The sequence below is a fragment of the Heterodontus francisci genome, chromosome 33 (genome assembly GCF_036365525.1).
Source record: "Heterodontus francisci isolate sHetFra1 chromosome 33, sHetFra1.hap1, whole genome shotgun sequence".
NCBI classification, from domain to species: Eukaryota; Metazoa; Chordata; class Chondrichthyes; order Heterodontiformes; family Heterodontidae; genus Heterodontus; species Heterodontus francisci.
This window is the reverse complement of record NC_090403.1, coordinates 26,224,486-26,296,218: the sequence shown is the minus strand read 5'-3', so window position 1 is coordinate 26,296,218 and position 71,733 is coordinate 26,224,486. Positions and strand designations below refer to the sequence as shown.

Genomic DNA, 71,733 nt, shown 5'->3' with positions numbered 1-71,733 from the left:
AAAGTGAAAGGGGAAAAGTTTAGGGGGGATATGCGTGGAAATTTCTTTACGCAGAGGGTGGTGGGTGCATGGAACGCTTTGCCAGCGGAGGTGGTAGACGCGGGCACGATAGCGTCTTTTAAGATGTATCTAGACAGATACATGAATGGGCAGGAAGTAAAGAGATACAGACCCTTAGAAAATAGGCGACAGGTTTAGAGAGAGGATTTGGATCGGCGTAGGCTTGGAGGGCCGAAGGGCCTGTTCCTGTGCTGTAATTTTCTTTGTTCTTTGTTCTTAATTTCAGTCATTTAAAATCTCACAGGTGCAGGATTGATAGTGTCATTTAAAATGCTTACTTTTTGTGATAAATCCATTTTCTGCTGTATGAATCAAACTGCAACTGTTTCCACTCTTAAATATCTAATCGAACATTTTAAGGCAGTTTTATTAAAAATACATTTGAAATCCCTGACCGATTTGTTGGCTCATGGCAGATTTTGCGTTTGGGGATTGGCAAACGAATTTGAGCGGAAACCCGAGAACAAAATCTCAAAACATCCAATTTCGTTCGGAGCGCAATGAGGCAAAATTGGGGATAAACCCATCTATTTGCTCTCCCCATGAATTCCTACAAAGCGGAATCTCTACCCCAATGGGGTGACAAGATGTTGACATTAGGAAGTCCAATTATGCAGAATGAGAAAGGTACAGAGTAAGATTATAATGGACGTGCTGCTAAGAGTCCTTGCTACTTCCTTTTATGTTACACACCAGTGTTTTAAACATTCCTCCTTAAATTCCCGAACCCTCCTTCCGCCTCCATTCGAAACTATTTACAATTCCTACAGTTTTATTCACCATTATCCTGTTACCATCAGCATTATTCTAAATTGCAGTTTTTCTCCCGGCTAAAGCTGGTGCTCGTGGGATCTCAGTCCCACATCCACCCGGACGGAAGTTTTTGATCACAGTTTCAGATGAGATTGATTTTGTGACATTCCCTTTGGAATCGGGGATATCCCGGATATCCCAAACCCTGTTGCAGCTCCCCCTCAGCCCTCTCAGTGTGACCCGCTCTGTTTACAAACTCTCCTCCCTTTCGGAAATGACAAAACTCGTCACTTTCCCTGAGGCACTTTCACTTTCGATGTAATTGACACAAGGTTCATTTCCACAGAGAAACTGACACGGACACTTTCCCGGGAGGGAGACAAGAAAGAAATGATGAAAGAAAAGGGAGCGGGATCACTTTGGGACTCAGAGTCGAAGCAGATTAAATTTTCTTTCAAACAAACTCTGAAAATGACCGCAGAAAAGAGCCCAGAAATGACAAACTTCTTCCACTTAAAGAGCAGATTCTCCGACAGGTGAATCCGAGCGGAGACATTCGGCATCAAGCGGTGATCCTGGGCTGTGACCCGGGGTCTCTGCAATGTCCAACCTGCGAAGTGTGAACAGGAAAAGCGCGATGTGAGCACACCGGGGAGAGAATGGATTTAAAAGGGAATCGCTCTTTCTGGAGCCGAATGTCAGCATTAAAAGCCGCGGCACCGGATTACCGCTGTCAGTGTCTCTCTAAACCCGGATTATAAAATACAGCCCCAATACATGTTCACACTCCCCCCAATACAGACTCTCCCTTCATGCCCCGGTGATCTGAACCCACACAACGTTGAACTGGAATCGAGAGCTGGTTCAATGTTTTTCGACCGGGGATTTTCCAGTTGCTGCCTCTGGACTCTCCAGCTTTTCGATTCCTTACATCAGAAAGAAATAGCACAAACTCCAAAAATCCAGCAGAATATTATCACTTTTCGAATGTAATGCCACACATTAAATCCGACAGCATGGCAGTGCCAGTGAGAGTTCCCAGCAGAATCCAGCCGCACTCTCACACCATTCAGCAACACAGACGGTCGCTCCTGGATCAGAATCGGCTGCATTTCCACTTTCAGATTTTAAGTCAGTGAACAAGAAGCGTTTTGGCGCTGAACATCGAAGCCGTCGGTTACTCATCCTTCAGATCAGTGTTTTACTCTGGGTCGCTTGGGATGGCTTTGCCCAGTGTTTGGAGATTTTGGATGGTGTTGGTCTTGTTGCCCGGGACCCTGAGTCTGGGCTGTGAGAGGTTGCAGTTACAACAAGTTCTCAACACAGAGACTCTGAGCAAACTGAATGAAATGGTGAGTTTAAAACACATTCAGAACCATAACCGGACCACACAGGGTTTGTTTGTTGTGAAACCCCATATCAGGAGAAATAGTTTGCAGTTTATAATTTTGCTAATTAATAGTCAGTGATTCTGTAGTATTTCAGTTTCTGGGGCTGATTGTAACAGTGATTGTTGTCTCCTCTCAGGGCGGTCCCTTTCCTCGACACTGTGTAAAACAGAGGCTCTCGCTGAAAACCAAGCCCTTGAACCTGATGAAACTTTCGAAGGGATTCGAGGTGAGTGAACACTGGGTTTATTTTATTCAAACTGGAGTTTTATTGAGAGTATGAGTAAGATCATCAACCTGATCAGAAATTTCAACACCAGGAAATTTAAATCCAGTGTTTTCCGCCCATTGGTGTGAGAATGACAGCAGAACTACTCAGTCATTCACTCACTAACTATATCACTCACAATGACAGCACTTACTTTCTCCTTAATTCTAACAGTGGAGGAACGGCGATATACTCCCAAGTCAGGATGGTTTGTAGCTTGGAGGGGAACACGCAGGTGATAGTGTTGCCAAGCAGCTGCTGTGGTAGAGGTTGCAGCTTTGGAAAGTGTTGTCGAAGAATTCTTGGTGATTTGCTGCAGTGCATCTTGTACATGTTACACACTGCAATGCTGGTGGAGGGAGAGAATGTTGAAGGTGTTGGATCAGGTGTCAATCAATTGGGCTGCTTCATCCTGGATGGTGTCGAGCATCTTGAGTGTTGTTGGAGCTGCACTCATCCAGGCAAGTGGAGAGTATTCCATCACATTCCTGACTTGTGCCTTGTAGGTGGTGGACTGGCATTGGGGCGTCAGGAGGTGAATTACTCCCGCAGAATTACCAGCCTCTGAGCTGCTCTTGTTGCCACAGTATTTATATGACTGGTCCTGTTAAGTTTCTGGTCAATGATAACCCTCAGGATGTTGATAGTGGGATATTCAGTGATGGTAATGTTGTTGAATATCAAGTGGAGATGGTTAGATTCTCTCTTGTTGGAGATGGTCATTGCTTGGCACTTGTGGTCATGAATGTTACTTGTCACAAGAAAGCCCCCAGCGATTTAACATCCGCAGCACTTAAAGCAGCCAGAAGTACTGCACAAAGAACAGCTAGGCGTTGCGCAAACGACTACTGGCAACACCTATGCAGTCATATTCAGCTGGCCTCAGACACCGGAAACATCAGAGGAATGTATGATGGCATGAAGAGAGCTCTTGGGCCAACCATCAAGAAGATCACCCCCCTCAAATCTAAATCGGGGGACATAATCACTGACCAATGCAAACAGATGGACCGCTGGGTTGAGCACTACCTAGAACTGTACTCCAGGGAGAATGCTGTCACTGAGACTGCCCTCAATGCAGCCCAGCCTCTACCAGTCATGGATGAGCTGGACATACAGCCAACCAAATCGGAACTCAGTGATGCCATTGATTCCCTAGCCAGCGGAAAAGCCCCTGGGAAGGACAGCATTACCCCTGAAATAATCAAGAGTGCCAAGCCTGCTATACTCTCAGCACTACATGAACTGCTGTGCCTGTGCTGGGACGAGGGAGCAGTACCCCAGGACATGCGCGATGCCAATATCATCACCCTCTATAAAAACAAAGGTGACCGCGGTGACTGCAACAACTACCGTGGAATCTCCCTGCTCAGCATAGTGGGGAAAGTCTTTGCTCGAGTCGCTCTGAACAGGCTCCAGAAGCTGGCCGAGCGCGTCTACCCTGAGGCACAGTGTGGCTTTCGTGCAGAGAGATCGACTATTGACATGCTGTTCTCCCTTCGTCAGATACAGGAGAAATGCCGTGAACAACAGATGCCCCTCTACATTGCTTTCATTGATCTCACCAAAGCCTTTGACCTCGTCAGCAGACGTGGTCTCTTCAGACTACTAGAAAAGATCGGATGTCCACCAAAGCTACTAAGTATCATCACCTCATTCCATGACAATATGAAAGGCACAATTCAACATGGTGGCTCCTCATCAGAGCCCTTTCCTATCCTGAGTGGTGTGAAACAGGGCTGTGTTCTCGCACCCACACTTTTTGGGATTTTCTTCTCCCTGCTGCTTTCACATGCGTTCAAATCCTCTGAAGAAGGAATTTTCCTCCACACAAGATCAGGGGGCAGGTTGTTCAACCTTGCCCGTCTAAGAGCGAAGTCCAAAGTACGGAAAGTCCTCATCAGAGAACTCCTCTTTGCTGACGATGCTGCTTTAACATCTCACACTGAAGAATGCCTGCAGAGTCTCATCGACAGGTTTGCGTCTGCCTGCAATGAATTTGGCCTAACCATCAGCCTCAAGAAAACGAACATCATGGGGCAGGATGTCAGAAATGCTCCATCCATCAATATTGGCGACCACGCTCTGGAAGTGGTTCAAGAGTTCACCTACCTAGGCTCAACTATCACCAGTAACCTGTCTCTAGATGCAGAAATCAACAAGCGCATGGGTAAGGCTTCCACTGCTATGTCCAGACTGGCCAAGAGAGTGTGGGAAAATGGCGCACTGACACGGAACACAAAAGTCCGAGTGTATCAGGCCTGTGTCCTCAGTACCTTGCTCTACGGCAGCGAGGCCTGGACAACGTATGCCAGCCAAGAGCGACATCTCAATTCATTCCATCTTCGCTGCCTTCGGAGAATACTTGGCATCAGGTGGCAGGACTATATCTCCAACACAGAAGTCCTTGAAGCGGCCAACACCCCCAGCTTATACACACTACTGAGTCAGCGGCGCTTGAGATGGCTTGGCCATGTGAGCCGCATGGAAGATGGCAGGATCCCCAAAGACACATTGTACAGCGAGCTCGCCACTGGTATCAGACCCACCGGCCGTCCATGTCTCCGTTATAAAGACGTCTGCAAACGCGACATGAAATCGTGTGACATTGATCACAAGTCGTGGGAGTCAGTTGCCAGCATTCGCCAGAGCTGGCGGGCAGCCATAAAGACAGGGCTAAATTGTGGCGAGTCGAAGAGACTTAGTAGTTGGCAGGAAAAAAGACAGAGGTGCAAGGGGAGAGCCAACTGTGCAACAGCACCAACAAACAAATTTCTCTGCAGCACCTGTGGAAGAGCCTGTCACTCCAGAATTGGCCTTTATAGCCACTCCAGGCGCTGCTTCACAAACCACTGACCACCTCCAGGCGCGTATCCATTGTCTCTCGAGATAAGGAGGCCCAAAAGAAAAGAAAGAAAGAACTTATCAGCCCAAGTCTGAATGTTGTTCAGCTCTTGCTGCAGGTGGAGATGAACTGCTTGACTACCTGAGGAGTCACGGTTGGTACTGAAAAAAGTGAACATTCCCACTTCTGAGCTTCTGATGGTGAGAAAGTCATTGATGAAGCGGCTGAAGATGGTTAGGTCTGGGACATTAACCTGTGAAACTCCTGCAGCGATGTCCTGGGGCTTAGATGTTTGGCTGTCAACAACCACAATCATCTTCATTTGTTCTAGGTATGACTCCAATCAATGAAGAGTTTTCCCCCTGATTCCCATTGACTTCAATTTTGCTAGGGCTGTTTGATGCCACACTCAGTCAAATGCTGCCTTGATGTCAAGTCAGTCACTCTCATCTTACCACTTGAATTCAGCCCTTTTGTCCATGTTTGGACCAAGGCTATTATGAGGCCTGGAGCTGGATAGCCCTGTTGGAAACCAAACTGAGCATCAGTGAACAGGTTATTGCTGTGTAAGTGCCACTTGATAGAACTGTTGACCACACCCTCCAGCACTTTGCTGATGATCGAGAGCAGACTGATGGGATGGAAATTGGCCAGATTGGATTTGTACTGTCTTTTGTGCACATGACACACCTGGGCAATTTTCTGCATTGATGGGTAGATCGCAATGTTGTAGCTGTACTGGAAAAGCTTGGCTAAGGGTGCAGCTTATGCTGGAGAACAAGTCTTCAATTCTACTGCCAGGATGTTGTCAGGCCCTATAGCCTTCGCTGTATCCTGTCCCTTCAGCCATTTCTTGATATCACGTGGAGTGAATTGAATTGGTTGAAGATTTGCATCTATGATGCTGGGGTCCTCACGAGGAGGCCAAGATGGATGCAAATACTTTAGCCTTGTCTTTTGCACTAATGTTCTGGGCTCCCCCAACATTGACACTGGGGATGTTTGTGGAGCCTTTTCCTCCTGTCAGTTGTTTAATTGTCCACCACCATACACAACGTGATGTGGCAGGGCTGCAGAGCTTTGATCTGATCCATTGGTGTGGGATCTCTTAGCTCTATGGCATGCTGCTTCTGCTGTTTAACATGCATGTTGTCCTGTGTGGTAGCTTCACCAGGTTGATATCTCATTTTTAGATATCCCTGGTGCTGCTCCTGGCTTGCTCTCTTAAACTCCTCATTGAACCGAGGTTTGATCCTCTGGCTTGATGGTGATGGTAGAGTGAGGGATATGTCAGGCCATACAGTTACAGAGTGTGATTGAATACAATTCTGCTGCTGCTGATGGCTCACAGTGCCTCATGGATGCCCAGTTTTCAGCTGCTAGATCTGTCCTGAATGTATCCCATTTAGCACCGTGGTAGTGCCATTGCACACAATGGACAGTATCCTCAGAGTGAAAACAGGACATCATCTCCATAAGGGCTATGTGGTACTCACTCCTACCAATACTGTCATGGACAGATGCATCTGCAACAGGTTGATTGGTGAGGGTGATGTCAGGCAAATTTCCTTTTTCCTGGATCATCACCACTTGCTGCAGGCCCAGTCTGGATGTTACATCCATCAGGACTGGACCAGCTCGGTCAGTAGTGCTGCTACTGAGCCACTCTTGGTGATGGGCATTGAGGTTCTCCACCAAGAGTACATTCTGTGCCATTTCTACCCATACTGCTTCCTCAAAGTGGTGTTAAACATGAAGGAGTACTGATTCCTCATCTGAGGGATATACATGCATTGGAAGCAGTTCAGCAAAAGCTCTCTAGGCTGATTCCTAATTTGAAAGGGTTGTCTTATGAGGAAAGGTTGAGGAGGTTGGGTCTATACTCATTGGAGTTCAGAAGAATGAGAGGTGATCTCATTGAAACATATAATATTCTGAGGGGGCTTGACAGCGTTGATGCTGACAGGATGTTTTTCTTCGTGAGATAGACAAGGGGGCACAATTTTAAAATAAGGAGTCTCTTTTTAAGATGGAGACGAAGAGGTCTTTCTTCTCTCAGAGGGTCTTTAATATTTGGAATTCTCTTCGCCAGAGAGCAGTGGTGGGTGATTCACCGAACATATTCAAGGCTGAGTTAGACAGAGTTTTGATCTACAAGGGAGTCAAGAGATATGGGGGTGGTGCTGGTTAAGGGAGGAAAGTAGAGTTAATGTCACAATCAGATCAGCCATGATCTTATTGTGTGGCAGAGCAAGTTTGATTGTCTGAGGGAGGTTTTAGGTGGTAATCAGCAGGTGATTTCCTTGCCCATGTTTGGCCTGATGGTGTGAGAATCCATGGGGTCTGGAGTCAATGTTGAGGACACTTCCTCCCGACTGTTTACTACTGTGCAACTAACTCTGCTGGCTGTATCTTGTCCCACTGCAATGATGATGGAGTAGTCTGGGACAATAGCTGTATGGTATGATTCAGTGAGTATGAATCTGCCAGGCCAATACTTGAGCAATCTGTGGGACAGTTCTCTTTATTTTGGCACAGGTCCCCAGATAATAGTAAGGAGGATTTTGCAGGGTTGACTGGTCAGAGTCTGCCATTGTCATTTCTGGTGCTGTGGTCAATCTGTCCAGTTTTATTCTTATTCAACTTTTCTACAGTGGTTTGATACAACTGTGTGGCTTGCTAGGCCCTTTCAGAGTTGGGTCTGGAGTCACATATAGGCCAGACCAGGTAAGGGCAGTAGATTGAGCATTGATGAAATAGATGTGTTTTTAATGACAATCCATTAGTTTCATGGTAACCATAAATGAGACTCGCTTTTAACTGCAGATTTAATAATTATATTTAATTTCCACCAGCTGCTCTGGTGGGATTTGGACTCATGTTCCCAGAGCTTTTTCCTGGCGTCTGAATTAGTATTCAACTAACATTATCAGTACGCCAGTGTCCCCTAATCATTCTTTTAATCATTTCACACCCTCCATCTATGTTAACCATGAATCTTGTCAAATTACTTTGCTTCTCATCATCTCACTTCCTCTAATTATCTAAACTCACCCATTCATCTTACACAATGTAACAATCTGCCTCCCTCTAACCATCTCACTCCTGTGCTACAGTGATTGGCTGTGTGGTTTGCACCATCAGGGCAGGTTACGTCATAGAATCATTGAATGGTACAGAAGAGGCCATGTGGCTCATCATGCTTGTGCAGGCTCCTTGAATGAATTATTCCCACTCCCCCCCCCAATTTCCCACTACCATGCAAACCTTTCCTCTTCAACTATTTATACAATTTCCCTTTCAAACCAATTATTGATCTTTTTCACCACCCATTCAGCAAATCCATATACAGATATTTTGAAGATCTATAGACACAACAATCACCACACCTCCCTCAGCAATCCTTTCTGCTACTTGATCGAATAACTCAATCAAGTTAGGCAAGCATGATTTTACCTTAACAAATTTTTACTGGTTGACATTTACTAAGTCATATTTTGGTAAGTGACAATTCATTTTACCTTGGAAAAATAGTGTCGACAAACTTACCGTCACCCATGATCGGCGAACTGGCCTGTGGTTGTCAAGTTTACCTCCTTTTTTGAACAGGGTGAAAACTTTCAGTCCTTTGGCATCACTCTCACATCCAATGAGTACTGGAAAATTGTGGCCAGAACTTCCATTATTTCAGCACTTACTTTCCTCAGCAACCTCAGAAATATTCTATCCAGGCCGGGTGACTTTCCTACTTAGAGTGCTATCAATCTTTTAACTACCTCCTCTGTATCTATTTTCACCCTATCCAATTTTTCTTCTCCCCCCACCTCTGCCAAACACCCATCTTTACTGTGACATTTGAACCATCCTATTTAGTGAAGACACGTGTAAATTAATCATTTAGATCCTCAGCTGTACCCTCTGCCTCCAGAAGAAAATTGCTTTTCGGCCTCTAATTACTAACCCTTTTTTCTCTTTGCATGCTTATAAAAGATTTGTAGCTTCCCTTTTATGTTTGCAGCTAGTCTATTTTCTATGCATTCTGCCCCTCATTTCTTTGATAGTTCTCCTCTGTACTGTTTATATTCAGCTTCGTTCCCCACGTTATTATGAGCCTAATACTTATGAGAAGCCTTCCTTTTCACTATCTATTTAAGCTCTCTATCCACGGAGCTCGAATTTTGCATGTCCTTACTTTCTGCTTCATCGGAATGAGACCAGTCTGTATCCAAGATGTCTTCACTATTAAAGCCTCCCGTTGCTTATTTACTGTTGACCTATTCCTTGTTCCTTTCCATTACTACTTTAAACCTAAAAGGTATAAGACCCCCTCTAATGTCATTGTGTCGATTGTGCACAGGCCGAGGACAGGATCCAGATTGTCCATCAAACCCTGCGTCACATCAACAAGATCTACAGCATGAACCTGGGCCCAGTCACATGGCCCCGAGACAAGGTGGAAAACTTTCGTCTTCTCCTCGATCGGCAACTCGGAGAGCTGGAAGAATGTGTCTGGAAATTGAGATCAGAGTCCAAGCCCAGGAGCAACACTGCCATTCACAAATACTTCAGGAATCTGGAAAAGTTTCTCAAACAGAAGGTGGGACAATTGGTATTTTCTGTGTAATTACTAGCATGTAGTTCATTTCACCCCATTTAAATCTATTGATTCTCTAATGGATTTTCCCGAATATTTCCTTCCTTCAGATATTCAGTGACTGTGCCTGGGAAATAATCCGCACTGAGACCAGAGCCTGTTTACAACAGATCCTTGTTATAACAGCAAAAATCAGAAGAAGAAACTGAAGACTTTCCAAAGACATGTTTAGTACAGACTGAAAAAAATAAATATTTATTTTTAATGCATTAAATGTATAACTACATATATTTTATTTAACAGTATTTATTTTATTTAATATTTTAATGTAATTGGATTGCTGTAATGATGCCATTGGCAGCAAAATGACCGATAGAGAAGAATGACTGGCTTAATATTGCTCATATTTAATATTTTATTTTATTTATATTTATTGCTGTGATAATTTCCTGTGATGAAATGCTAAAGGGCTCATTGTGGGGAGTCTGGTTTTGAATGCACTATTGGGCTCTCAAGGGTGTAGGTTTGCAGATCAATGAACCCTGAGTCACACTGACCTTTACAATTCTGCTCTCCAAAGAGCCCAAACTACAATCCATCTCAATTCATCCTAATTCATTGATATTTATTGTTGTGATTTGTTCACATAATGAAATGTTACAGTGTTATACAATGTGTAAAGTGAGTTTAAAAATTAACTTATTGATATTTATTTAGAGTTGTGTGATAGACAATGTTTTTGTAAACTGGAAATCTTTTATACTGAATGAATATATGTTGGTGTAAATAAATTGTTTTCAAAAATTCACATTTACAAGAATAATGTCTATTTCTCATTTGTGTTGATCAGTTTTCCATACTCACTATAAATGCTCTGGATTTTTCTCCTTGCTGTCTGTTACTGATACAATCTCTGCTCAAGTCTCCTCTCTCTGCTGTCTGATTTTCCCTCACTGCTCAAAGCTGTCAATCCATTTCAAACCCAATTTACCTGATTTTCCACTTTTTTCTCAACTTCATATCCGCACTCCAAATGAGAGAGGATTAAGCCTGAGGTGTTAAACAGGAAAGGGCAAAATAAAGCCATCAATTGGAAATGGACGAAGAAAAGGATGGGTGGCGGCAGGAGATGACTGGAGTATCTGACACAGAGTACAGACAGGGAAATCAGTCAATGGGTGTGATGAATGAGAATGAGTGAAAAGTGGGAGTGTCTTACACCTTCTGAAAATCTATATCTTTAACACTGATTGCATTTCTGTCGATTTGTATGTGAGCTTATTGAAAACTTTAAAGGTATTCCACAAGCACAAGTATTATTTACAGATTTGTGTTGACTGTCCCTCATGCTTCTCTGACTTCTCAATTATTTCACCCCATACTATGGACTCCATAGAGTTACATACAGCTGAATTAAGTCTAAGAGGCATATAATATCTTGCCACCCTGCAATCCTTTGGCACAATACTTGCTACTGAAGTTGATTGGAAAATTATGATTTGTTCTTTCTCTCATTGACCTTATTTCATAGTTTCTTAGACTGCATATGATCTGGGCCTGGTGTATTTCCTACTGTCATTCACACTTACTTGTTTTTATCCTCCCTTCCCTTTGGTCCACTGATATGCACTTCATCCTTGCTTTTGTGTATTCATCTCAATATTTCTACCATTTGTTCAAACACAAGTCTTCATTCACCCACTAATGCACCCTGACTGTCCTTTTAGTTCTTATTAATACATTTCCCCTGGCTTTGTCCACAGTCAATTGATCAATATACATTTTTTCTATGCATGTTGGAAAACTTCAGAGACTTATTCCACAGGATCAGGCCAGGGCCTGGAGTGAACCTTTTGCTTAGTATTATGATTACTGCCTCGGGTCAGAGAATGGGATAGTCCAGAGTGTCTCAATGGAGGATCCAAATTCTGGTTCTGAATTCTGGGTGGACACATTTTTTATTTATTTATTTTTATTTCAGAGATACAGCCCTGAAACAGGCCCTTCGGCCTACCAAGTCTGTGCCGACCATCAACCACACATTTATACTAAAACTACACTAATCCCATATTCCTACCACATCCTCACCTGTCCCTATATTTCCCAACCACTTACATATTCTAGGGACAATTTATAATGGCCAATTTACCGACCAACCTGCAAGTCTTTGGCTGTGGGAGAAAACCGGAGCAGCCGGCGAACACCCATGCAGACACAGGGAGAACTTGCAAACTCCGCACAGGCAGTACCCACATTTCAACCCGGGTCGCTAGAACTGTGAGGCTGTGGTACTAACCACTGCGCCACGGTGCCGCCACATGTACCCATTGGATTCCCCATACTCCGCATGGTTTTTGGGAGCCTATAATACTCTCCTGTGGTCTAGGACTGATCAATCTGTCAATTGGTATGTTTATGGCCATGGAAGGAATGCTCGAGACGCCATTTGTCAGACTGTTAATCATCCTGCAATTCCTTATATTAATTTGCACTATTCTCTCCAAGGGAATAATACGAAGATATGGAAAGAGCAGCCTTATGACCAAAGGCTGCAATTATATCATGGCAGTTTGGCAGTTGCCATGTCAAAATTGGATTTCAAATGCTGTCATAGCAATTTACAATGATAAATGCTCACAAACAGCTTTATCTAAATTGTTAGTCAATCTCCATTATCTTTTATGCAGAGAGCAAATGGCTGAGTTTATTGCCGCTTTGCATCCCGAACATTCCATCGACCCTCTATTTATTCCTCTATCTCCCACCCACGAAGTGACATCATAATCTCTACCTCTTTTCATCGGAAGTGCCTTGTTTTATGCACTCAGACCATCAATTTTATAATGCAAGTCTCAAAAAAATGGTGGATAGGAATTTAGAATTATCAAAAAGCAAACAGGAGTTTCCACTCGCTTGTCCTAGTTTTTGAGATTTGCTGGAAATAGAGACATGTTGTCGAAGCTTTTCATTTTGCACTCATCAGCACAACACGCAGGAATAACCAATGTAAGGGAAAACAAGAACTTATACTTCATTGTTCAAAACACGCATTGGGATTCCTACAGTTCCACGCGCGAGAAGATTGACTTTATGGTCAACCTCGTAAAAAGGGCCCGAGCCATTTGCTCACCATGCAAGCTTGATGCTGAAATAGGGTGAATCAATGAAATCCTGCGTGACATTGGTGACCCGAATCAGATCATTTCTCACTGTAAATCACGCAAACTTATAAACGTGAGTACGGCCATCATTTGTGGTAATGAGAAATGCCCAGTCTACCTCAAATTACCCTGGAAAGGTCTCTTTGGCCTCCTTATCTCGAGAGACAATGGGTAAGCGGTTGGAGGTGGTCAGTGGTTTGTGGGGCAGCGTCTGGAGTGGCTATAAAGGCCAATTCTGGAGTGACAGGCTCTTCCACAGGTGCTGCAGACATTTTTTTTTGTCGGGGCTGTTACACAGTTGGCTCTCCCCGTGCGCCTCTGTCGTTTTTCATGCCAACTACTAAGTCTCTTCGACTCGCCACACATTAGCCCCGCCTTTATGGCTGCCCGCCAGCTCTGGCGAACGCTGGCAACTGACTCCCACGACTTGTGATCAATGTCACAGGATTTCATGTCACGTTTGCAGACGTCTTTAAAGCGGAGACATGGACGGCCGGTGGGTCTGATACCAGTGGCGAGCTCGCTGTACAATGTGTCTTTGGGGATCCTGCCATCTTCCATGCGGCTCACATGGCCAAGCCATCTCAGGCGCCGCTGACTCAGTAGTGTGTATAAGCTGGGGATGTTGGCTGCCTCGAGGACTTCTGTGTTGGAGATACGGTCCTGCCACCTGATGCCAAGTATTCTCTGAAGGCAGCGAAGATGGAATGAATTGAGATGTCGCTCTTGGCTGACATATGATGTCCAGGCCTCGCTGCCATAGAGCAAGGTACTGAGGACACAGGCTTGATACACTCGGACTTTTGTGTTCCGTGTCAGTGCGCCATTTTCCCACACTCTCTTGGCCAGTCTAGACATAGCAGTGGAAGCCTTTCCCATGCGCTTGTTTATTTCTGCATCTAGAGACAGGTTACTGGTGATAGTTGAGCCTAGGTAGGTGAACTCTTGAACCACTTCCAGAGCGTGGTCGCCAATATTGATGGATGGAGCATTTCTGACGTCCTGCCCCATGATGTTCGTTTTCTTGAGGCTGATGGTCAGGCCAAATTCATTGCAGGCAGCCGCAAACCTGTCGATGATACTCTGCAGGCACTGTTCAGTGTGAGATGTTAAAGCAGCATCGTCAGCAAAGAGGAGTTCTCTGATGAGGACTTTCCATACTTTGGACTTCGCTCTTAGATGGGCAAGGTTGAACAACCTGCCCCCTGATCTTGTGTGGAGGAAAATTCCTTCTTCAGAGGACTTGAACGCATGTGAAAGCAGCAGGGAGAAGAAAATCCCAAAAAGTGTGGGTGCGAGAACACAGCCCTGTTTCATGCCACTCAGGATAGGAAAGGGCTCTGTTGATGAGCCACCATGTTGAATTGTGCCTTTCATATTGTCACGGAATGAGGTGATAATACTCAGTAGCTTTGGTGGGCATCCAATCTTTTCTAGTAGTCTGAAGAGACCACGTCTGCTGACGAGGTCAAAGGCTTTGGTGAGATCAATGAAAGCAATGTAGAGGGGCATCGGTTGTTCACGGCATTTCTCCTGTATCTGACGAAGGAAGAACAGCATGTCAACGGTCGATCTCTCTGCACGAAAGCCGCACTGTGCCTCAGGGTAGACGTGGACGGCCAGCTTCTGGAGCCTGTTTCGAGCGACTCGAGCAAAGACTTTCCCCACTATGCTGAGCAGGGAGATTCCATGGTAGTTGTTGCAGTCACCGCGGTCACCTTTGTTTTTATAGAGGAAGAGTAATGTATCCCAAAACATTGATCAACAGGTAAAGCTAAAGTGTTCACGACTAACCTGATGCTGCTGTCAAGGCAAACATCTCCCTGCCTTTCACACAAGTGAGTTGTGTGATGGATGAATTTCAATGCGTGTGATGCTAAGTATTTAGGCTGTACATCCCAAAGACTGGTGAATTGTATCAAACAACATGTCCCTTCCACTGTTTGCAAAAGGCAACGGACAGGACGTAACCAAACAGCCCTTGGTTGCAAAACTCAGAACACAGTGTCCAAAATTAGATATGATTCTGCAATTGGACAACATTTGCTAAATAATCCGCAGTGTGCTAAGAATTACACTTACAACTAACTGAAGATTGTCAGTTGGACTCACAGTGTGGCTCATTTGTGTGTACTGGAAGCTACATATCTTAATACACAGGGCTCTGTTCGTTGCACAGAGAAATAACATGTCCACACATTGCCGCTGTTTCAGCCATTTGCTGGTTCACTCCTCAGAGAAATGCCTTGACCAACCAGAGTCAAGCTGCCTGGTTGAAATTTCAAACAAAGCTTGACAGTTAACTGCCAGTCACCAGAAACTGGTGCATGCTCCATGGCAAAGCCTCCACCAATCAGAATTCACTTGCCAACCAATCAGCACTCTGTTGTCAAACAGAATAAGTTGTTGTTTCCCCTTACATTGGTTATTCTTGCCTGTTGTCCTGATGAGTGCAAGACCAAAAGCTTCCACAATATGTCTCTATTTTCAGCAGTTCACAGGTTCTGTACTTACCACATGCCTATTTGTCCTGGTTTTCTCAGTGCAACTCACCCAAAGTCAGTGAAATAACTGTGAAAGATTGACCGCTGTTACCTGCAAATTACATCCAGGGCAAATTGAGTTTCCACTCTCAACGCTAGTTTAGAAAAAAGATTGCACTGGAAGCTGGTTGTGCCAAAATAGTGGCTTTATTGCCAGGATAAATTAATCACCATTGTAATTGCAGGCCTCTCCGGAGGATCCAAATCTTAAAGTGCTTCATTTGGGCAATAAGGACAAGATTCGGCAAGTTTACTTTACGAAGAAAATGACTATTGCACCCAAATATAACTAACAAATGAGCCTATATACTTTAAAATGCCAATTTCAGTCATTTAAAATCTCACAGGTGCAGGATTGATAGTGTCATTTAAAATGCTTACTTTTTGTGATAAATCCATTTTCTGCTGTCTGAATCAAACTGCAACTGTTTCCACTCTTAGATATCTAATCGAACATTTTAAGGCAGTTTTATTAGAAATACATTTGAAATCCCTGACCGATTTGTTGGTTCATGGCAGATTTTGCGTTTGGTGATTGGCAAACGAATTTGAGCGGAAACTCGAGAACAAAATCTCAAAACATACAATTTCGTTCGGAGCGCAATGAGGCAAAATTGGGGATAAACCCATCTATTTGCTCTCCCCATGAGTTCCTACAAAGCGGAATCTCTACCCCAATGGGGTGACAAGATGTTGACATTAGGAAGTCCAATTATGCAGAATGAGAAAGGTACAGAATAAGATTATAATGGACGTGCTGCTAAGAGTCCTTGCTACTTCCTTTTATGTTACACACCAGTGTTTTAAACATTCCTCCTTAAATTCCCTAACCCTCCTTCCGCCTCCATTCGAAACTATTTACAATTCCTACAGTTTTATTCACCATTATCCTGTTACCATCAGCATTATTCTAAATTGCAGTTTTTCTCCCGTCTCAAGCTGGTGCTCGTGGGATCTCAGTCCCACATCCACCCGGACGGAAGTTTTTGATCACAGTTTCAGCTGAGATTGATTTTGTGACATTCCCTTTGTAATCGGGGATATCCCGGATATCCCAAACCCTGTTGCAGCTCCCCCTCAGCCCTCTCAGTGTGACCCGCTCTGTTTACAAACTGTCCTCCCTTTCGGAAATGACAAAACTCGTCACTTTCCCTGAGACACTTTCACTTTCGATGTAATTGACACAAGGTTCATTTCCACAGAGAAACTGACACGGACACTTTCCCGGGAGGGAGACAAGAAAGAAATGATGAAAGAAAAGGGAGCGGGATCACTTTGGGACTCAGAGTCGAAGCAGATTAAATTTTCTTTCAAACAAACTCTGAAAATGACCGCAGAAAAGAGCCCAGAAATGACAAACTTCTTCCACTCAAAGAGCAGATTCTCCGACAGGTGAATCCGAGCGGAGACATTCGGCATCAAGCGGTGACCCTGGGCTGTGACCCGGGATCTCTGCAATGTCCAACCTGCGAAGTGTGAACAGGAAAAGCGCGATGTGAGCACACCGGGGAGAGAGTGGATTTAAAAGGGAATCGCTCTTTCTGGAGCCGAATGTCAGCATTAAAAGCCGCGGCACCGGATTACCGCTGTCAGTGTCTCTCTGAACCGGATTATAAAATACAGCCCCAATACATGTTCACACTCCCACCAATACAGACTCTCCCTTCATGCCCCGGTGATCTGAACCCACACAACATTGAACTGGAATCGAGAGCTGGTTCAATGTTTTTCTACCGGGGATTTTCCAGTTGCTGCCTCTGGACTCTCCAGCTTTTCGATTCCTTACATCACAAAGAAATAGCACAAACTCCAAAAATCCTGCAGAATATTTTCACTTTTCGAATGCAATGCCACACATTAAATCCGACAGCATGGCAGTGTCAGTGAGAGTTCCCAGCAGAATCCAGCCGCACTCTCACACCATTCAGCAACACAGACGGTCGCTCCTGGATCAGAATCGGCTGCATTTCCACTTTCAGATTTTAAGTCAGTGAACAAGAAGCGTTTCGGCGCTGAACATCGAAGCCGTCGGTTACTCATCCTTCAGATCAGTGTTTTACTCTGGGTCGCTTGGGATGGCTTTGCCCAGTGTTTGGAGATTTTGGATGGTGTTGGCCTTGTTGCCCGGGACCCTGAGTCTGGGCTGTGAGAGGTTGCAGTTACAACAAGTTCTCAACACAGAGACTCTGAGCAAACTGAATGAAATGGTGAGTTTAAAACACATTCAGAACCATAACCGGACCACACAGGGTTTGTTTGTTGTGCAAACCCATTTCAGGAGAAATAGTTTGCAGTTTATAATTTTGCTAATTAATAGTCAGTGATTCTGTAGTATTTCAGTTTCTGGGGCTGATTGTAACAGTGATTGTTATCTCCTCTCAGGGCGGTCGCTTTCCTCGACGCTGTGTAAAACAGAGGCTCTCACTGAAAACCAAGCCCTTGAACCTGATGAAACGTTCGAAGGGATTCGAGGTGAGTGAACACTGGGTTTATTTTATTCGAACTGGAGTTTTATTGAGCGTATGAGTAAGACCATCAACCTGATCAGAAATTTCAACACCAGGAAATTTAAATCCAGTGTTTTCCGCCCATTGGTGTGAGAATGACAGCAGAACTACTCAGTCATTCACTCACTAACTACATCACTCACAATGACAGCACTTACTTTCTCCTTAATTCTAACAGTGGAGGAACGGCGATATACTCCCAAGTCAGGATGGTTTGTAGCTTGGAGGGGAACACGCAGGTGATAGTGTTGCCAAGCAGCTGCTGTGGTAGAGGTTGCAGCTTTGGAAAGTGCTGTCTAAGAATTGTTGGTGATTTGCTGCAGTGCATCTTGTACAAGTTACACACTGCAATGCTGGTGGAGGGAGAGAATGTTGAAGGTGTTGGATCAGGTGTCAATCAATTGGGCTGCTTCATCCTGGATGGTGTCGAGCATCTTGAGTGTTGTTGGAGCTGCACTCATCCAGGCAAGTGGAGAGTATTCCATCACATTCCTGACTTGTGCCTTGTAGGTGGTGGACTGGCATTGGGGAGTCAGGGGGTAAATTACTCCCGCAGAATTACCAGCCTCTGAGCTGCTCTTGTTGCCACAGTATTTATATGACTGGTCCTGTTAAGTTTCTGGTCAATGATAACCCTCAGGATGTTGATAGTGGGAGATTCAGTGATGGTAATGTTGTTGAATATCAAGTGGAGATGGTTAGATTCTCTCTTGTTGGAGATGGTCATTGCTTGGCACTTGTGGTCATGAATGTTACTTGTCACTTATCAGCCCAAGCCTGAATGTTGTTCAGCTCTTGCTGCAGGTGGAGATGAACTGCTTGAGTACCTGAGGAGTCACGGTTGGTACTGAATAACGTCATCAGTGAACATTCCCACTTCTGAGCTTCTGATGGTGGGAAGGTCATTGATGAAGCGGCTGAAGATGGTTAGGTCTGGGACATTAACCTGTGAAACTCCTGCAGCGATGTCCTGGGGCTTCGATGTTTGGCTGTCAACAACCACAATCATCTTCATTTGTTCTAGGTATGACTCCAATCAATGAAGAGTTTACCCCCTGATTCCCATTGACTTCAATTTTGCTAGGGCTCTTTGATGCCACACTCAGTCAAATGCTGCCTTGATGTCAAGTCAGTCACTCATCTTACCACTTGAATTCAGCCCTTTTGTCCATGTTTGGACCAAGGCTATTATGAGGCCTGGAGCTGGATAGCCCTGTTGGAACCCCAACTGAGCATCAGTGAACAGGTTATTGCTGTGTAAGTGCCACTTGATAGAACTGTTGACCACACCCTCCAGCACTTTGCTGATGATCGAGAGCAGACTGATGGGATGGAAATTGGCCAGATTGGATTTGTACTGTCTTTTGTGCACATGACACACCTGGGCAATTTTCTGCTTTGTTGGGTAGATCGCAATGTTGTAGCTGTACTGGAAAAGCTTGGCTAAGGGTGCAGCTTATTCTGGAGAACAAGTCTTCAATTCTACTGCCAGGATGTTGTCAGGCCCTATAGCCTTTGCTGTATCCTGTCCCTTCAGCCATTTCTTGAAATCACGTGGAGTGAATTGAATTGGTTGAAGATTTGCATCTATGATGCTGGGGACCTCACGAGGAGGCCAAGATGGATGCAAATACTTTAGCCTTGTCTTTTGCACTAATGTTCTGGGCTCCCCCAACATTGACACTGGGGATGTTTGTGGAGCCTTTTCCCCCTGTTAGTTGTTTAATTGTCCACCACCATACACAACGTGATGTGGCAGGGCTGCAGAGCTTTGATCTGATCCATTGGTGTGGGATCTCTTAGCTCTATGGCATGCTGCTTCCGCTGTTTAACATGCATGTTGTCCTGTGTGGTAGCTTCACCAGGTTGATATCTCATTTTTAGGTATCCCTGGTGCTGCTCCTGGCTTGCTCTCTTAAACTCCTCATTGAACCAGGTCTGATCCTCTGGCTTGATGGTGATGGTCGAGTGAGGGATATGTCAGGCCATGCAGTTACAGAGTGTGATTGAATACAATTCTGCTGCTGCTGATGGCTCACAGTGCCTCATGGATGCCCAGTTTTCAGCTGCTAGATCTGTCCTGAATGTATCCCATTTAGCACCGTGGTAGTGCCATTGCACACAATGGACAGTATCCTCAGAGTGAAGATAGGACATCACCTCCATAAGGACTATGTGGTACTCACTCCTACCAATACTGTCATGGACAGATGCATCTGCAACAGGTCGCTTGGTGAGGATGATGTCAGGCAAATTTCCTTTTTCCTGGATCATCACCACTTGCTGCAGGCCCAGTCTGGATGTTACATCCATCAGGACTGGACCAGCTCGGTGAGTAGTGCTGCTACTGAGCCACTCTTGGTGATGGGCATTGAGGTTCTCCACCAAGAGTACATTCTGTGCCATTACGACCCACACTGCTTCCTCAAAGTGGTGTTAAACATGAAGGAGTGCTGATTCATCATCTGAGGGATATACATGCATTGGAAGCAGTTCAGCAAATGCTCTCTGGGCTGTTTCCTAGGATGAAAGGGTTGTCTTATGAGGAAAGGTTGAGGAGGTTGGGTCTATACTCATTGGAGTTTAGAAGAATGAGAGGTGATCTTATTGAAACATATAATATTCTGAGGGGGCTTGACAGCGTAGATGCTGATAGGATGTTTTTCTTCATGAGATAGACAAGGGGGCACAATTTTAAAATAAGGAGTCTCTTTTTAAGATGGAAACGAGGAGGTCTTTCTTCTCTCAGAGGGTCTTTAATATTTGGAATTCTCTTCCCCAGAGAGCAGTGGTGGGTGATTCACCGAACATATTCAAGGCTGAGTTAGACAGATTTTTGATCTACAAGGGAGTCAAGAGATATGGGGGTGGTGCTGGTTAAGGGAGGAAAGTGGAGTTAATGTCACAATCGGATCAGCCATGATCTTATTGTGTGGCAGAGCAAGTTTGATTGTCTGAGGGAGGTTTTAGGTGGTAATCAGCAGGTGATTTCCTTGCCCATGTTTGGCCTGATGGTGTAAGAATTCATGGGGTCTGGCATCAATGTTGAGGACACTCCCTCCCCACTGTTTAATACTGTGCAACTAACTCTGCTGGCTGTATCTTGTCCCATTTCGATGATGATGGAGTAGTCTGGGACAATGACTCTATGGCATGATTCAGTGAGTATGAATCTGCCAGGCAAACCTGTGCAGTCTGTGGGACAGTTCTCTTTATTTTGGCACAGGTCCCCAGATAAGTAGTAAGGAGGATTTTGTAGGGTTGACTGGTCAGAGTCTGCCATTGTCATTTCTGGTGCTGTGGTCAATCTGTCCAGTTTTATTCTTATTCAACTTTTCGACAGTGGTTTGATACAACTGAATGGCTTGCTGGGCCCTTTCAGAGTCAGGTCTGGAGTCACATATAGGCCAGACCAGGTAAGGACAGTAGATTTGGCATTGATGAAATAGATGTGTTTTTATTGACAATCCAATAGTTTCATGGTAACCATAAATGAGACTAGCTTTTAACTGCAGATTTAATAATTATATTTAATTTCCACCAGCCACTCTGGTGGGATTTGGACTCATGTCCCCAGAGCTTTTTCCTGGCGTCTGAATTAGTATTCAAGTAACATTATCAGTACGCCAGTGTCCCCTAATCGTTCTTTTAACCATTTCACACCCTCCATCTATGTTAACCATGAATCTTGTCAAATTACCTTGCTTCTCATCATCTCACTTCCTCTAATTATCTAAACTCACCCATTCATCTTACACAATGTAACAATCTGCCTCCCTCTAACCATCTCACTCCTGAGCTACAGTGATTGGCTGTGTGGTTTGCACCATCAGGGCAGGTTAAGTCATAGAATCATTGAATGGTACAGAAGAGGCCATGTGGCTCATCATGCTTGTGCAGGCTCTTTGAATGAATTATCCAATTATTCCCACTCCCCTCACTATTTCCCATAGCCATGCAAACCTTTCCTCTTCAACTATTTACTCAATTTCCCTTTCAAACCTATTACTGAATTTTTTCACCATCAATTCAGCAAATCCGTATACAGATATTTTGAAGATCTACATACACAACAATCACCACACCTCCCTCAGCAATCCTTTCTGCTACTTGATACAATAACTCAATCAAGTTAGGCAACATGATTTTACCTTAACAAATTTTTACTGGTTGACAGTTACTAAGTCATATTTTGGTAAGTGACAATTCATTTTACCTTGGAAAAATACTGTCGACAAACTTCCCGCCACCCATGAAGGGCGAACTGGCCTGTGGTTGTCAAGTTTACCCTCTTTCTTTTTTGAACAGGGAGAAAACTTCCAGTCCTTTGGCATCACTCTCACATCTGAGGAGGACTGGAAAATTGTGGCCAGAACTTCCATTATTTCAGCACTTACTTTCCTCAGCAACCTGAGACATATTCTATCCAGACTGCGTGACTTTCCTACGTAGAGTGCCACCAATCTTTTAACTACCTCCTCTGTATCTATTTTCACCCTATCCAATTTTTCTTCTACCTCCACCTCTGCCAAACACCCATCTTCACTGTGATATTCGAACCATCCTATTTAGTGAAGACACGTGCAAATTAATCATTTAGATCCTCAGCTGTACCCCCTGCTCCAGAAGAAAATTGCTTTTCCGGCCACTAATTACTACCCCTTCTTTCCCTTTACATGCTTGTAAAAGATTTGTAGCTTCCCTTTTTTGTTTGCAGCTAGTCAATTTTTTATGCATTCTGCCCCTCATTTCTTTGATAGTTCTTCTCTGCACTGTTTATATTCAGCTTCGTTCCCCACGTTATTATGAGCCTAATATTTATGAGAAGCCTTCCTTTTCACTATCTATTTAAGCTCTATATCCACGGAGCTCGAATTTTGCATGTCCTTACTTTCTGCTTCAGAGGAATGAGACCAGTCTGTATCCAAGATGTCTTCACTATTAAAGCCTCCCGTTGCTTATTTACTGTTGACCTATTCCTTGTTCCTTTCCATAACTACTTTAAACCGAAAAGGTATAAGACCCCCTCTAATGTAATTGTGTCTATTGTGCACAGGCCCAGGACAGGATCCAGATTGTCCATCAAACCCTGCGTCACATCAACAAGATCTACAGCATGAACCTGGGCTCAGTCACATGGCCCCGAGACAAGGTGGAAAACTTTCGTCTTCTCCTCGATCGGCAACTCGGAGAGATGGAAGAATGTGTCTGGAAATTGAGATCAGAGTCCAAGCCCAGGAGCAACACTGCCATTCACAAATACTTCAGGAAACTGGAAAAGTTTCTCAAACAGAAGGTGGGACAATTGGTATTTTCTGTGTAATTACTAGCATGTAGTTCATTTCACCCCATTTAAATCTATTGATTCTCTAATGGATTTTCCCGAATATTTCCTTCCTTCAGATATTCAGTGACTGTGCCTGGGAAATAATCCGCACTGAGACCAGAGCCTGTTTACAACAGATCCTTGTTATAACAGCAAAAATCAGAAGAAGAAACTGAAGACTTTCCAAAGACATGTTTCAGTACAGACTGGAAAAAATAAATATTTATTTTAAATGCCTTAAATGTATAACTACATATATTTTATTTAACAGTATTTATTTTATTTAATATTTTAATTTAATTGGATTGCTGTAATGATGCCATTGGCAGCAAAATGACCGATAGAGAACAATGACTGGCTTAATATTGTTTCATATTTAATTATTTATTTTAATTTATTGATATTTATTGCTGTGATAATTTCCTGTGATGAAATGCTAAAGGGCTCATTGTGGGGAGTCTGGTTTTGAATGCACTATTGGGCTTTCAAGGGTGTAGGTTTGCAGATCAATGAACTCTGAGTCACACTGACCTTTCCAATTCTGCTCTCCAAAGAGCCCAAACTACAATCCATCTCAATTCATCCTAATTCATTGATATTTATTGTTGTGATTTGTTCACATCATGAAATGTTACAGTGTTATACAATGTGTAAAGTGAGTTTAAAAATTAACTTATTGATATTTATTAAGAGTTGTGGGATAGACAATGTAAACTGGAAATCTTTTATACTGAATGAACATATGTTGGTGTAAATAAATTGTTTTCAATAATTCACAATTACAAGAATAATATCTATTTCTCATTTGTGTTGATCAGTTTTCCATACTCACTATAAATGCTCTGGATTTTCCTCCTTGCTGTCTATTACTGATACAATCTCTGCTCAAGTCTCCTCTCTCTGCTGTCTGATTTTCCCTCACTGCTCAAAGCTGTCAATCCATTTCAAACCCAATTTTCCTGATTTTCCACTCTTTTCTCATTGTTATTATTTACAGATTCGTGTTGACTGTCCCTCATGCTTCTCCGACTTCTCAATTATTTCACCCCATACTATGGACTCCATAGAGTTACATACAGCTGAATTAAGTCTAATATCTTGCCACCCTGCAATCCTTTGGCACAATACTTGTTTCTGAAGTTGATAGGAAAATTATGATTTGTTCTTTCTCTCATTGACCTTATTTCATAGTTTCTTAGACTGCATATGATCTGGACCTGGTGTATTTTCGACTGTCAGTCACACTTACTTGTTTTTATCCTCCCTTCCCTTTGGTCCACTGATATGCACTTCAACCTTGCTTTTGTGTATTCATCTCAATATTTCTACCATTTGTTCAAACACAAGTCTTCATTCATCCACATGTGCACACAGCCCTTCACTGACTGTCCTTTTAGTTCTTATTAATACATTTCCCCTGGCTTTGTCCACAGTCAATTAATCAATATACATTTTTTCTATGCATGTTGGAAAACTTCAGAGACTTATTCCACAGGATCACGCCAGGGCCTAGAGTGAACCTTTGGCTTAGTATTATGATTACTGCCTCGGGTCAGAGGATGGGATGTCCCAGAGTGTCTCAATGGAGGATCCAAATTCTGGTTCTGAATTCTGGGTTGACATCCACGTGTGCACATGTACCCAATAGATTCCCCATACTCCGCATGGTTTATGGGAGCCTATAATACACTCCTGTTGTCTTGGACTGATCAATCTGTCAATTGGTATGTTTATGGCCATGGAAGGAATGCTCAAGACGCCATTTGTCAGACTGTTAATCATCCTGCAAATCCTCCCATTAGTTCGCACTATTCTCTCCAAGCGAATAATAGGAAGATATGGAAAGAGCAACCTTATGACCAAAGGCTGCAATTATATCATGGCAGTTTGGCAGTTGCCATGTCAAAATTGGATTTCAAATGCTGACATAGCAATTTACAATGATAAATGCTGACAAACAGCTTCACCTAAATTGTTAGTCAATCTCCCATTATCTTTTACGCAGCGACCAAATGGTTCAGTTTATTGCCACTTTGCATCCCGAACATTCCACAGACCCCCTAATCAGATCATTTCTCACTGGAAATCACGGAAACATAGAAACGTGCGTAAGGCCATCATTTGTGGCCATGAGAAATGCCCAGTCTACCTCAAATTACCCTGGAGGTAATGTATCCCAAAACATTGATCAACAGGTAAAGTTCGCTATGCAGTAGCAACACGCATGGTGTTCACCACTAACCTGATGCTGCTGTCAAGGCAAACATCATCCTGCCTATCGCACAAGTGAGTTGTGTGATGTATGAATTTCAATGCCAGTGTGATGCTTAGTATTTAGGCTGTACATCCCAAAGACTGGTGAATTGTATCAAACAACATGTCCCTTCCACTGTTTGCAGCAGGCAACGGACAGGACGTAACCAACCAGCCCTTGGTTGCAAAACTCAGAACACAGAGTCCAACATTAGATGTGATTCTGCAATTGGACAACATTTGCTAAATAATCCGTAGTATGCTAAGAATTACACTGACAACTAATTGAAGATTGTCAGTCGGGCTCACAGTGTGGCGCATTTGTGTGTACTGGAAGCTACATACCTTATTACACAGGGTTCTGTTGGTTGCACACAGAATGAACATGTACACACATTGCCGCTGTTTCAGCCATTTGCTGGTTCATTCCTCAGAGAAATGCCTTGACCAACCACAGTCAAGCTGCCTGGTTTAAATTTCAAACAAAGCTTGACAGTTAACTGTCAGTCACCATAAACTGGTGCATGCTCCGTGGCAAAGCCTCTACCAATCAGATTTCACTTGCCAGCCAATCAGCACTCTGTTCTCAAACAGAATAAGTTGTTGTTTCCCCTTACATTGGTTATTCTTGCCTGTTGTCCTGATGAGTGCAAGACCAAAAGCTTCCACAATATGTCTCTATTTTCAGCAGTTCACAAGTTCTGTACTTACCACATGACTATTTGTCCTGGTTTTCTCAGTGCAACTCACCCAAAGTCAGTGAAATAACTGTGAAAGATTGACCGCTGTTACCTGCAAATTACGTCCAGGGCAAATTGAGTTTCCACTCTCAACGCCAGTTCACAAAAAAGATTGCACTGGAAGCTGGTTGTGCCAAAATAGTGGCTTTATTGCCAGGATAAATTAATCACCATTGTAATTGCAGGCCTCTCCGGAGGATCCAAATCTTAAAGTGCTTCATTTGGGCAATAAGGACAAGATTCGGCAAGTTTACTTTACGAAGAAAATGACTATTGCACCCAAATAAAACTAACAAATGGGCCTATATATTTTAAAATGCCAATTTCAGTCATTTAAAATCTCACAGGTGCAGGATTGATAGTGTCATTTAAAATGTTTACTTTTTGTGATAAATCCATTTTCTGCTGTCTGAATCAAACTGCAACTGTTTCCACTCTTAAATATCTAATCGAACATTTTAAGGCAGTTTTATTAAAACTACATTTGAAATCCCTGACCGATTTGTTGGTTCATGGCAGATTTTGCGTTTGGGGATTGGCAAACGAATTTGAGCGGAAACTCGAGAACAAGATCTCAAAACATACAATTTCGTTCGGAGCGCAATGAGGCAAAATTGGGGACAACCCCATCTATTTGCTCTCCCCATGAATTCCTACAAAGCGGAATCTCTACCCCAATGGGGTGACAAGATGTTGATATTAGGAAGTCCAATTATGCAGAATGAGAAAGGTACAGAGTAAGATTATAATGGACGTGCTGCTAAGAGCCCTTGCTACTTCCTTTTATGTTACCCACCAGTGTTTTAAACATTCCTCCTTAAATTCCCGAACCCTCCTTCCGCCTCCATTCGAAACTATTTACAATTCCTACAGTTTTATTCACCATTATCCTGTTAACATCAGCATTATTCTAAATTGCAGTTTTTCTCCCGTCTCAAGCTGGTGCTCGTGGGATTTCAGTCCCACATCCACCCGGGCGGAATTTTTCGATCACAGTTTCAGATGAGATTGATTTTGTGACATTCCCTTTGTAATCGGGGATATCCCGGATATCCCAAACCCTGTTGCAGCTCCCCCTCAGCCCTCTCAGTGTGACCCGCTCTGTTTACAAACTGTCCTCCCTTTCGGAAATGACAAAACTCGTCACTTTCCCTGAGACACTTTCACTTTCGATGTAATTGACACAAGGTTCATTTCCACAGAGAAACTGACACGGACACTTTCCCGGGAGGGAGACAAGAAAGAAATGATGAAGGAAAAGGGAGCGGGATCACTTTGGGACTCAGAGTCGAAGCAGATTAAATTTTCTTTCAAACAAACTCTGAAAATGACCGCAGAAAAGAGCCCAGAAATGACAAACTTCTTCCACTTAAAGAGCAGATTCTCCGACAGGTGAATCCGAGCGGTGACATTCGGCATCAAGCGGTGACCCTGGGCTGTGACCCGGGATCTCTGCAATGTCCAACCTGCGAAGTGTGAACAGTAAAAGCGCGATGTGAGCACACCGGGGAGAGAATGGATTTAAAAGGGAATCGCTCTTTCTGGAGCCGAATGTCAGCATTAAAAGCCGCGGCACCGGATTACCGCTGTCAGTGTCTCTCTAAACCCGGATTATAAAATACAGCCCCAATACATGTTCACACTCCCCCCAATACAGACTCTCCCTTCATGCCCCGGTGATCTGAACCCACACAACGTTGAACTGGAATCGAGAGCTGGTTCAATGTTTTTCTACCGGGGATTTTCCAGTTGCTGCCTTTGGACTCTCCAGCTTTTCGATTCCTTACATCAGAAAGAAATAGCACAAACTCCAAAAATCCTGCAGAATATTTTCACTTTTCGAATGTAATCCCACACATTAAATCCGACAGCATGGCAGTGCCAGTGAGAGTTCCCAGCAGAATCCAGCCGCACTCTCACACCATTCAGCAACACAGACGGTCGCTCCTGGATCAGAATCGGCTGCAATTCCACTTTCACAGTTTAAGTCAGTGAACAAGAAGCGTTTTGGCGCTGAACCACGAAGCCGTCGGTTACTCATCCTTCAGATCAGTGTTTTACTCTGGGTCGCTTGGGATGGCTTTGCCCAGTGTTTGGAGATTTTGGATGGTGTTGGTCTTGTTGCCCGGGACCCTGAGTCTGGGCTGTGAGAGGTTGCAGTTACAGCAAGTTCTCAACACAGAGACTCTGAGCAAACTGAATGAAATGGTGAGTTTAAAACACATTCAGAACCATAACCGGACCACACAGGGTTTGTTTGTTGTGCAAACCCATTTCAGGAGAAATAGTTTGCAGTTTATAATTTTGCTAATTAATAGTCAGTGATTCTGTAGTATTTCAGTTTCTGGGGCTGATTGTAACAGTGATTGTTATCTCCTCTCAGGGCGGTCCCTTTCCTCGACGCTGTGTAAAACAGAGGCTCTCACTGAAAACCAAGCCCTTGAACCTGATGAAACTTTCGAAGGGATTCGAGGTGAGTGAACACTGGGTTTATTTTATTCGAACTGGAGTTTTATTGACAGTATGAGTAAGATCATCAACCTGATCAGAAATTTCAACACCAGGAAATTTAAATCCAGTGTTTTCCGCCCATTGGTGTGAGAAGGACAGCAGAACTACTCAGTCATTCACTCACTAACTATATCACTCACAATGACAGCACTTACTTTCTCCTTAATTCTAACAGTGGAGGAACGGCGATATACTCCCAAGTCAGGATGGTTTGTAGCTTGGAGGGGAACACGCAGGTGATAGTGTTGCCAAGCAGCTGCTGTGGTAGAGGTTGCAGCTTTGGAAAGTGCTGTCGAAGAATTCTTGGTGAGTTGCTGCAGTGCATCTTGTACAAGTTACACACTGCAATGCTGGTGGAGGGAGAGAATGTTGAAGGTGTTGGATCAGGTGTCAATCAATTGGGCTGCTTCATCCTGGATGGTGTCGAGCATCTTGAGTGTTGTTGGAGCTGCACTCATCCAGGCAAGTGGAGAGTATTCCATCACATTCCTGACTTGTGCCTTGTAGGTGGTGGACTGGCATTGGGGAGTCAGGAGGTGAATTACTCCCTCAGAATTACCAGCCTCTGAGCTGCTCTTGTTGCCACAGTATTTACATGACTGGTCCTGTTAAGTTTCTGGTCAATGATAACCCTCAGGATGTTGATAGTGGGATATTCAGTGATGGTAATGTTGTTGAATATCAAGTGGAGATGGTTGGATTCTCCCTTGTTGGAGATGGTCATTGCTTGGCACTTGTGGTCATGAATGTTATTTGTCACTTATCAGCCCAAGCCTGAATGTTGTTCAGGTCCAGCTGCAAGTGGAGATGCACTGTTGAGTACCTGAGGAGTCACGGTTGGTACTGAAAAAAGTCATCAGTGAACATTCCCACTTCTGAGCTTCTGATGGTGGGAATGTAATTGATGAAGCAGCTGAAGATGGTTAGGTCTGGGACACTAACCTGTGAAACTCCTGCAGCGATGTCCTGGAGCTTCGATGTTTGGCTGTCAACAACCACAACCATCTTCATTTGTTCTAGGTATGACTCCAATCAATGAAGCGTTTTCCCCCTGATTCCCATTGACTTCAATTTTGCTAGGGCTCTTTGATGCCACACTCAGTCAAATGCTGCCTTGATGTCAAGGCAGTCAGTCTCATCTTACCACTTGAATTCAGCTCCTTTGTCCTTGTTTGGACCAAGGCTGTAATGAGGTCTGGAGCTGAATGGCCCTGGTGGAACCCAAACTGAGCATCAGTGAACAGGTTATTGCTGTGTAAGTGCCACTTGATAGAACTGTTGATAGCACCCTCCAGCACTTTGCTGATGATCGAGAGCAGACTGATGAGATGGAAATTGGCCAGATTGGATTTGTCCTGTCTTTTGTGCACATGACACACCTGGGCAATTTTCTGCATTGTTGGGTAGATCCCAGTGTTGTAGCTGTAGTGGAATAGCTTGGCTAAGAGTGCAGCTTATTCTGGAGAACAAATCTTCAGTTCTACTGCCAGGATGTTGTCAGGCCCTATAGCCTTTGCTGTATCCTGTCCCTTCAGCCATTTCTTGATATCACGTGGAGTGAATTGAATTGGTTGAAGATTTGCATCTATGATGCTGGGGTCCTCACGAGGAGGCCAAGATGGATGCAAATACTTTAGCCTTGTCTTCTGCACTAATGTTCTGGGCTCCCCCAACATTGACACTGGGGATGTTTGTGGAGCCTTTTCCTGCTGTTATTTGTTTAATTGTCCAGCACCATACACATCGTGATGTGGCAGGGCTGCAGAGCTTTGATCTGCTCTATTCGTGTGGGATCTCTTAGCTCTATGGCATGCTGCTTCCGCTGTTTAACATGCATGTAGTCCTGTGTTGTAGCTTCACCAGGTTGATATCTCATTTTTAGATATCCTTGGTGCTGCTCCTGGCTTGCTCTCTTAAACTCCTCATTGAACCAGGTTTGATCCTTTGGCTTGATGCTAATGGTAGAGTGAGGGATATGCCAGGCCATGCAGTTACAGAGTGCGATTGAATACAATTCTGCTGCTGCTGATGACTCACAGTGCCTCATGGATGCCCAGTTTTAAGCTGCTAGATCTGTCCTGAATGTATCCCATTTAGCACCGTGGTAGTGCCATTGCACACAATGGACAGTATCCTCAGAGTGAAAACAGGACATCACCTCCATAAGGACTATGTGGTACTCACTCCGACCAATACTGTCATGGACAGATGCATCTGCAACAGGTTGATTGGTGAGGGCGATGTCAGGCAAATTTCCTTTTTCCTGGATCATCACCACTTGCTGCAGGCCCAGTCTGGATGTTACATCCATCAGGACTGGACCAGCTCGGTCAGTAGTGCTGCTACTGAGCCACTCTTGGTGATGGGCATTGAAGTTCTCCACCAAGAGTTCATTCTGTGCCATTACTACCAACACTGCTTCCTCAAAGTGGTGTTAAACATGAAGGAGTATTGATTCATCATCTGAGGAATATACATGCATTGGAAGCAGCTCAGCAAAAGCTCTCTAGGCTGATTCCTAGGATGAAAGGGTTGTCTTATGCGGAAAAGTTGAGGAGGTTGGGTCTATACTCATTGGAGTTTAGAAGAATGAGAGGTGATCTTATTAAAACATATAATATTCTGAGGGGGCTTGACAGTGTAGATGCTGACAGGATGTTTTTCCTCGTGGATTAATCTGGAACAAGGGGGCACAATTTTAAAATAAGGAGTCTCTTTTTAAAATGGAGACGAGGAGGTCTTTCTTCTTTCAGAGGGTCTTTAATATTTGGAATTCTCTTCCCCAGAGAGCAGTGGTGGGTGATTCACCAAACATATTCAAGGCTGAGTTGGACAGATTTTTGATCTACAAGGGAGTCAAGAGATATGGGGGTGGTGGTGGTTTAGGGAGAAAAGTGGAGTTAATGTCACAATCGGATCAGCCATGATCTTATTGTGTGGCAGAGCAAGTTTGATTGTCTGAGGGAGGTACTAGGTGGTAATCAGCAGGTGATTTCCTTGCCCATGTTTGGCCTGATGGTGTGAGAATCCATGGGGTCTGGCGTCAATGTTGAGGACACTCCCTCCCGACTGTTTACTACTGTGCAACTAACTCTGGTGGGTATATCTTGTCCCACTGCGATGATGATGGAGTAGTCTGGGACAATGGCTGTATGGTTTTAATTCAGTGAGTATGACTCTGCCAGGCCAATACTTGTGTAATCTGTGGGACAGCTCTCTTTATTTTGGCACAGTTCCCCAGATAATAGGAAGGAGGATTTTGCAGGGTTGACTGGTCAGGGTCTGCCATTGTCATTTCTGGTGCTGTGGTCAATCTGTCCAGTTTTATTCTTATTCAACTTTTCTACAGTGGTTTGATACAATTGACTGGCTTGCTAGGCCCTTTCAGAGTCGGGTCTGGAGTCACATATAGGCCAGACCAGGTAAGGACAGTAGATTGGGCATTGATGAAATAGATGTGTTTTTAATGACAATCCATTAGTTTCATGGTAACCATAAATGAGACTAGCTTTTAACTGCAGATTTAATAATTATATTTAATTTCCACCAGCCGCAATGGTGGGATTTGGACTCATGTTCCCAGAGCTTTTTCCTGGCGTCTGAATTAGTATTCAAGTAACATTACCAGTACGCCAGTGTCCCCTAATCATTCTTTTAATCATTTCACACCCTCCATCTATGTTAACCATGAATCTTGTCAAATTACCTTGCTTCTCATCATCTCACTTCCTCTAATTATCTAAACTCACCCATTCATCTTACACAATGTAACAATCTGCCTTCCTCTCACCATCTCACTCCTGTGCAACAATGATTGGATGTGTGGTTTGCACCATCAGGGCAGGTTACGTCATGGAATCATTGAAAGGTACAGAATAGGCCATGTGGCTCATCATGCTTGTGCAGGCTCTTTGAATGAATTATCCAATTATTCCCACTCCACTCACCATTTTCCAATAACCATGCAAACCTTTCCTCTTCAACTATTTATATAATTTCCCTTTCAAACCAATTATTGATCTTTTTCACCACCCATTCAGCAAATCCGTATACAGACATTTCGAAAATCTATATAAACAACAATCACCACACCTCCCTCAGCAATCCTTTCTGCTACTTGATCGAATAACTCAATCAAGTTAGGCAAGCATGATTTTACCTTAACAAATATTTACTGGTTGACATTTACTAAGTCATATTTTGGTAAGTGACAACTCATTTTACCTTGGAAAAATAGTGTCTACAAACTTCCCGCCACCCATGATAGCCTAACTAGCCTGTGGTTGTCAAGTTTACCTCCTTTTTTGAACAGGGTGAAAACTTTCAGTCCTTTGGCATCACTCTCACATCCAATGAGGACTGGAAAATTGTGGCCAGAACTTCCATTATTTAAGCACTGACTTTCCTCAGCAACCTCAGAAATATTCTATCCAGACTGGGTGACTTTCCTACTTCGAGTGCTACCAATCTTTTAAGCACCTCCTCTGTATCTATTTTCACCCGATCCAATTTTTCTTCTACCCCCACCTCTGCCAAACACCCAACTTTACTGTGATATTTGAACCATCCTATTTAGTGAAGTCACGTGCAAATTAATCGTTTAGATCCTCAGCTGTACCCCCTGCACCAGAAGAAAATTGCTTTTCGGCCACTAATTACTAACCCTTCTTTCCCTTTACATGCTTATAAAAGATTTGTAGCTTCCCTTTTTTGTTTGCAGCTAGTCGATTTTTTATGCACTCTGCCCCTCATTTCTTTGATAGTTCTTCTCTGTACTGTCTATATTCAGCTTCGTTCCCCACGTTATTATGAGCCTAATATTTATGATAAGCCTTCCTTTTCACTATCTATTCAATCTCTATATCCACGAAGCATGAATTTTTGCATGTCCTTACTTTCTGCTTCATAGGAATGAACCCAATCTGTACCCAAGATGTCTTCACTATTAAAGCCTCCCGTTGCTTATTTACTGTTGACCTATTCCTTGTTCCTTTCCATAACTACTTTAAACCGAAAAGGTATAAGACCCCCTCTAATGTCATTGTGTCTATTGTGCACAGGCCCAGGACAGGATCCAGATTGTCCATCAAACCCTGCGTCACATCAACAAGATCTACAGCATGAACCTGGGCTCAGTCACATGGCCCCGAGACAAGGTGGAAAACTTTCGTCTTCTCCTCGATCGGCAACTCGGAGAGCTGGAAGAATGTGTCTGGAAATTGGGATCAGAGTTCAAGCCCAGGAGCAAGACTGCCATTCACAAATACTTCAGGAAACTGGAAAAGTTTCTCAAACAGAAGGTGGGACAATTGGTATTTTCTGTGTAATTACTAGCATGTAGTTCATTTCTCCCCATTTAAATCTATTGATTCTCTAATGGATTTTCCCGAATATTTCCTTCCTTCAGATATTCAGTGACTGTGCCTGGGAAATAATCCGCACTGAGACCAGAGCCTGTTTACAACAGATCCTTGTTATAACAGCAAAAATCAGAAGAAGAAGCTGAAGACTTTCCAAAGACATGTTTTAGTACAGACTGGAAAAAAATAAATATTTATTTTAAATGCCTTAAATGTATAACTACATATATTTTATTTAACAGTATTTATTTTATTTAATATTTTAATGTAATTGGATTGCTGTAATGATGCCATTGGCAGCAAAATGACCGATAGAGAAGAATGACTGGCTTAATATTGTTTCATATTTACTTATTTATTTTAATTTATTTATATTTATTGCTGTGATAATTTCCTGTGATGAAATGCGAAAGGGCTCATTGTGGGGAGTCTGGTTTTGAATGCACTGTTGGGCTTTCAAGAGTGTCGGGTTGCAGATCAATGAACCCTGAGTTACACTGACCTTGACAATTCTGCTCTCCAAACAGCCCAAACTACAATCCATCTCAATTTATCCTAATTCATTGATATTTATTGTTGTGATTTGTTCACATAATGAAATGTTACAGTGTTATACAATGTGTAAAGTGAGTTTAAAAATTAACTTATTGATATTTATTAAGAGTTGTGGGATAGACAATGTTTTTGTAAACTGGAAATCTTTTATACTGAATGAACATATGTTGGTGTGAATAAATTGTTTTCAATAATTCACATTTACAAGAATAATATCTATTTCTCATTTGTGTTGATCAGTTTTCCATACTCACTATAAATGCTCTGGATTTTCCTCCTTGCTGTCTATTACTGATACAATCTCTGCTCAAGTCTCCTCTCTCTGCTGTCTGATTTTCCCTCACTGCTCAAAGCTGTCAATCCATTTCAAACCCAATTTTCCTGATTTTCCACTCTTTTCTCATTGTTATTATTTACAGATTCGTGTTGACTGTCCCTCATGCTTCTCCGACTTCTCAATTATTTCACCCCATACTATGGACTCCATAGAGTTACATACAGCTGAATTAAGTCTAATATCTTGCCACCCTGCAATCCTTTGGCACAATACTTGTTTCTGAAGTTGATAGGAAAATTATGATTTGTTCTTTCTCTCATTGACCTTATTTCATAGTTTCTTAGACTGCATATGATCTGGACCTGGTGTATTTTCTACTGTCATTCACACTTACTTGTTTTTATCCTCCCTTCCCTTTGGTCCACTGATATGCACTTCATCCTTGCTTTTGTGTATTCATCTCAATATTTCTACCATTTGTTCAAACACAAGTCTTCATTCATCCACAAGTGCACACAGCCCTTCACTGACTATCCTCTCATTTCTTATTAATACATTTCCCCTGGCTTTGTCCACAGTCAATTGATCAATACGTTTTTTCTATGCATGTTGGAAAACTTCAGGGACTTATTCCACAGGATCACGCCAGGGCCTGGAGTGAACCTTTGGCTTAGTATTATGATTACTGCCTCGGGTCAGAGGATGGGATGTCCCAGAGTGTCTCAACGGAGGATCCAAATTCTGGTTCTGAATTCTGGGTTGACATCCACGTGGGCACATGTACCCAATGGATTCCCCATACTCCGCATGGTTTATGAGAGCCTATAATACTCTCCTGTTGTCTTGGACTGATCAATCTGTCAATTGGTATGTTTATGGCCATGGAAGGAATGCTCAAGACACCATTTGTCAGACTGTTAAAAATCCTGCAAATCCTCCCATTCGTTCGCATTATTCTCTCCAAGCGAATAATAGGAAGATATGGAAAGAGCAACCTTATGACCAAAGGCTGCAATTATATCATGGCAGTTTGGCAGTTGCCATGTCAAAATTGGATTTCAAATGCTGACATAGCAATTTACAATGATAAATGCTGACAAACAGCTTCACCTAAATTGTTAGTCAATCTCCCATTATCTTTTACGCAGCGACCAAATGGTTCAGTTTATTGCCACTTTGCATCCCGAACATTCCATAGAACCTCTATTCATTCCTCTGTCTCCCACCCACGAAATAACATCATAATTTCTACCTCTTTTCATCTGAAGTGCCTTCCTTTATGCACTCAGACCATCAATTTTATAATGCAAGTCTCAAAATAAATGGTGGATAGGAATTTAGAATTAACAAAAAGCAAACAGGACTTTCCACTCGCTTGTCCTAGTTTTCGAGAATTGCTTAAAATAGAGATATGTTGTCGAAGCTTTTCATTTTGCACTCATCAGGACAACACGCAGGAATAACCAATGTAAGGGAAAACAACATCTTATACTTCATTGTTCAATACACGCATTGGGATTCCTACAGTTCCACGCGCTATAAGATTGACTTCATGGTCAACCTCGTAAATAGGGCCCGAGCCATTTGCTCACCATGCAAGCTTGATGCTGAAATAGGGTGAATCAATGAAATCCTGTGTGACATTGGTGACCCTGATCAGATCATTTCTCACTGGAAATCACGGAAACAGAGAAACGTGCGTAAGGCCATCATTTGTGGCCATGAGAAATGCCCAGTCTACCTCAAATTACCCTGGAGGTAATGTATCCCAAAACATTGATCAACAGGTAAAGTTCGCTATGCAGTGGTGTTCACCACTAACCTGATGCTGCTGTGAAGGCAAACATCATCCTACCTATCACACAAGTGAGTTGTGTGATGTATGAATTTCAATGCCAGTGTGATGCTAAGTATTTAGGCTGTATATCCCAAAGACTGGTGAATTGTATCAAACAACATGTCCCTTCCACTGTTTGCAGCAGGCAACGGACAGGACGTAACCAACCAGCGCTTGGTTGCAAAACTCAGAACACAGAGTCCAACATTAGATGTGATTCTGCAATTGGACAACATTTGCTAAATAATCCGCAGTGTGCTAAGAATTACACTGACAACTAATTGAAGATTGTCAGTCGGGCTCACAGTGTGGCGCATTTGTGTGTACTGGAAGCTACATATCTTATTACACAGGGTTCTGTTCGTTGCACACAGAATGAACATGTACACGCATTGCCGCTGTTTCAGCCATTTGCTGGTTCATTCCTCAGAGAAATGCCTTGAACAACCACAGTCAAGCTGCCTGGTTTAAATTTCAAACAAAGCTTGACAGTGAACTGTCAGTCACCATAAACTGGTGCATGCTCCATGGCAAAGCCTCTACCAATCAGATTTCACTTGCCAACCAATCAGCACTCTGTTCTCATACAGAATAAGTTGTTGTTTCCCCTTACATTGGTTATTCTTGCCTGTTGTCCTGATGAGTGCAAGAACAAAAGCTTCCACAATATGTCTCTATTTTCAGCAGTTCACAAGTTCTGTACTTACCACATGACTATTTGTCCTGGTTTTCTCAGTGCAACTTGCCCAAAGTCAGTGAAATAACTGTGAAAGATTGACCGCTGTTACCTGCAAATTACGTCCAGGGCAAATTGAGTTTCCACTCTCAACGCCAGTTCACAAAAAAGATTGCACTGGAAGCTGGTTGTGCCAAAATAGTGGCTTTATTGCCAGGATAAATTAATCACCATTGTAATTGCAGGCCTCTCCGGAGGATCCAAATCTTAAAGTGCTTCATTTGGGCAATAAGGACAAGATTCGGCAAGTTTACTTTGCGAAGAAAATGACTATTGCACCCAAATAAAACTAACAAATGGGCCTATATATTTTAAAATGCCAATTTCGGTCATTTAAAATCTCACAGGTGCAGGATTGATAGTGTCATTTAAAATGCTTACGTTTTGTGATAAATCCATTTTCTGCTGTATGAATCAAACTGCAACTGTTTCCACTCTTAAATATCTAATCGAACATTTTAAGGCAGTTTTATTAAAACTACATTTGAAATCCCTGACCGATTTGTTGGTTCATGGCAGATTTTGCGTTTGGGGATTGGCAAACGAATTTGAGCGGAAACTCGAGAACAAGATCTCAAAACATACAATTTCGTTCGGAGCGCAATGAGGCAAAATTGGGGACAAACCCATCTATTTGCTCTCCCCATGAATTCCTACAAAGCGGAATCTCTACCCCAATGGGGTGACAAGATGTTGACATTAGGAAGTCCAATTATGCAGAATGATAAAGGCACGGAGTAAGATTATAATGGACGTGCTGCTAAGAGTCCTTGCTACTTCCTTTTATGTTACCCACCAGTGTTTTAAACATTCCTCCTTAAATTCCCGAACCCTCCTTCCGCCTCCATTCGAAACTATTTACAATTCCTACAGTTTTATTCACCATTATCCTGTTACCATCAGCATTATTCTAAATTGCAGTTTTTCTCCCGTCTCAAGCTGGTGCTCGTGGGATCTCAGTCCCACATCCACCCGGACGGAAGTTTTTGATCACAGTTTCAGATGAGATTGATTTTGTGACATTCCCTTTGGAATCGGGGATATCCCGGATATCCCAAACCCTGTTGCAGCTCCCCCTCAGCCCTCTCAGTGTGACCCGCTCTGTTTACAAACTCTCCTCCCTTTCGGAAATGACAAAACTCGTCACTTTCCCTGAGGCACTTTCACTTTCGATGTAATTGACACAAGGTTCATTTCCACAGAGAAACTGACACGGACACTTTCCCGGGAGGGAGACAAGAAAGAAATGATGAAAGAAAAGGGAGCGGGATCACTTTGGGACTCAGAGTCGAAGCAGATTAAATTTTCTTTCAAATAAACTCTGAAAATGACCGCAGAAATGAGCCCAGAAATGACAAACTTCTTCCACTTCATGAGCAGATTCTTCGACAGGTGAATCCGAGCGGTGACATTCGGCATCAAGCGGTGACCCTGGGCTGTGACCCGGGATCTCTGCAATGTCCAACCTGCGAACTGTGAACAGGAAAAGCGCGATGTGAGCACACCGGGGAGAGAGTGGATTTAAAAGGGAATCGCTCTTTCTGGAGCCGAATGTCAGCATTAAAAGCCGCGGCACCGGATTACCGCTGTCGGTGTCTCTATAAACCGGATTATAAAATACAGCCCCCAATACATGTTCACACTCCCCCCAATACAGACTCTCCCTCTGCACCACCTTCATGCCCCGGTGATCCGAACGCACTCATAGAATGTAAGAGCAGGGAGTTTATGATGGAGCTGTACCAAATGCTAGTTCGGCCACAGCTGGAGTACTGTGTACAGTTCTTGGCAACACACCATAGGAAGGATGTGATTGCATTGGAGAGGGTGCAGAGGAGATTCACTGGGATGTTGCCTGGGCTGGAGCATTTCAGCTATGAAGAGAGACTGAAAAGGCTAGGGTTGTTTTCCTTAGAGCAGAGAAGGCTGAGGGGGGACGTGTTTGAGGTATTCAAGATTATGAGGGGTATTGATAGATTAAATAGGAAGAAACTTTTTCCCTTAGTGGAGGGCTCAATAATCAGGGGGCATAGATTTAAGGTATGGGGCAGGAGGTTTAGAGGCGATTTGAGGGGAAATGTTTTCACTCAGAGGATTGTTGGAGTCTGGAACACACTGCCTGAAGAGGTGGTAGAGGCAGGAACCCTCACAACATTTAAGTATTTAGATGAGCACTTGAAACGCCATAGCATACAAGGCTACGGGCCAAGTGCTGGAAAATGGGATTCGAATAGTTAGGTGCTTGATGGTTGGCAACGACACGATGGACCGAAGGGCCTGTTTCTGTGCTGTATCCCTCCATTACAACAATGAGTTGGAATCGAGCACTGGTTGTGATTTTCTAACGGGGATTTTCCAGTCGCTGCCTCGGACTCTCCAGCTTTTCGATTCCTTACATCAGCAAGAAATAGCACAAACTCCAAAAATCCTGCAGAATATTTTCACTTTTCGAATGTAATGCCATACATTAAATCCGACAGCATAGCAGTGCCAGTGAGAGCTCCCAGCAGAATCCAGCCGCACTCTCACACCATTCAGCAACACAGACGGTCGCTCCTGGATCAGAATCGGCTGCATTTCCACTTTCAGAGTTTAATTCAGTGAAAAAGAAGCGTTTGGGGCGCTGAACCACAAAGCTGTCGGTCGCTCATCCTTCAGATCAGTGTTTTACTCTGGGTCGGTTGGGATGGCTTTGCCCAGTGTTTGGAGATTTTGGATGGTGTTGGTCTTGTTGCCCGGGACCCTGTGTCTGGGCTGTGAGAGGTTGCAGTTGCAGCAAGTTCTCAACACAGAGACTCTGAGCAAAATGAATGAAATGGTGAGTTTAACCTGTATTCAGAGCTGGTTTGGAACCACATGGGGTCTGTTTGTCGTGAAAAGTCGTTATCAGGTGAAATAGTTTGGGTGCTTGCAATTTCACCCAATTAATAGGCACTGATTCTCCATTATTTACCAGGGCGTATTTATTACCAGGGCACTTCTCTTCAGTTACTCTTTGCGTTATCCAACAACAAAATTCTCCTGAAACTAAGACTAGCGAGACCCCCAGTGTAACAGGGGTATCAAACTCTGAGGAATCAGATACAGAGAGTGGGATCGGGCTATGAGTTTTCAGGAAAGTGATACTCAAAAAAGAGGGGAATGTGGTACTGAGGAGAGGAAGGAATCACTCTGAGGGTAGAGGAAGTCACTGAATCTGCAGCGAGCTTGGATCAAATTTGAGTCAAAGGGCAATCAGCTTTGAGGGGAATTGTAATCCGAAACGCAGAGGCACAGAGCAAACTGAATGAAATGGTGACTGCAACCTGCATTCAGAGCTGCATCTGAATCACACAGGGCCGGTTTGTTTTGAAAAGTTATGTCAGAGAAATAGTTTTCGGTTTTGCAACATTATTAAATTAATATTCAGTGATTCTCCCCTATCTCAGTTTCTGTGTATTCTGTAACAGTGATTGTTTTTTCTCTCAGGGTGGTCGCATACCCCGACAGTGTGTAAGAGAGAGGGTCGCGCTGAAAACCAAGCCATTGAACCTGGTGAAGCTGTCGCGGGGTTTACAGGTGAGTGAATGCTGGGATTTATTTTAATCTATTGAAACAGGAGGTTTATTGAAAGTATGGTTAAGATCAACAATCTTGCCAGAAATTAAAAATCAGGAAATTTAATCCCAATGTTGGTCAATGATTGATGTGAAAATGTCAGTAGAACTAAGAGTCAGGTCCCATTCTAAGTCAGGGTGCATAGTGTAAGATTCCTGGAGAGAGGTTTACTTCCTGGGTCCCTAAATCTGAACCATGGAGTGGAATCTCAGTGAAGTGTAATGCACTCTTTAAAGAGGCATCTGCTACATCTTCAGCACCCTCCAAAAGTTACTCACACCAGCAGATCATCTCACCCGCTGCCCCCCTAACCATCTTACTCCCCATAACCATCTCTGTTCCTCTAATCATCTCACTCCTTAACAGTTATCTCCAGTTCACACCACCAGTCTTCCCATTCAATTCAAGCTGGCACCTTTCTCCCACGGGTTCCACACAATTTACACTTCCACTTTTCTTTGCCTCTACTCTATGGCCGCTGCTGTACCACTATTTTCAATTTGGGATGTGCACTGCCATGGTACAATTGACTAATTGGCAATTAAATAAATATTGGGAAGACCAAAGCCATTGCTTTCAGTCACTGCCTTTAACTCCATTCCCTAGCCACCAGCTTCAAAACTGTTCTGAGCCAATGTCTGAGACTGAGCCAGAATATTCACCACATTGGCCTCCTATTTGACCATGAGGTGAGCTTCCAACCCCATCACCAAGTCTGCCTGCTTCAACCTTCATAACATCATCCATCTCCGTCCTTGCCACAGCTCATCTAATCCTGAAACTCTCAATCATGCATTTGTTACCACTGGACTTGATTATTCCAATACTCTCCAGGTAGGCCTCCCACCATGAACCCTCTGTAAACTTGTGCTCACCCAAGTATCTGCTGCAATATATTCCAAATTGACCATATCCAAATATCCTAACTGACACCAAGGACAGGACCTTCATTCAAGGCCAGGGTCCGGATTGGATGCAGGAAGGCCCATAATTTGGCACCGCCAGCCGTCATGCTGGTTCCCCGTCATGATCCTGACCCAAGACATTTTCAAAGAGGCTGTGTTGGGGTCAAATCGGCTGACTGCCAGCAAGCGGTGGGTAGTCAATTAACTGGAAATTGATTTAATTAAGGGGCCTCTTAAGGCCCCATTCCTACGCCAACTGGGATTTCCAGTTGGAAATATGATCAGCCCTCATTGGCCTGTACTGCATCCAGTCCAATGTGTTGGGTTGAAGACAGGAAGCTGGGGGCGGGTGGAGTGGCCATGATTGTTCACGCAAGGGACTCCCACATCTGTAACGGTCATTGAGCCACTGCTGCAGTCACTGGCTGTCTCTGGAAGGGTTGCCCCTCCAGAATCATGCCGAGGCAGCTGTGGCTGTTGTAAAAACCAAAAAAAACTTACCTGGCCTCTCCATGTCCAGATTGGCACTCCCACCTCAGCTGGTGGGGTTGCCAATCTGCGAGTACTGGAGGGCCTCCCATTGGTTCCCCAGCCTTGGGGGCCTACCTTCCATCCCTGATTGGACGACCAGCCCACTCCCTGGCCTTTAATTGGCTGAACCTTTAAAAATACCAGTGGGCATGATTGGACCATGCCATACTGGGTCAGGAGCTGAAACTAGCCCCAGGGCTGGATTTTAAAGGCTATCCGATGCCAGGAACGCTGGTGGGGGGGAATGAAGATAGCAACGGATGAGGCCTGCCACCAACCCCGATGCCAGCAGGCCCCATACCGGCGGTGGTGGTGAGGCCTTGTGGCAGCCGCTCCGCCACTCAGCAACGGGACTGGCAATGCCATGCCTTCGAATCCCTGTTCAGGGAAATGAGGCGCAACACCTGTGGGTAGGGGGAAGGAAGTGATTGTCTCTGTGCGGGAGGTGGGATCAGGGTTAAAATGCTTCGGATTGGTTGGGGGGATGATGGGAAGGAGTAAAGGATAAAGGTTCTGAACTCCCTGGGGCGGGGAATGTCAAATATTAACGGTAGGTGTTCGGGGGTGGGGGGAGGGCAGAAATGATGTGTTATGCCCTTGGGGGGTTGGAAGAGGGTATGGAATTTTTGTTTATTCATTTTTATAAACTTTACATTAACGATGTCTTTAAAAATTCAAATGATCAGTTAGGGCTGTAAGCCTTTTAAAAATGACACCAGCGCCTGTGCATTGGCACTGGACGGGGTTGCCAGGGATGGCTCGCCTGCCCCCTCCATGTCATTAGGGGGCGGCTGCCCCAGTCAGGCTAATGAGCCACCGTGTTTGGAATCGCGGCAGCTCTGCGACATGGGCCCTCTGTGTGCGGGCCGCAAAGTTTTCCGGCCGTCACCTATTTCAGCGTCGGACTTTTAAAATGCAGCCCATGTCAGGTTCCTGACCGTGAAATGAAAATGTAGCCCCAAGTCCCTTTCAACCATCACCCGCCGTGTTCGCAGATCTACATTGGCTCCCAGTCTAGCAATATTTCGATTTTTAAAAATTCTCAAGCTTGTTTTAAAATCTCTCTATGGCCTTTTCCCTCCTTCTTCTGTGACTTCTTTCAAGCCTGTGCGATCTCTTCCAATTTTCCCTAATTTTCATTGCTCTACCATTGGTGGCTGTGCCTTCAATGCCTGGCCCTTAAGTTCTGGAATTAACCTTCTCTACTTCTCTCTCCTCTTTTAAATTGCTCCTTAAAGATTACCTCTTTGAGCAAGGTTTTGGTCACCTGTCCTACAATCTCCTTTCATGGCTGGGTGTAAAAAATGTTTTCATACTACTCCTGTAAACCTCCTTGAGCTATTGCACGAAGTTAAAGACGCTAAATAAATGCAAGTTGTTGTAATTATGGGGCAAATTGGATCTGTACATGGACTGGACCAGATGGGGTGTGAGCTCGCCATCAGCAAGTAGTCTTAGACTATTTGACCTCAAACTATGTGGCAGACCTTCATACAATCAGAATTTTTACGGTACAGGAAGAGGCCACTTGGCCCATTGTGTCTATGCTAGCTGAAAAACGATCCACCTAGTCTAATCCCACCTTCCAGCATTTGGTCCACAGCCCTGCAGGTTACAGCACTTGAGGTGCATATCTAGACTTCTTTTGAATCAGTTGAGGGTTTCTGCCTCAACTACCCTTACAGGCAGTAAGTTCCAGACCGTCTCCTCCCACCCTCTGGGTGAAAATCTTTTTCCTCATCTCCCCTCTGATCTTCCTACCAATCACTTTAAATCTATGCCCCCTAGTCACTGACCTCTCTGCTAAGGTAAATAGGCCCTTCACCTCCACTCTATCCAGGCCACTCAAAATTTTGTACATTTCAATCAGATCTCCCCTCAGCCTTCTCTGTTCCAAGGAGAACAATCCAAGTCTATCCAATCTTTCCTCATAGCTGCATTTTTTCCAGTCCCGGCAACATCCCCATAAATCTCCTCTCTACACTCTCTAGTGCAATTACATCCTTTCTGTAAGGTGGTGACCAGAACTGCACACAGTACTCAGTACTGTGGCCTAACCAATGATTTGTACAGTTCCAGCATATATATGAACATGCAAATTATGAGCAGGAATAGGCCACTCGGCCCTGCTCCTCCATTCAATAAGTTCATGGCTGAACTGATTTCTCCACATTGCCACCTTCCCCTGATAACCTTTCACCCTCTTGCTTATCAAGAACCTATCTACCTCTGCCTTAAACATCTTCAAAGACTCTGTTACCACTGCGTTTTGAGGAAGAGAGTTCCAAAGACTCACTCACCCTCTGAGAGAAAAACATTTCTCCTCATCTCTGTCTTAAATGGGCGACCCCTTATTATTAAACAGTGACCCCTGGTTCTAGATTCTCCCACAAGGGGGAAACATCCTTTCCACATCCACTCTGTCAATACTCCTCAGGATCTTATATGTTTCAATCAAGTCGCCTCCTACTCTTCTAAATTCCAGCGGATACAAGCCGAGCTTGTCCAATCTTTCGTCATAAGATAGCCCACCCATTCCAGGTATCAGTCTAGTAAACCTTCTTTGAACTGCTTCCAATGCATTTACATCCTTCCTTAAATAAGGGCGGCACAGTGGTTAGCACCACAACCTTACAGCTCCAGCGACCCAGGTTTAGTTCTAGGTACTGACTGTACAGAGTTTGCAAGTTCTCCCTGTGACTGCATTGGTTTCTGCCAGGTGCTCCAGTTTCCTTCCACAGCCAAAGACTTGCAGGTTGATAGGTAAATTGGCCATTATAAATTGCCCCTAGTGTAGGTAGGTGGTAGGAGAATGGTGGGGATGTGGTAGGGAATATGGGATTAATGTAGGATTAGTATAAATGGGTGGTTGTTGGTTGGTACAGACTCAGTGGGCTGAAGGGCCTGTTTCAGTGCTGTATCTCACTATGACTCTAATGCAATCTATACTGTACACAATACTCCAGATGTGGTCTCACCAATGCCCTGTATAGCTGAAGCATAACCTACCTATTTTTGTATATAATAAAAGCAAAATACTGTGGATGCTGGAAATCTGAAATAAAAACAAGAAATGCTGGAACCACTCAGCAGGTCTGGCAGCATCTGTGAAAAGAGAAGCAGAGTTAACGTTTTGGGTCAGTGACCCTTCTTCTATTTTTGTATTCAATTCCCTTTGTGATAAATGATTATTAGCTTTCCTAATTACATGCTGTCCCTGTATACTAACCTTTTGCAATTCATGCACTAGGACACCCAGATCCCTCTGCATCTCAGAGCTCCGCAATCTCTCACCATTTAGATATCATGCTTCTTTCTTATTCTTCCTGCCAAAATGGGCAACTTCACATTTTCCAAAATTATACTCCATCTGCCAGATTTTTGCCCACTCACTTAACCTATCTATATCCCTTTGTAGCCTCCTATGTCCTCTTCACAACCTGCTTTCCTACCTAGCTTTGTGTCATCGGCAAATTTAGCAACCATACCCTCGGTCCCTTCATCTAAGTTACTTATATAAATTGTAAAAAGTTGAGGCCCAGCACAGATCCATGTGGCACACTATTCATTACATCTTGCCAACCAGAAAATGACCCATTTATGCCTACTCTCTGTTTCCTGTTAACTAGTCAATCTTCTATCCATGCCAATATGTTATCCACTACACCATGAGCTTTTATTTTTTGCAATAATCTTTGATGTGACACCTTATCAAATGCCTTCTGGAAATCTAAGTACAATACATCCACTGGTTCCCCTTTATCCACAGCACAAGTAACCCCCTCAAAGAACTCCAATAAATTGGGTAAACATGATTTCCCTTAAACAAAACCATGTTTACTCTGCCTGATTAACTTCAATTTTTCTAAGTGCCCTGCTATAACATCTTTAATAATAGCTTCTAACATTTTCCCTACGACAAATATTACACTAACTGGCTTGTAGTTTACTGCTTTCTGTCTCCCTCCCTTTTTGAATAAAGGAGTTACATTCACTATTTTCCAGTCTAGCGGAACCTTCCCAGAATCTAGGGAATTTTGGAAAATTAAAATTAACGCATCAACTATCTCATATAAAAGCAAAATACTGCGGATGCTGGAAATCTGAAATAAAAACAAGAAATGCTGGAACCACTCAGCAGGTCTGGCCGCATCTGTTAAAAGAGAAGCAGAGTTAAAGTTTTGGGTGAGTGACCGAACAGTTCCGAAGAAGGCTCACTGACCCGAAACGTTAACTCTGCTTCTCTTTTCACAGATGCTGCCAGACCTGCTGAGTGGTTCCTGTATTTCTTGTTTGCATCAACTATCTCACTAGCCACTTCTTTTAAGACCCTAGGATGAAGTCCATCAGGCCCCGGGGACTTTTCAGCCCACTGCCCCAACAATCTATTCCGTACCACTTCCCTGGTGATTGTAATTTTCTTGAGTTCTTCCCTCCTTTCCATTTCCTGATTTACAACTAATTCTGGGATGTTACTTGAATCCTCTATATTGAAGACCGATGCAAAATACCTGTTCAATTCATCTGCTATCTCCTTATTATCCATTAATAATTTCCCAGACTCACTTTCTATAGGACCAATGTTCACTTTGTTAACTCTTTTCTTTTTAAAATATCTATACCTATACCTATATTCTATAACTTGGCTAATAAAGGAAAGGATTCCATATGCCTTCTTAACCACCTTAAGGACCTGTCCTGCTACCTTCAGGGGTCTGTGGACATTCACTCCAAAGTCCCTCACTTCCTCTACACTTCTCGGTATTTTCCCATTAATCATGTATTCCTGTGCCCTGTTTGACCTAATGTTATAGAGTTATACAACACAGAAACAGGTCCTTTGGCCCATCATGTCTGTGCTGGTCTTCAAGCACCTAACTATTCGAATCCCATTTCCCACCACTTGGCCCGTAGCCTTGTATGCTATGGCATTTCAAGTGCTCATCTAAATACTTCTTAAATGTTGTGAGGGTTCCTCCTCTACCAAACACATCACTTCACACTTCCCTTTCTGCCCATCTGACCAGACCATAAATATTTTCCTGCAGTCTACAGCTATCCTCCTCACTATCTACCATATGGCCAATCTTTGTGTCATCTGCAAAGTTTTTGATCATGCTCTATACATTTACATCCAAATCGTTAATATATACCACAAAAAGCAAGGGGCCCAGTATTGAGCCCTGCGGAACGCCATTGGAAACAGCCCTCCAGTCGCAAAAACACCGTCAACAATTGCCCTTTGGTTCCTGCCACTGAGCCAATTTTGTATCCACCTTGCTGCATTTCCCTGGATCCCATGGGATTTTATTTTTTTTCAGTGCCTGTTGGACTGTATAGCTTGTATCAGTGCAAGCCTGACCCACTAAGCAAGAACAGTCTTGTTATTGAAATCGGGCAATATAATGATCAATTGCAGAGGCACAACAACTTCATTGATGCTATGTAAATAGTCAGTTTCTCATTAGCAGCAGTGATTGATTGGCTATGAAATTTGCCCCATCCCGGGCTGGTTAAATGGAATCAGGCCCCTTCTAATGTCATTGTATGTATTGTGCACAGGCCCAGGACGGGATCCGGATTGTCTATCAAACTCTGCGTCACATCAGCAAGATCTACAGCATGAACCTGGCCTCAGTCACATGGCCCCGGGACAAGGTGGAAAACTTTCGTCTTCTCCTGGATCGGCAGCTCGGAGAGCTGAAAGAATGTGTCTGGAAACCGGGATCAGAGTCCAGGCTGAGGAGAAACGCTGCCATTCACCAATACTTTAGGAAACTGAGAAAGTTTCTCAAACAGAAGGTGGGATAATTGACATTTGACTATGTGATTACTGACATGTAATTTATTTCACCCCATTTAAATCCGTTCATTTTCTAATTGCTTTTCCTGAATATTTCTCCTTTTCAGAGATTCAGTAACTGTGCCTGGGAAATAATCCGCACTGAGACCAGAGCCCGTTTACAACAGATCCTTTTAATAACGGCACGAATCAGCAGAAGAAACTAAAAAAAAGACATGTTTAGAACAGACTGGGATATTTGATCCAAAATATCTTCTATTAATAAAAAATAATTATATTTAACATACATGGCATTGCTCTGATGAGACGACTTGCAGCTTGGTAGCTGTGGAGAGCAAAGAATATCTTGATACTCTTTCATATTTGGTTATTTATTCTAATTTATTGAAAATTGTTGTTCTGATATTTTCCTGTGATGAAATGTTAAATGTTTCAATGCGAGAAGTCTTAGAAAAATGCCGTTTCTCTCCCTTCCTTTCTGAGCTGGCAGCTGCTACAATGAAAAGTTTCATTTCAGGTTTGCTCTGTTGGACACCTTATTCGACTTGCTGGTTTTCCATTGTCAATTCTCTGAACTGGCCCACCTGGCTGACTCTACTCTTACATACAAGTACATACACACGAATTAGGAGCAGGAGGAGACCACACAGCCCCTCAAAGCTGCTGCGCCATTCAGTAAGATTATGGCTTTCCATCTCATCTGAATTGAGTTAAATTGATAGCCATGATATCTTCACGCAATAAATATTACAATTTTTACCAATGTGTAAATTCAAAAATGAGAAGGAACTGAATATTTTTCAATGACATGTTTACAACAGAATGACAGCGATAATATGTTATTTTAAAGAAGTATTCTTTTTATGTATATGTAAAGTGTTATTAATTAGACAATGCTGTCAGCTTAACTCAGTGATAACACTCAGAGTCAGAAAGTTGTCGGGTCAAGCTCTACTCCGAAGGTAAACTATTTAATTGCCGTTTAGCTCTGTGAAACTCTTTATCCTAAATGCTGAACTTCCAGTGGCAACTCTGCAATGGAAATGCTGTGGCCAATATTCAGCTCTGGCTTCCAGGGTACTGTCCTGCTAAAGGGTGGGGTTGCAGACCAATGAGCCCTGACCTCATCCCTGACGCAATATTTCTTTATATTTATATCTTACATATACGTCTTTATATTTCTGCACTGCCAGTGGCCAACACTTTAACTCATTTCAAGCTATTCTAATTTTTGATATGAAGGCTTCATGTAATGAAATATTACAATTTTATAAAATGTGTGAATTGAGTTCAAAATATGTTAATTTATTGATATTTAATAAGATTCAGGAAATTGACTGCTTTTTGTAAACTGAAAATGTTTTATGCTGACTGAAAGCAAATAAACTGTTTTCAATATTACACGTTTACTGGAGCAATATTTATTTCTCATTTGTGTCCATCAGTCTTTTATATTCACTATAAATGATCCGGATTGCCCTATCTGCTGCCTGTTATTGATACTCTCTCTGTTCTATTTTCCTCTCTCCTATGCTTGATGCTCCCTCACCAGGCAAAACATGAGAATTGCTTTTGAACCCAATGGGGCCGATTTTCTATCTCCTAGATAGGACCACTCTTTTGCTCTTCTATTGTTCAACTCTGTATTCTCCCCCCAAAGTAGAGAGGATCAAGCCCGAGGTGCTAAAGAGAAAGAGAAAGGGGAAATTGGAGGCATTAATTGGAAATGGACATTCATAATTCAAGCACAGCCTGTTCTTAACAGATCCATGCTGACTGCCTCTAATAAGCCCATGTCTTTCCAACTGTTCAGCCCATAATCTGAACTCCATAAGTTTAACCACAGCTGAGGTAAGACTAAAAGTCTTATAATTTCTTCACACCCTGCAAAATGTTAACACAATGCCTCTTTCAAAAGGTTATTGAAAATTGTGGTTTATTTCTTATCTCTTTTCCCCTACTGCACTCAGGATGTTAGATTGCAAATCATCTGGTCCTGGTGATTCCTAACTTGCAGTATGTTTCACAAATTAATCCCTCCTTCCCCTTGGTTCCATTGTTATTCACCTCAGCCTTTCTTTCGTATATTTATCTTGATAGTTCTACATCCTCCATTGGTTCCACTTTCACCTGTAAAAACAAAGGCATGATACTGCCCATTGTCACCTAATCACACTCAAGTCACAATTTGTCATCATTCATCTATAAATGGTCCCGGTTTTCACTGACTATCTGCTTACGTATTATTAGCAAAATGTTCCTGCCTTTCCCTACAGTAAATTTATAAAAATACATTTTTTTTATCTGCAAGATGGAGAGACTTCAGAAACCTATTCTACAGAATCACATCAGAGGCTAATGTGGGCCTTTGGAACAGAGCTAGCATGCCTGCCTAGATTCAGAAGTTGGAGGGTTCAAATCCCACTCCACACAATCACAACAAGTGGCGAGTGCTCCTCTGGCTCTGAATTCTGTGTTGTCATCCAGCATATTCTTGTGTCCTGTGGGGGAGGTGAGGAAAGATTGGATAGGCTAGGGTTGTTTCCCTGAGAACAGAGGAGGCTGAGGGGTGACTTAATAGAGGTGTACAAAATTATGAGGGGCCTAGATAGAGTAGACAGGAAGGACCTGTTTCTCCTAGCAGAGAGGTCAATTACTGGGGGCACAGATTTAAGGTGATTGGTACAAGGATTAGAGGGGACATGAGGAAAAGCTTTTTCACCCAGAGGGTGGTGGGTGTCTGGAATTCACTGCCAGGAATGGTGGTGGAAACAGAAACTCTCAATTCTTTAAAAAGGTACATGGACATGCACCTGAAGTGCTGTAACTGGCAAGGCTATGGGCCAGGTGCTGGAAAGTGGGATTAGATTGAGTGGCTAGTTTTTCCAGCTGGCACAGACACAATGGGTTGAATGGCCTGCTTCAGTGCTGTAATTTTTCTATGGTTCTATGGTTCTATTACCGTCTCCCCATTGTATGTTTGTGGGACCCCATAAAACCTTGCTGGTCACCCTCTCAGCTGGTTATAGCTATGAAAGTAATGCACAAGTGTGGACTGGTAATCAGCCTACAAATCCTTCCTTCACTCCACACTATTCTCTCCAGGGCAAGCATTTGAAGACATGAAGCAACATCCTCATGGCCAAAGGCTGCAACGACATCATGACAGCTGATGTTTCAAAACTGAATTGCAAATTTTGACATAGCAATTTATGATGCTGAATGCTGACAGAAAAAATGCTTCATCAAAATTTGTAACAGAGGAAGTAAGATCTGTGGCTTGAACTATTAGTCAAACTCCTGTGATTTTTTTTTGCACATGGAAGTTCACAGGCACATTTACCCCCACTATTGCCCTATCCTACCCCGTCATCTTTCCACTACTAATCCCTATACCTACCTCCAACTCACTGCAATCAATGTTCCTACAATTTTCTTTTGAACTATCTGAGCTAGTGGCCAGTTTGCGAATTCAGTCTGTCAAATTCACATAGACAAGAACTGTGAGCAAGGTCGGCATAGGAATTTATAATGAGAAGAAGTTACGACGAATAGTGTGACACAAACATGAAATCAGGTTGCGCAGAAGGAAAGTGCAAAAATGTAAATTGTTACAAATTTTAGATTAAAGTGCTGATAAGTGAAAGGGGAGGAGTTCAGACACTGGATGGGCTAAGAATGAATAAAGAGGGGGGTATTAGAAAGGCTGGCTGTACTTAAAGTTGGTAAGTCATCAGAACCAGATGGGATACATCCGAGGGTACAGTGGCCAGTAGGGGAGGAAATTGCAGAGGTATTGGCTATAATCTTCCAATCCTTGTTAGATACAGGGTGGTGCCAGAGGGTGTAAGGATGAACACAGGAACTACAGGCCAATCTGTATAACCTCAGTGGTGGGAAAGCTTTTACCAGTAATCCTAGACAAAATTAATAGTCACTTGGACAACTGTGGATTAATTAAGGAAATCTCGCATTGAGTTATTAAAGGCAAACCATGGTGGCACAGTGGCGCAGTGGTTAGCACCGCAGCCTCACAGCTCCAGCGACCCGGGTTTGATTCTGGGTACTGCCTGTGCGGAGTTTGTAAGTTCTCCCTGTGACCGAGTGGGTTTTCGCCGGGTGCTCCGGTTTCCTCCCAAAGCCAAAGACTTGCAGGTTGATTGGTAAATTGGCCATTATGAATTGCCCCTGGTAGGGGAATTGAAGGAAGGTGGGGATGTGGTAGGAATATGGGATTAATGTAGGATTAGTATAAATGGGTGGTTGATGGTCGGCACAGACTCGGTGGGCCGAAGGGCCTGTTTCAGTGCTGTATCTCTAAAATAAAAAATTAATTTAAAAAAATAAACTAACTTGATTGAGTTTTCTGATGAGATAACAGAGAAGGTTGATGAGGGTACTACGGTTGATGTGGTGGACATGGACATCCAAAAGGTGTTTATTGCCACATAATGCACTTTCTAGCAAAGTTGTAGCTCATGGAATAAAAGGGACAGTGCAGCATGGATATGAAGTTGGCTGAGCGATAGGAGACAGATAGGTGAACAGTTGTTTTTCGACAGGAAGGAATTATACTGGGATCGGTATTAGGACCACTGCTTTTCTTGATATATATTGTTATGACCTCAGTAGAGACTGTTAACTTTAAAGCAAGAGATATGAACTCTCCAGATCTATTAAAGAATTACACAAGATTTCATATTTTAAGACTTTTACTATAACAACTAAGCTAAAAATCAACACTAACTAAACAGTACTTAGTAGGTAGCTAATACACTAAATTACAAAGAAAGGTATTTCCCATTAACTTGTTAACATGCTCAAAAATCCCACACTGCATATATTTAAATCATATTTATTATATTATATTTAAATTTGCACCACACCATATTTAAGGAAGGATATACTAGCATTGGAGGCAGTTCAGAAAAGGTTCACTAGGCTGATTTCTGGGATGAAGGGGCTGTCTTATCAAGAATGGCTAAACAGCTTAGGCCTTTATTCATTGGAGCTTAGAAGAATGAGAAGTGATCTTATAGAAATATATAAGATTTTAAGGGGGCTTTACAGGGTAGATGTTGAGAAGATATTTTCACCAGTGGGGGAATCTCGAACTAGGGGACATAGTTACAGAATAAGGGGACACACACTTAAAATTGAGATGCAAAGGAATTTCTTCTCTCAGAGAGTGGTGAATCTCTGGAATTCTCGGCCTCAGAGAGTTGTGGAGGCTAGATCACTAAATGTATTTAAGAAGGAGGTAGACAGATTTTTGAAAGTTCGGGGAGTTGAGGATTAGGCAGAGCAGGCCCGAAAGAGGAGTTGAGGCCTGGGACAGATCAGCCATGATCTTATTGAATGGTGGGGCAGGCTTGAGGGGCTGAATGGCCTACTCCTGCTCCTATTTCTTATGTTCTTATGTTCTTCAATACATTACACAGTGTTCTCATTGAAAAGGTATTCTTGCAATTAAAAGTCCCAAACTTCTCCCAGCTGTAATGGGTTGGATCTCCCAGTCTTCTTCTCAAAGCCAACGTCCTCTTTGCTCACTTCTTCCAAGCCATTCATCTGGACTTCCAGTATTAAGGCACTCTCTGATGACCCCGTTGGTCTTTTCTGCTCTGCAAATCTCAACTTTCGAACCAGGTACAAATCTTAGCAGCTTTTTGCTGTGACTGTGATCTGAAAGCAGCCCACTGGCTTCTCTCTCTCCCTTTTGGTTGTGCAGCTGACTGCTGTTAACCCTTTCCTCAATTAAGCCTCCAGACCTAGGAAAGCCTCACAAATTTTTCCAGATCAAAAGTCAATTGTTGTTTGCCTTTGACAATTCTCAGAGACCATAAGTCTGACTATAGCAAAACCACCTGGGCCTTCCTTTGTTTCCAGGTGTTAAAATTTGCAAGTCAAATTTGCATTCTAGAACCCTGGCTCCCTGTTTATAATCTGTGAGTCTGGGAGAGTGAAACTCATTATCCTTTAGGTGTTACAACCTTGCACCCTACTTTCAAAAAGATCTTTGATCTGGGTTCCTTGTTCTCATGGTAACCAAGACTCCTGACTTGTCTCCATCAAATTTTGAATGAGGTCACATGCTTCCTCCAAATGTTCATTTTACACTGCATTAAAATCACAGCTTTTAAAATATAAGCATACTACAAAGTCCAGCATTCACAACAATATTAATGACCTAGACTTGGGTGTACGGGACACAATTTCAAAATTTGTAGAGGACACAAAACTTGGATGTATGTTGAACTGTGAAGAGGATGGTGATATGCTTCTAGAGGGCATACACAGGCTAATGGAATGGGTGGACACATGGTAGATGAAATTTAATGCAGAAAAGTGTGAAATGATACATTTTGACAGGAAAAATTAAGAGAGGCAATATAAAATAAATGATACAATTCTAAAGGAGGTTCAAAACAGAGAGACCTGGAAGTATCTGTGCACAAATTGTTGAAGGTGGCAGAGCCGTTTGATAAAGCAGTTAAAAAGGCATACGAGATCCTCAGTTTTATACATAGAGACATATAGTATACAGGCCTCAACTGGAGTAATTCTGGAAGGATGTAAAGGCTTTAGAGACGGTGTAAAAAAAGAATAATGAGGGATGAGGAACCTTGCAGTTTTATGGATAGATTGGAGAAGCTGGGACTGTTCGCCTTAGAAAAGAGAAGATTGAGAGGAGATTTGTTCGAGGAATTCACAATTATGAGGGGTTTTGGCAGAGTAGATAGAGAGAAACTATCCCCATTGGCAGAAAGGTCAACAACCAGAGGTCACTGATTTAAGGTGGATGACAAAAGAACTTTTGGTGACATGAGGAGAAACTTTTTTATGCAGCGAGAGGTTGGGTTCTTGAATGCACTGCCTGAGAATGTGGTGAAGGTAGATTCAATCATGGCTTTTTAAAGGGCACCTAAAGAGAAAAAATTTTCAGAGTTATTGGAAAGGGTGGGGAAGTGGGACTAGCTGATCTGCTGTTGCAGAGATCTGGCACAGACACAATGGGCTGAATGACCTCCTTCTGTGTTGAAGCCATTCCACGACTCTATGAATTGATAAGAGTCCTTGCTATTTCCCTTAATGCTTCCCACCAGTGCTTTCCAGATAGAATCATAGGTTTTTAAAATTCTTTCAGGGGATGTGAGTGTCGCTGGCAAGGCCAACATTTGTTGCTCCTCCCTAATTGCCCTTGCTAGGCCATTTCAGAGGGCAGTTGACAGTCAACCACATTGCTGTGGGTCTGGAGTCACATGCAGGCCAGACTAGGTAAGGATAGCAGATTTCCTTCCCTAAAGGACAATCGTAAACCAGATGGGTTTTTAATGACAATTGATGATAGTTCTATGGCACTGTTGGTGTGCCTAGCTTTCAATTCCAGATTTTTATTAATTCGTTGAATTTAAATTCCTCCAGCTACCATGATGGAATTTTTGAAACAATGTCCCCAGGGCATTAGCCTAGGTCACTGGATTACTAGTTCAGTGACATTACCACTACACCACTGTCTTCCCAGCATATGAGGAGACTATTTGACCCATCGTGTCTGTACCAGCTCTTTGAAAGAGTTATCCAATTACTTCCATTTCCCAGCCCTTTACCCAAAGCCCTGCAAAGGATTCCACTTCACTGTTCATACAATTCCCTTTTGAAAGTTATTAAATCTGCTTCCACCATCATTTCAGATTGTAACAATTCTGCATAAAGAAATGTCTCCTCATCTCGCCTCTGCTTCTTTTTCTAATTATTTTAAGTCCCTGTCCTTTAGGTACCAATCCTTCTGCCATTGGAAACAGTTTCTCCTTATTTATTCTATCAAAACCCTCCTTCCCTCTTAAGCTTCCTGATTCACTTTTTGCCTCCCTTCAATACTTCTATAATTATTATAATATTCTTCAAAATTAGCTTACAATTGTAGACATTTATTTGAAAGATCCATTTTTCTCTCAGCTCTGCCCATAACCAATTCCACCAGCATTGGATGGGCAATCAAAATGCCAAAACTAAATTATTTGATGCAAACGATTTCACCAACACAGTATTTCTTTAGTCTTCTTTGATATGATTGTTTATTTGAAATGAAAATAGCCTGCAATTATATTGCATTATTAGAATGACCCGATTTGCAGTTATGTGACTGATATTGTTCTATCGTTAATTATTCACATTTTTAAATATTTAGTGGTGTGATGATTTCTTGTGATGAAATGTTAAAGGTTTCAATGGGGTGGGGGGGTGGGGGGAATGGAGAAAAATCCTGTTTCTGTCCCTTACTTTATGCACTGGCAGTTGCTACAATGAAAAGTTTCAGGTTCGCTCTCTGGGGCACATTACATCAATTTCTGGTTTCCAGCATCAGCTCCCTGTATTGGTCCACCACACTTTCACTCCTTATCTCATCTGAGTTGAGTCATATTTATTGTTTTGATGTCTTCATACAATAAAATGCCACCGTTTTTACACAATGTATAAAATCAGTTCAGTAAGAAATATAGGTTTCTTGAAATGCATTCAGTTATGGAAAGGACAATTTTTTAAAAAGTGAAACTATTTAGTTGATTTTAAATAAATATGCATCAATAATATCTGTTCCTCATGCTTTATGAAGAGATACTTGTTTCTCTGGCCTGTTAATGCATTTGATTTTGCCATTTTTATTATAAATACTTCTGATCCTCTCACACACTCAAATACTCAAGTTCCCATCTGCTGATTCCATCATTCCCATTCAGCAGCATTAGGTTTGTCCTTTCTATTACTCAATATTCCATTTTGAGCAGGAGAAAGAGATTCAGAGACACCATGGGGAGTTGACTGCCCTGGTCAACATCATCAAAGACACCGTTTCTCACAAAGACACACTATCCCTCTTTGACCTCCTCGATTTCTCTCTGTTGTGTGCCATATGATCTACCATTCCATCCTTCCCCACTATTTCTTCTCAGTGATTCACTTCTGTGGCAATGTCTTTCCTTAGCCACACACCTACATGTTCCAATGTAGCCCTCACACTTCTTAAAATGGTTGCACACTCACTTTGGATATCCATAAGATCATTCCTTGTCCCTTGTCCTCTGCAATGAGGAGGAATTTCTTTACTCAGAGGGTGGTGAATCTCTGGAATTCTTGGAGAGCTGTGAAAGCTCAATCATTGTTCAAGACAGAAAGTGATAGATTCTGAATACTAACGACATCAAGAGATATGGAGATAGTGGAGAAAAATGGTGTGGAGGTAGATGATCAGCCATGATCTGTTTGAATGGGAGAGCAGGCTCAGTGGGCCAAATGGCCTACTCCTGCTCCTATTTCCTATGTTTCTATGTTTCTTCTTTCATCTCCATGCTTCCTTTGGTACCATCATTCATAGACATAGGATCAACTTCTGAATGTGTGTTGGTGATTTTTGACTTTGTCCTTGCACCATCACCTTTCACTCCTGGATCACAATAATATTATCATACAGTAGATCATAGATGAGGCAGAATTTTTCCCAACTAATAATCAGTAATGCCCAAAGCGACCTTAATTAAATCACATCAAAACTCCACACCCTAGTGTCAAATTACATCCCCCTCCCTGGCAACTCACTCGGGCTGAATCCAACCATGTGCCTTGTCTATGTTCTATCTGACCATGAGTTGAATTTCAAGCCCAATATATTATCCAGCACCAAGAATTCCCTTCTCTCTGCAGCATAATTTCCCTCCACTCCGTGCTCTCCCTCACTGTCAATGAAACCTTTATCAACTTTTTGTCACCTCCATGTCTGAATTGTGCAAAACTCCTTTTGTCAGCTCCTAAACTCTGTTCATCATAAACTCTAATTCAACTAAAATGTGTCTACCTGCAGCAAGTACTACAGTAAGTCTAATTTCCCTATGACCTGTTCCCTCACCAATGTCCATTGGATTCTCATCTCCCAGTGCATTAAATTCAAAGTCCTTGTCCTAGTCTACAAGTATTTCCATGTCCTTGCCTCTTTATTTTTCTGCACTTCATCAGCTCTGTGTAGCAGCTTGCACCCTCTACTCTTGTGATTGACTCTTTTGCAAAGCCATTTCCTTCTGCTCCACTGTCAGTGCAGGGTTTATAGTACAAAAGCAAAATATTGTGGATGCTGGAAAACCAAACTAAAAACAGAACATGCTGGAAATACTCAGCAGGTCAGGCAGCATCTGTGGAGAGAGAAAGTGTTAACATTTCAGATCATCAGAACTGAAAAAAGTTGGTGATGTAATATGTTTTAAGCAAGCACAGAGGCAGGGAAAGAAGGGAGGGGAGGAAAGACCAAAATGGAAGATAGGGTGGAAGGTAGGAGAGATTAAATGGCAAAAGGGATGATAATGGGTGAAGTAAAGAAACAAAAGATGGATCTGGAGGAACGTAAGGCATTTGGATAACTCTTATATTATTGTTATGCTGTGAGGCCTTTGTTAATATCTTCTGTGTTTCTGTTCAGAAGTAAAATGTAACCATTTGTGGTGTGGACCAGCATGTGGGGCTCACCTGGCGGTGAAGATGTTGTTACGACTGGGTGTGGAAGGGGTCTCAGGCTCCCCTCTCACCCCTTTCCTGGTTTGGCCATAACAGGGTTTAACTTTTTAAAACACTGTGTTTTAGCTTCACCTTAGTGAACCCGTGTCATAACCATACTAGCATACATACGCGATAAACACACAAATAAATAGATAAAGAGGAGGAGAAAGAATTAAAGGGAGAAGGTTTGGAGTAGTAGATGGAATTCAGTTACTGTTTTTGGGTTGGATGTAAAGTCTTTGATTGAAGTTAAGTCTTGCAGTTCTCGGGGCCCAATGCACACTTTCAAACCTGTTTCGCTGGTACCAGAAGGCTGCAGAGGTCTTCTGTCTTGAGGCTTAAGTTGCTTCCATAGGTCCCTGGAATTTTGCGTCACAGAGAAAGAGAGAGAGACCTTTCTTCTCTTTGGTCTTCAAAATTGCAGTCTGCCCAAAACTTTTCTGTGAGGCACAATTCAACCAATTCCCAGGTTGGACAGCAGGTTAGTCATGTGACCAGCTCTTTGTTTGAAACAGCATCGCCTGTGAGGATTGTTGATTCTTCAAAGCTTACGAGACACACTCGGTGGGGTTGGTGGAACTTTGGCTCTTACACAGACAATGACTCTCAATGTCTTTTGAACATCACTGTTGACAAAATCCATCTGGCTAATTAAATCAGGGAGGACTCCCATTGTCTCTCTATGTCTTTCAGAATGCAAATGTGCAGCTCTGTTTTCAGCCATTCAGCTCTGTGGTCTTTTTAAACAAATAATGTTCAATGTACAGTAAATGTTCAAATAGTGTTCCATATGCTTCCATTTGGCAGGTGTGGTTTCTGTCACAATGTGGAGGTGAACGATATTGGGATGAAGGGAGAACAATTCTGACTGAAGACATCATCACTGGGGTCCATTTTGGATTTTTTAAAAATAAAAGACAATGTAAGTGAACTAGGACCCTCACACATACATACATAGACAGACAAATCAGGATATGCCACTGATGTGATTGCCTGGGCTGTTAGAACATCAAACAGCCTGTCTACAACCACATTCAGGGACAATGGCCTTTTAAAATATGTGTGAATGTTTTCCTTCTTGCCTTATCAAGATGCAGATATCACATCTATGGGTGATATGCACCTAAGAACTCCCTCTGCTGACAGCAGGATATGACCACATGCAGGCAGTCTTGAATAGCCAGGGTGGGATTGATAAGGCACGGAAACCCAATCGGACGAACCAATTAAAAACATTACCTTATATGTCGAGGCACCAGGGTCAGAAAGGGGTATAAAGCCACAGCTCACAAGGACATTATTGCTGCATCCTGGTAGCATGACTTGGTCAGTCACAGGAAGTCGTGCAGGAGAAGTCATTCAGTGGACCACCCGGGAATGAGCTCCTGTATGCAGGTCTACTAGGCAACCGGTGTTGTAAGTATATACCATTGCTTGGTGAGTTAATAAAGGTGTTCCACATAAAGTGGGAGTTTTATCCAAAGTCTTTTTTGTGCAATTGCTACTCAGTACAGGGTCAGGACCTTAGAGAGAAGTGAGACACCTTTTTTAAGAGTCTGACAGGAGGTGTAAACAGTAATAGCAGAATCATTATAAACAGCTTGTATCTGAAAAACTGGGTGCTATGGTTATGACCTGAAATTGTTGAACTCAATGTTGAGTCCCGAATGTCTAATCGAAAGCATATGCTGTTCCTCAGGCTTACATTGACTGGAACAATGAAGGAGGCTGAGTACAGAGAAGTCAGAGTGGGAGTGGGGGGATGGATTATGAATATAGGACCTTGGGCCCATTCTCCAGAATTTTATCCTTAAAGCCTTGCTATGACTCTTCCAATCTTCAAAGGCCTCCTCAAAATCCATCCTTCCTGCCTTGCCCTTAATCACCTCCATTGTTTCTTTTGCTACTGTTTGGAGTCTATTTCTAATCTTTGTGAAACATTTTGAGATGCTTTACTATGCTAAAGGTCCTGCACAATTGTTTTGCCTTTGAGAGGAGAAAATTGCATTCCTAAGACACTGAGATGAAAATAGCAAAATCAGAGAGTAAAAAAAGCTAGTTAACTATCCGTTAATGTTACTAAAGTGCTTGGTAGGTCATTTTGTACAGAAACAGTTATTGCTTCTCCCAATTTAGAAAAAAAATTGCTGACAATGATTCCTTCATTTAATCAGCTCTAACTTTAAGTTCTTCCCCAAGGTGATTTTTTTTTAATACATTCATGGGATGTGAGCATCATTGGCAAGGTCAGCATTTGTTGCCCATCCCTAACTGCCCTCGAGAAAATGGTGGTGAGCCACCTTCTTAAACTGTCGAAGTCCATCTGGTGTAGGTACACTGACAGTACTGTTAGGAAGGGGGTGATATAGTTCCAAGTCAGGATGGTGTGTGGCTTGGAGGGGAACTTGCAGGTCATGGTGTTCCCATGCAGCTACTGCACTTGTTCTTCTGGTGGTAGAGGTCACAGGGTTGGAAGAAGTTGTCAAAGGACCCTTGGTGAGTTTATTTATTTATTTAGAGATACAGCACTGAAACAGGCCCTTCGGCCCACCGAGTCTGTGGCGACCATCAACCACCCATTTATACTAATCCTACACTAATCCCATATTCCTACCACATCCCCACCTGTCCCTATATTCCCCTACCACCTACCTATACTAGGGGCAATTTATAATGGCCAATTTACCTATCAACCGGCAAGTCTTTGGCTGTGGGAGGAAACCGGAGCACCCGGCGAAAACCCACGCAGACACAGGGAGAACTTGCAAACTCCACACAGGCAGTACCCAGAATTGAACCCGGGTCGCTGGAGCTGTGAGGCTGCGGTGCTAACCACTGCGCCACTGTGCCACCCGAAACCGAAGAAGGGTCACTGACCCGAAACGTTAACTCTGCTTCTCTTTCCACAGATGCTGCCAGACGTGCTGAGTGGTTCCAGCATTTCTTGTTTTTATTTCAGATTTCCAGCATCTGCAGTATTTTGCTTTTATTTTAGCAGTCAGGAGGTGAGTTACTCACTGCAGAATGCCCAGCCTCAGACCTGCTTTTATAGCCACAGTATTTATATGGCTGGTCCAGTTCTGGTCAATGGCAACCCCCAGAATGCTGATAGTAGGGGATTCAATTGTGATAATACCGTTGAACCTCAAGGGGAGATGGCTAGATTCTATTCTGTTGGAGACGATGCTTGCCTGGCACTTGCGTGGCGTATATATTACTTGCCGCTTATCACTTATCACACACTATCCTGACTTGGAACTATTCCATTCCTTCACTGTCGCTGTATCAAAATCCTGGAACACCCTCCCTAACTGCGCTGTGGGTGTACCTGCACCAGATGAACTGCAGCGGTTCACCTTCTCAAGGTCAATTAGGTATGGCCAACAAATGCTGGCCTTGTCAATGGCACCCACAACCCATGAAAGACCAAAAATTGTCCCAAGTCTAAATGTTCTCCAGGTCTTGCTGCATGTGGGCACAGACTGCTTCAGTATCTGAGGAGTCACAAATGATGCTGAACATTGAGTAATCATCAGTGAACATCCCCACTTCTGACCTATGGTGGATGGAAGGTCATTAATGAAGCAGCCAAAGATGGTTGAGCCGAGGACACTACCCTGAGGAACTCCTGCAGTGATGGCCTGGGGCTGAGATGATTGGCCTCCAATAAACACAACCATTTTCCTTTATGCTAGGTATGACTCCAGTGGAGAGTTTTTCCCCGATGCCCATTGACTCCATTTTTGCTAGAGCTCCTTGATGTCCTACTCCATGAAATGCTGCCTTGATGTCAAGGGCAGTTACTGTCACCTCACCTCTGGAGTTCAGCTCTTTTGTCCATGCTTGGACAAAGGCTGCAATGAGGTCAGGAGCCTTGTGAACCTGGCAAAACCCAAACTGAGTGTCAGTGAGCAGGTTATTGTTGAGCAAGTGTCGCTTGATAGCACTGTTGACAACCCCTTCCATCACTTTGATGATGATTGAGAGTACACTGATAGGGCGGTAATTGGCTGGATTGGATTTGTCCTGCTTTTTGTACACAGGACATACTTGGGCAATTTTCCACATTGCTGGGTAGATGCCAGTGTTGTAGCTGTACTGGAACAGCTTGGCTAGGGACGCGGCTAGTTCTGGAGCAAAGTCTTTAGTACTATGGCCAGAATGTTGTTAGGCCTTTGCAATATCCATTGCCTTCAGTCATTTCTTGATATCACATGGAGTGAATCGGATTGGCTGAAGATTGGTATCTGTGATGCTGGGAAGGAGGCCGAGATGGATCATCAACTTGGTACTTTTGCCTGAAGATTGTTTCAAATGCTTCAGCATCATCTTTTGCACTGATGTGCTGGGCTCCCTCATCTTTGAGGATGGGGATATTTATCCTCCTCCTTTTAGTTGTTTAATTGTCCACCACCATTCATGACTGGATATGGCAGGAGTGCAGAGCTTAGACCTAATCCGTTGGTTGTGGGATCGCTTAGCCCTGTCTATCGCATGCTGCTTATACTATTTGGCATGCAAGTAGTCCTGTGTTGTAGCTTCACCAGGTTGACACCTCATTTTTAGGTATGCCTGGTTCTGCTCCTGGCGTGCCTCCTGCACCTTTCATTGAACCAGGGTTGGTCCCCCAGCTTGACGTTAATGGTAGAGTGAGGGATATGCTGGGCCATGAGTTTACAGATTGTGGCTGAGTACAATTCTGCTGCTGCTGATGGCCAACAGTGCCACATGAATGCCCAGTTTTGAGTTGCCAGATCTGTCCGAAATCTATCCCATTAAGCCACACAACACAATAGTGGGTATCCTCAATGTGGAGATGGAACTTCGTCTCCACAAGGACAGTGTGGTGCTCACTCCTACCAATACTGTCATGGACAGATGCATCTGGGACGGTAGACTGGTGAGGACGAGGTCAAGTAGGTTGGTACCGTCACCACCTACCGCAGATCCACTCTAGCAGCAGTGTCCTTTAGGACTTGGCCAGCTCGGTCAGTAATGGTGTTTCCACACCACTCTTAGTGATGGACATTGAAGTCCCCCACCCAGAGTACATTCTGTGCCCTTGCTACCATTCGTGTTTCTTCCAACTGGTGTTTAACATGGAAAAGCACTGGTTCATCAGCCAAGATGGGAGTGGGGGTGGGGGGCGGGGGGAGTTGGTGGGGGGAGGCAATCAGCAGGAGGTTTCCTTGCCCATGTTTGACTTGATGCCATGAGACTTTATGGGGTCTGAAGTCAATGCTAAGACTAAGGACATCCATAATACTATCCCAGCTTAGTTAACCCCAATGAGGGATACAATCCAATACCTTCCTGGTCTCAATAGTAACGGTATTTGTAAAAGAGGGTCACTGACCTGAAATGTTTACTCTGTTTCTCTCTCCACAGATGACGCCATACCTGCTGAGTATTTCCAGCATTTCTTGTTAGTGTTTCAGATTTCCAGCATCTGCAGTATTTGCTTTTATTTGTAAAAGAAGCACTTGCATAGCATAAAGAAAAGGTCTCAGGAAAGTTTAACAATAGTATTATCCAACTGAAGCACAGTAAATGGTTTCTACAAAAGTAAATGTAATTTATAGCATATAGATGTGAATTACAAGTCCAGGTCTGCCAGCCACGAACTGCTGAGGCCTGTTTATGTATTGTCACTGATGTAGTGAGTACTATGTCACTAGAAGTAGCATTGCTTCACTTCAGCAATCTACTGTTTAGATTTTTCAGGTTGGAATTACCGGCAAAACAATGGAATGGAAATAAAAACAAGAAATGGTGGAACCACTCAGCAGGTCTGGCAGCATCTGTGGAAAGAGAAGCAGAGTTAACGTTTCGGGTCAGGATGGAAATTCAATGGAATGGAAACATTGGATTGAGTTTGACATATGCCCTTCCATGTTGCCGCAGCCCTGACACATATCCTGTAAAATATTAGAGTAGTTTCCTCTATTTTGTGAATCTCTTTCTCTATTGTGGTAAGACAAGTGGCTAAACTCTGCAGTAATCACTGCCCAGTCACCTGTTATTTTCACAGTCGCTTTCAGTCTTAGTATCACTTTCAATTTCATTTAAACTGAATTTGGAGAGTGGGATTTCTCATCGTATGTGATCAGTCAATGAGCAGCCTCCTGTGCAAATAGCTCACCTGATAAGGTGGGCAGTGCAAACTATTGATATGATCAGACTTGGGGGAACAATTGAACTTTTACAGGCTTCCCGACACAAACTTCCTATAGTTCAGCATGAAATTGCAAATCTCACTCAGAATGGCTGGTGTGGGAGATGCAAAATGAAGTTTGGATTAAGATATATTGGTCTGGATTCTGCATTGCAAACCCACCTTAAAACTGGTGGTGAGTCCTGTCAGACAGTCACAGATTTATTAAGCATCTAATTATTATTGAAAATAATTAAACATACACTTACGACAAGATCTTGCAAGTTTTATTTTGGAAATTTACAGCATTTTACAGTTCTGAGCTCAGTGTACTTGTCTACAGCTGGGTGTGTGATAATTTGCATATTCCATAGCATTGCCTAATACACAGTTAAAATTCAGCATTGATTTGCTTGTGCTGTCCTTGCAGCCATAGATCCTATTCCCTAGCTAAGCTGAAGAAATGAGACTCAACACTTTTAATGGTCATTTCTCAGTACCAGAGAGGTTAACTGGCAGTAATCAACATTCCTCTTGCTAAAATGGCTGCAATGGGCAAAGCTTAAATTTCTGTAGCAAGATTAGTTTTTATCTACCATGAAAATATAGCAACATCACACCATTCGATGTATTTCAATGGTAAAGCAGGATGCCATTTTCACAAAGCTAATTGCAGAGCAGCACATTACCAACAGCAACTTTTGGCTTTCTCCATTTTATCTCATATCTGCCCTTGCTGTACCTTTTGCGCATGAATAACGGTGAGTACTATTAGTCACACCATTATTTTGACAGCAAATTATGGCCCAATATTTTCTAACAGGAAATACACAACAGAGGAAATCTTTAAAAATACGTGTAGTGACTGGAGTCACGTTCAGTCCCGGGTATTTATTGCTTGAGGATTTTGTACATTGGGTTTATCCACATGGTACTTCACTAGGAATAAAACCATCAAATGTGAATCCCAGTTCTAAAAGCTCCCTCAATTTCCTGAGGTATTCCTGAATTTCCTCATTATTGGAGCCTGACAGAGTCCCATGGTGCAGAGCAACGTCTTGTTGGTTTGATCCAATATTTGATGGATAACCAGGATCTTTTCCTTGGCCTATAGAATATATACAGTTACTTCACAGGTATCTTGACACTATTCAAAAGCTTAAAGGACCACAGTTAAGTGTGTTCTTCAACAATATTATTTATCCATTTAAAAACCTGATCAACATGTCAGGCGCAGCTACAGTAGAAATATAAAGTGAACTGGAATACTTACATTTAAGGTGCTCTGAGGTGCTCCTCTCCTTGTCACATATTGCAGGGATAGTCTACCTAGTTGGAACACAGGAGTGTTCCTGTTAATACAATTTGTCACATACGCAAGGTCTGGTGATGGAATAGATGAAGATCTGTTTAAACTCACCATTTTATTCAGTTTGCTCAGAATCTTTGTGTTGAGAAGTTGCTGTAACTTCAGCCTCTCATGGCCAGACTCTGTCCTGGGCAACAAGACCAGCACAATCCAAAATCCCCAAATACATGAAAGAGCCATTTTCGCCAACCCAGGGTGAAGCAGATTGATAAAATCTCTTAAACTTAATCTTGTATCTATGGACACTCATCTATTACCCCACTATGCTGGAAACAATCTGCTTCTGACTTCGCTGTCCCTTTCTCTCATTAATTTAAATACTTCTAAGATAGTGCCTTCTAATCTGTTGTTCTAATGGAAAATCACCCAATTTTTCAAGTCCTGTCATGTACTTTATTTCCCAGTGCCAAGCAAAATCTATACAGCCTCAATATCCTTCTTCTAGTGTGAAGCCTGATAGCGCACCCACAATGCAATCCAATGCACAGTCTAACAGATCGTATTAAGATTGCCTGCATTGCAATAGTGAATATATAGCAATTGATAGTGTCAGCTGTGGCTCAGTTAGTAGCACTCTTGTTTCTCAGTTATAAGATTCTTGGTTCATGTCTCACTCCAGGGCTTCAGTGCAAAAAAAAATGCTGACACTCTGGTGTAGTACTGAGGGAGTGTGGCACTGCAAGAGGTGCTGTCTTTCAGATGAGACGTTAAATTCAGGCCCCATCTGCTTGATTGGGTGGATTGAAAATATTTTTTTAGATTAGAGATACAGCACTGAAACAGGCCCTTCGGCCCACCGAGTCTGTGCCGACCATCAACCACCCATTTATACTAATCCTACACTAATCCCATATTCCTACCAAACATCCCCACCTGTCCCTATATATCCCTACCACCTACCTATACTAGTGACAATTTATAATGGCCAATTTACCTATCACCCTGCAAGTCTTTTGGCTGTGGGAGGAAACCGGAGCACCCGGAGGAAACCCACGCAGACACAGGGAGAACTTGCAAACTCCACAGTACCCGGAATCGAACCCAGGTCCCTGGAGCTGTGAGGCTGCGGTGCTAACCACTGTGCTGCCCTATGGCACTGTTTTGAAGAAGAGCAGAGAAGTTATCCCCAGTGTCCTGGCCAATATTTATTTCTCAATCAACATCACAAAAACAAATTATCTGGTCATTATCACATTGCTATTTGTGGGAGCTTGCTGTACGCATACTGGCTGCTGTGTTTCCTGCATTACATCAGTGACTACACTTCAAAAGTACTTCATTGGCTGCAAAGAGCTTTGAGATGTCCTTTGGTTGAGAGGCACTATATAAATCCAAGTCTTTTTATATACGTCAAGAGTACTCCATTGGCTGTGAAGATTATTAGGGTGTTTTAAGCATGTGAAAGGTGCTGTATAAATGGAAAAATGCCTTTAACAGCATTTAATATCTACCTATCGAGCAAAAAGCACTCAGCCTCCATTTGTTCAATTAAACCACAGCAATACTAGGACACCACCTATGGCCAGTATCAGTATTATTGGGGTTCTTCAAAGGTAGATTTATGTAGCCCTAATCTCAGTACTCCTCTATCACATAGCTAATTTTAAAGTTTGTTGCTGAAAGTCAGCTCTACTGTGCCACGCTTATCACCAATGGCAACATGGTTAAATAAATATTTCAGTTGCTATGAGCACTTCTGGGAGGGGTCCCAAAGGTCCACCTCTCCCTTCTGAGATCTGTGTGAATCTGCCTTACCCCAGACTAAAACCAGAGCTATTGCCAGTGGTCATTAGTGGTCCTAGTGACCTGCATTGAGAGGGAGGAAATTGTTGAAGAAGGAGGAAAGTACGTTTGCAAAGTACCAGCATGAATCTCCTTGTGGGCCTACCAAGAAAACAAGAAAAAATTATAAAACAATAGAATAGAAAAAGAAAGCCAGACTTCAATTCGGCAAACTTCATGTTCATCCTAAGTGTGCAGCATTGAGTCTACTTAGATTACTTTGGTGATTCTGTCAATGGTCCATCATTTACTAAGGACTTGTGCAACTGTAGTCAATATGAAAGCTACCAGGCAGGCACACACCTCGGACACTCTGTTCAGAGTTGTCTGATAGCATCCCGAGGTAGCATGTTGCTTTGGGTTCCCTCCTTTCCTACAGTGAAATGCCCAACCGCCACTTGACGCTTCGCCACAGTAATACTGCCGGAATAGGGAAGTAACCAGTGAGTGGATCTATATCCTATCATTTCATATTGCTCTGTATGAGAACTACAATGTCACAATTAATTCCTACAATGTCACAATTAATTCCTTGCATCTTTGACAACCATGTCCTCACACCTTGAGATATGACCAGTTAAGCAAATCACAAAACACTGTTATAGAACTTCCAAGACACTGAGACCATGAAGCTTAGGTAGAGACTGTTTATTGCTTGCCACAGAGCTTACTTCTCCACTCCACTCCTAACAACACACAGCTGGTGCTGGCTGACTCTTCTTTATAGATACATTTGAACACAATTTTTTTTGATTTAGAGATACAGCACTGAAACAGACCCTTCGGCCCACCGAGTCTGTGCTGACCATTAACCACCCATTTATACTAATCCTACACTAATCCCATATTCCTACCACATCCTCACCTGTCCCTATATTTCCCTACCACCTACCTATACTAGTGGCAATTTATAATGGCCAATTTACCTATCAACCTGCAAGTCTTTTGGCTGTGGGAGGAAACCGGAGCACCCGGCGAAAACCCACGCAGACACAGGGAGAACTTGCAAACTCCACACAGGCAGTACCCAGAATTGAACCCGGGTCGCTGGAGCTGTGAGGCTGCGGTGCTAACCACTGCGCCACTGTGCCGCCCCAAATTAACTAATTAACACCCAAAACCTGTTCACCCTATTATCTTGAACTACCAGGTATTTATCATCCATTAACAGAACTTCAGACCCTAACAACGCTAGATTTATTTTTAATAATGCATGATTAAAAACAGGGTAATACATTTATAGGACTGCAAAGGGAGTGGAGCACCATCTAATAGAATTCAGTACAAAATGCATCTATGCATAGATTATTTCTACCATGTGTCCATGTCAAAATAATTAGCTGCTCTTATATAACAGTTGCTGAGTTTGAATTTTATTTTGTGGCAGTTATATTTTTACCTAAAGTTTCATCCTGATTCAGTTACTCATGATTACACTCTAACTGATGGAGGCATTTTGTTTAAAACAGTAAAAAGAGCAGATCACATAAGTCAAAATTCTATCAGGCCTCATTCAGATTATTTCATGTAGTTCAAACTGCTTTATATCCCTTCATAATGATTTAAACTCCACCGTATCAGCAAAGACTGCTGCCATCTCAGATTACAAAGCAATCAGCAAGAAAAGGAAGTTACGTATATATGCAGCTGTATAAAAGATGAAGAAGAGTTACATGGAAAAGAAATCTGAAATTAAAACAGAAAGCATTGGAAATTCACAGCACATCAATCAACATCAGTAAGAATAATGTGGCTTATTGTTTTCGGAAAACTCTTCAATACTATTTGTTCTACAACTTTCTGTTTTATTTCAGAAAACTAGCATTAGTGTGTTTTCATTATTATCTCAGAGCAATATTATATGTATTTTCTAAAATAGAGAAATAAATCATAGAATCAAGAATCTTATAGCTCAGAAGGAGGCTGTTCGGCCTGTTCATGCTGTGCTGGCTCTTTGAAAGATCTGTCCAATTTAATTCCAAACCCCAGTTTTTTCCCCATAATCCAGTAAATTAATTCCATGAAAAATATGTCCATTTACGTTTTGAAAGTTCTTGATTCCCTTTCAGGCAGTGTGTTGCAGATCTTACCAACCCTCTGTGTGGCGAAAATTCTCCTAATTTCTCCTTTAGTTATTTTGCGAATTATTTAAAATCTATGATCTCACCCACTTGCCAGATTCTTCCTACTTGCTCTGACAAAACTCCTCAGAATTTTGACTATGACTATTAGACCTTCTCTGCTCTAAGGAGAGCAATCTCAGCTTCTCCAATTTTTCTACATAATTGAAATTCCTCATCCCTGGTATCATCCTAGTAAACCTCCTCTGTACCCTCTGCAAGACATTGGCATCCATCCTAAAGTTTGATGCCCAGATATTCCAGAGGAGGCCTAACCAGTGATTTGCAAAGGTTTAGCATGATTTCCTTGTTATTGTATTAAGTGCTCCTATTTGCAAAGGCAAGTCTCCCATTCACCTATTTAACCACCTTATCAAATTGCCCCTGCCACATTCAAAGATTGGTGCATATGCACCCCCCGGGTCCCTCTGTTCTTGCACACCCCTCAAAATAGTCTCATTTACATTGTACTGTTTCTCCATGTTGTTCCTCTTAAATTGCATCACTTCACACTTAGCTGTACTAAATTGCATCTGCTACGTATCTGCCCATTGCAACAGTATGTCCATGTCCTCCAGAGGTCTGCTATTATCCTCCTTAAAAAAATGTTAAAAAATATTTACTACATTGCCAATTTTTGTAACATTTACAAACTTCAAAATTGTACTCCCCATACTCAGGTCTTTTATACGTATTTATACCTATAGTTATGAATGCCGGTAAAGTTATGAAGTGTGGTTATGTTTTAAAAACTGTGATCTTTAATACAGTGTAAAATCTGCCCAGGGACAAGCCAGGGGTCTTGGTTACATGAGAATCAGAAACTCAGATCCTTTTCAAAGCAAGGGGCAAGGTTGCAACACCTAAAGGACAATGGGTTTCACTCTCAAAGACTCAAAGACTACAAACAGGGAGCCAGGGCTTTAAAATGCAAATTTGAGTTGCGATTGTTAACACCTGGAAACAAAGGAAGGCCCAGGTAGTTTTGCCATCGTCAGACTTATGGGGCTGGATTTTACCAGCCCCTTGATGCCTTGGGTCATGGCAGGGTGATCTGTAAAATACTTGCGGGAGAGGCCCACCATGACCCACAAAGCCAAGAAGGCCCCGTCGCATATTACCAGCAGCAACGAGGCCTCGGTGCGGCCACCCCTGCCGCTTGGCAGCGGGGCCTACATTTAAATATTAAATGCGTTACAATAAATGGTAATGAACT

At 42.9% G+C, this 71,733-nt stretch overlaps 4 protein-coding genes across 4 annotated transcripts; all 4 read left to right on the top strand.

The window, feature by feature from the left end:
* The first annotated feature begins 2,033 nt into the window (after positions 1–2,033).
* Positions 2,034–10,117, top strand: LOC137347902 (interferon alpha-A-like). Its single transcript, XM_068012948.1, has 4 exons — positions 2,034–2,165; positions 2,341–2,430; positions 9,672–9,911; positions 10,019–10,117. The coding sequence occupies exons 1-4, from the start codon at positions 2,034–2,036 to the stop codon at positions 10,115–10,117; spliced, it is 561 nt and encodes a 186-aa protein (XP_067869049.1).
* A 7,570-nt stretch (positions 10,118–17,687) lies between these two features.
* Positions 17,688–23,621, top strand: LOC137347901 (interferon alpha-14-like). Its single transcript, XM_068012947.1, has 4 exons — positions 17,688–17,819; positions 17,995–18,084; positions 23,176–23,415; positions 23,523–23,621. Exons 1-4 carry the CDS (start codon positions 17,688–17,690, stop codon positions 23,619–23,621), a joined length of 561 nt encoding a protein of 186 aa, XP_067869048.1.
* A 4,893-nt stretch (positions 23,622–28,514) lies between these two features.
* LOC137347900 (interferon alpha-14-like) lies at positions 28,515–34,455 on the top strand. The gene is made up of 4 exons (XM_068012945.1): positions 28,515–28,646; positions 28,822–28,911; positions 34,010–34,249; positions 34,357–34,455. The coding sequence occupies exons 1-4, from the start codon at positions 28,515–28,517 to the stop codon at positions 34,453–34,455; spliced, it is 561 nt and encodes a 186-aa protein (XP_067869046.1).
* A 5,945-nt stretch (positions 34,456–40,400) lies between these two features.
* LOC137347899 (interferon a3-like) lies at positions 40,401–48,756 on the top strand. The gene is made up of 4 exons (XM_068012944.1): positions 40,401–40,532; positions 41,183–41,272; positions 48,310–48,549; positions 48,658–48,756. The coding sequence occupies exons 1-4, from the start codon at positions 40,401–40,403 to the stop codon at positions 48,754–48,756; spliced, it is 561 nt and encodes a 186-aa protein (XP_067869045.1).
* The last annotated feature ends 22,977 nt before the right edge of the window (positions 48,757–71,733 follow it).

What these genes read in the sequence shown, in the direction of transcription:
- LOC137347902 (XM_068012948.1), top strand. Translation starts at nt 2,034, where the DNA reads ATGGCTTTGCCCAGTGTTTGGAGATTTTGGATGGTGTTGGTCTTGTTG. An exon ending in AACTTTCGAAGGGATTCGAG is followed by an intron (nt 2,431 to 9,671) that starts GTGAGTGAACAC and finishes GATTGTGCACAG; the next exon opens with GCCGAGGACAGGATCCAGAT. An exon ending in AAAAGTTTCTCAAACAGAAG is followed by an intron (nt 9,912 to 10,018) that starts GTGGGACAATTG and finishes TCCTTCCTTCAG; the next exon opens with ATATTCAGTGACTGTGCCTG.
- LOC137347901 (XM_068012947.1), top strand. Translation starts at nt 17,688, where the DNA reads ATGGCTTTGCCCAGTGTTTGGAGATTTTGGATGGTGTTGGCCTTGTTG. An exon ending in TGAGCAAACTGAATGAAATG is followed by an intron (nt 17,820 to 17,994) that starts GTGAGTTTAAAA and finishes ATCTCCTCTCAG; the next exon opens with GGCGGTCGCTTTCCTCGACG. An exon ending in AACGTTCGAAGGGATTCGAG is followed by an intron (nt 18,085 to 23,175) that starts GTGAGTGAACAC and finishes TATTGTGCACAG; the next exon opens with GCCCAGGACAGGATCCAGAT.
- LOC137347899 (XM_068012944.1), top strand. Translation starts at nt 40,401, where the DNA reads ATGGCTTTGCCCAGTGTTTGGAGATTTTGGATGGTGTTGGTCTTGTTG. An exon ending in TGAGCAAAATGAATGAAATG is followed by an intron (nt 40,533 to 41,182) that starts GTGAGTTTAACC and finishes TTTTTCTCTCAG; the next exon opens with GGTGGTCGCATACCCCGACA. An exon ending in GAAAGTTTCTCAAACAGAAG is followed by an intron (nt 48,550 to 48,657) that starts GTGGGATAATTG and finishes TCTCCTTTTCAG; the next exon opens with AGATTCAGTAACTGTGCCTG.
- LOC137347900 (XM_068012945.1), top strand. Translation starts at nt 28,515, where the DNA reads ATGGCTTTGCCCAGTGTTTGGAGATTTTGGATGGTGTTGGTCTTGTTG. An exon ending in TGAGCAAACTGAATGAAATG is followed by an intron (nt 28,647 to 28,821) that starts GTGAGTTTAAAA and finishes ATCTCCTCTCAG; the next exon opens with GGCGGTCCCTTTCCTCGACG. An exon ending in AAAAGTTTCTCAAACAGAAG is followed by an intron (nt 34,250 to 34,356) that starts GTGGGACAATTG and finishes TCCTTCCTTCAG; the next exon opens with ATATTCAGTGACTGTGCCTG.